Genomic DNA, 72,089 nt, shown 5'->3' with positions numbered 1-72,089 from the left:
AAAGGGTATGCAAGGCAAGAGAGATGGTAGAAGAGGCAGAGGCATTAAGACAAATGGTGACCCCAGTAGGAGAATATGGACAGCGTCTGTTAAACTTTATCGAAGAAGCCAAGGCCTAGTATGAACAGATCAAACAATTTTATGGCTATAATTCTAGGATGATAAACTCAATATAGATAAAAGCTTTTTTTGGAATAAATGAAATCTTTTAGTTGAATACCGTTTTCAAGGCAAATGCTCTTTGCATACATGCATTTTTCATTCATTGCATTCTCATTCATTACACTTAACAAAGTAACCATGTGATAGTCATGCAAATTTACTAATTCTAAGATATGGTACTCAAGGTTCAAGGATAGCTCCATCTAGCGAGAACCCTACCCATCGATACAACATAAGATTTAGAGCCAGACAAATAAGGCAGAAAAATTCTCACAGATTTGAAAAGATAGAAAAAGCATATGAGAAGATGGAAAGTGAGTTGAGCAAAATTTTGGATGCTCTCAATAAGCTAAATAAGGGAAAAGAGTTGAAGAAAATACAAGCCAACAAGTTCTCTCATTGCAAGAAGTGGCTGACCCTTTGTATCCTCCAGGTTTTGGCCCACTTCAAACCCAGTCTGCTTAAAAGGTTCCACCGTAGCACTTCACATATCCAACATATCCTGAAATACTGTCAGTTTCCAACCCAGGGCATTATAATAGCCATGTAAATCTTATCTTTACTGAAAAGACGGTAAAACCAATTCCTGATCTATATGATTTAAAAGAGAAAGAGAAAGAAAAGATAAGAGTGAAAACTCAAAAAAGCTCCAAGATTAGTATGCTAGATGAAAGGCTACGAGCTGTGAAAAGATTTAGTTTTTATGGGTCAGTTGATGCTGTTGGGCTCTACTTAGTCCCTGATGTGGTCATTCCTCATAAGTTTAAAGTACCAAAATTTAAAAAATATGACAGTACAAAGTGCCCCAGAACTCACATCACAATGTATTGTCAGAAGATGGCAGCTCATGCTCATGATGAAGAACTTTTAATGCATGTCCTTCAGGATAGCCTTACAGGTTCTACTGCCAGGTGGTATGTTCAGCTGCACAGAACCTGCATTCATTTTTGGAGCGATATGACACATAACTTTATCGGTTAATATCGATATATTATCGATTTGGCCCCTAATTGTTTGTCTTTACAGAATCTGGAGAAAAAGGCAAACGAGTCTTTTAAAGAGTATGCTCAGAGATAGAGGGATATTACTTTTCAAGTACAACCTCTTCTGACTGAAAAAGAGACTACAGTGCTATTTGTTAGCACTTTAAAACCTCTCTATTATGAAAAGATGATAGAGAATGCAACAAAAAACTTTACTGATATGATAATTTCGGGAGAAATTATTGAGAGTGCCATCAAGAATGGCAAGCTAGAAGAAAATGAAGCATCTAGCAAAAGAGTCTCGAAGAAGAAAAAAATTGAAGCTCATGTTATGAGCTTTGATAGACAGTAATTTGGAGGCTACCAACCCTACTCACCACTAGGATATCTACCATATTACCCTACTATAAATAACACTTCCCTTCACCCATACCAACAATTTGTACAATCACCATACCCCCAAACATATCAAACCTCTCATAGACCTCAAAATACCATGTACAGTCCTAACACTCAGCCTACCCCAAGACCCTAAAATCGCCCAACTAACCCCATTGGTGGTTCGCGGGAGCAACAAACTGCTCGTGAGAAACTTATGTTTGACCCAATTTCAATGACTTATACAGAATTATATAAGGAGCTTTACAACAGTCATTTGATTGCTCCAGGTAAATTGGAACCCCTCAAGCCACCTTACGCCAAGTGGTACGATCCTGCAGCCCATTGTGACTACCATTATGAGATCGCTGATCACTCCACCAAAAATTACACCACTCTGAAACACAAAGTGTAACGTTTGATTAAGGATGGAATGATCTGCTTTGATACAAGAGGAATGACTACACTGAATGTTAGTGGCAATCCCTTGCCAAATCATAATGTGAAAACTATAAGTGAAGAACATGAGCGTCATGTGAAAAAAAAGTGACAGATATTAAAACACCTCTCAGCCAACTGTTCGATATTTTACAGAGAGCTAACATGATACAACTAGTAAGTCCACATAGCTATCATGAAGCATATATAGCTGGTACTAGTTGTAAGTATCATAATGGGATAGTAGGCCATTTCATTGAAACCTGTGAATAGTTTCACCAAAAGGTACAAAAACTTTTAGATTCACATCAGATGAAGGTCTATGAAGAAAGAGAAAACTTAAAGAGTGTTGAGGTATCCATGACTGATAGTCCTATAAAGCTATTTCCAAAACCAGTGACAATTCAGTGTGGGAACAAACCAAAGTCAATCATAGACAAACTCATCCCCAGGTTAGTAACTTTTAAAGTTTTGACTCCTTTCCCGTACAAGGATGATAAAGCTATACTTTGGAGATATTACTGTGACATTGTAGTTCAGGGGTAAGAAGAAGATGTCTTAAAAGTTGATACTTTCAATATAACTGGTGTAGAAGGCATTACTCGAAGTGGAAGGTGCTACACTCTAGAAATGTTAGAGAAAGCTAGAAGGGAGAAAGCCAAAGAAGGAGAAAGATGAAATAATCCTGAAATAAAACCTGAAAAAGATCATCCGAAGCTAGTATCAGAAAGAGAGGTTTGTGAATTTTTGAAGCTGATAAAACATAGTGAGTATTCAGTTGTGGAATAATTGAATAAAATGTCAGCTCGAATCTCATTATTATCACTATTGTTGAACTCAAAGCCACATCGAAACGCCTTGCTGAAAGTGTTGAATCAAGCATACGTGGCACATAATGTATCTATTGAATATGTGAACCACCTGGCTGAAAATCTAGTCATGCCAAATCACATTTTATTCAACAATGATGAGATTTCCTTGGAGGGAAAAGAAAATGCCAAAGCTCTGCATATCACAGTCAAGTGTAAGAGTCATATCATAGCCAAGGTCGTTATCGATAATGGCTTTGTCATCAATGTCATGCCTATGTCAACTTTGGCAAGACTACCCATTGACTACTCTCATATAAAGGACAGTCATCTAATTGTGAGAGCTTTTGATGGGACCAAAAAAGAAGTCCTGAGAGACATTGAGATGCCTTTACAAATTGGGCCATGCACTTTCAATGTAAAGTTTCAAGTGATGGATATCTCTTCATCCTACAGCTATCTATTAGGAAGGTCATGGATTCATATGACAGGAGCTGTGCCCTCTACTTTGCACTAGAAGATTAAGTTTAATGTAAAAGGTCAACTAGTAGTGGTAGTTAGAGAGGAAGACATGCTAGTGACCCAACCATTAAACACTTCATATGTAGAGGCTATCGAAGAGGCATTAGAATGCTCCTATCGATCTTTTGAATTGGTTAATTCTATAGGTGAAGGATTTCAAAATCAGTCTTTTTCAAGGATAGTGATGAGCCAAGTCATCAACAATGACTGGTATCCAGGACTAGGGCTAGGCAAACACTTGTAGGGAATAAAAGAACCCCGATGGTGATAGACAATAGCGACAAGGTAGGCCTAGGCTATGAGATGACAAAGTGAGAGGTCAAAAGAAGGCCAGCAGGAAAGACAGTAAGACTAATAGTTATCCCATACTTGTATGAGACTTTCAGACCTGGAGGATTCATGTACCCAGATTTAAAAAAAAGTGTGAAAAACACTTTTGCCTAATTAACCATTAATGCTGTTAAAAATGAAGTGAGGTTTAATCAAGAGGAGTGGATTTGCCTTTATCTGCCAGATTATGAGCTGAATAATTGGAGTGCCATCGAGATGCTTGTGACTTTTAAGACTAATACAATGTAATTGTAACATCCCAATAGTTATTACCCAAGGCATTGGGATGATCTTTTTGTTTGGGCCATTATTCTTTTATTATTTTTAATAAAAATTAGAAAGAATGCATTTTCATTCATTTCTTCTTGTGTCTTCATTATTTCTATCTTTCCAAGCACATCTTGCCAACATATCCCATTTTATTCAATTTTAGGTCTTTAAATGAACATGAAGATAATCATGATAACAATCAAAAGGTTAGTTTTAAGAATTCAATTAACACCAATGAACTTGACAATGAAGAGAATTCTGAGGAATATGTTATGCCTTCGAACCTAATGAGATTGATTGAACAAGAAAATAAGCCAATGGAGCCTCATCAGGAGATAGTTGACTTAGTGAATTTGAGAGATGAAGAGAATAAGAAAGAGGTCAGAATGGGCACTTCACTTTCATCAGGAGATAGGTAACGATTGGTAGACCTACTTTGAGAATTTGTAGATGTATTTGCTTGGTCTTACCAGGATATGTCAAGGCTGAGCACAGAGATAGTGGAGCACAAATTTCCCTTAAAATCAGAGTGTAAGCCAATTCAGTAGAAATTGAGACGGATAAAGCCTAAAATGCTACTAAAGATTAAAGAAGATGTGAAGAAACAATTTGATATAGGTTTTCTATAAGTGGCTAAGTATCCAGAGTGGGTAGCCAATATAGTACCAGTTCTTAAGAAAGATGAGAAGGTGCGAATGTGTGTAAATTATCATGATTTGAATAAGATTAGTCCAAAGGATAACTTTTCTTTGCCTTATATTGACACACTGGTAGATAACACGGTTAAGCATTCGATTTTCTCCTTTATGGATGGTTTCTCAGGGTATAATCAGATAAAAATGGCTACAAATAATATGGAAAAACTACTTTCATGATCATGTGGGGAACCTTTTGCTATAAAGTCATGCCTTTTGGGTTAAAGAATGCTAAGGTAACATATCAAAGGGCCATGGTAATACTCTTTCATGACATGATGCATAAAGAGATCGAGGTGTATGTAGACGATATGATTACAAAGTCGTATAAGGATGAAGATCATGTCACTAGCCTCAGAAAGTTATTTGAGAGGTTAAAAAGATTTCAGCTCAAATTAAACCCAGTAAAATGTATCTTTGGGGTAAAGTCAGGGAAGTTGCTAGGCTTTGTGGTCAGTGAAAAAGGAATTGAAGTCGATCCCGATAAGATATGGGCCATTTAAAATTTGTCACCTCTCAGTACACCAAAAGAAGTTTGAGGTTTTCTAAGAAGATTGAACTACATTTCTTGGTTTATCTCTCAGCTTACTTATAAATGTGATCCCATATTTAAGCTTCTCCATAAGAATAATCTTAGGAAATGGAATGAAGAATGCCAAGAGGCATTTGATAAAATGAAGCAATACTTATTGAACCCTCCAGTATTGGTGCCACCTGTTTCAAGAAAATCTTTAATTTTATACTTAACTGTATGTAAAAATTCAATAGAATGTGTACTGGGACAGCAAGAGGAGGTTAGTCGAAAAGAGAAAGCTATTTACTATCTAAACAAAAAGTTCACGGAATATGAATCCAAGTATTCGTCATTGGAGAAAATGTGTTGTGCATTAACGTGGATTACCAAAAGACTCAGACAGCATATGCTCTATCATACTACATAGGTCATAGCAAAACTGGATCTAATTAAGTATATCTTCGAGAAGCCTTCTTTGTCTGGAAGAATTGCTAGATGGTAAGTAATGCTCTCAAAATATGATATTATATACGTGAGCCAAAAAACAATAAAAGGAGACGCTATAATAGAATTTCTTACAGATCGTGCTACTAAATAGTATGAGCCAATGAAGTTGGAATTCTCTGATGAAGACTTAATGACTATTTCCCAACTGGAAGAAGGGGAGCATAGAGAAAAATATTGGAGAATGTACTTTGATGGAGCTGCCAGTGCCTTGGGGCATGGAATTAGGATAATTTTAATTTCTTTAAAAGAACAATACTACCCTGTAACAACAAATAATAAATTTTAATTGCACAAATAATATTGCTGAATATGAGGTATGTGTCATGGGCTTACAAGCTGCTATAAATAGAAAAGTGAAAGCACTGAAAGTGTTTGAAGACTCAGCTCTAATTATATATCAGTTAAAAGGAGAATGAAAGATAAGAGATTCAAAACTCGTTCCATATCATAAGTATATTTTAGAGTTGACGAAATAATTTAAAGATATCCAGTTTGACCACTTACCTCGAGAAGAGAATTTGATTGCTAATGTATTGGCTCCTCTAGCTACAATGATTCAAATTAATGACAATACTGACATTCAGCCCATCAAGCTAGATGTTAAGGATATACCAACTTATTGCTATAATGTAAAAGAAGAAAAAGATGAAAAACTCTGGTATTATGACATCTTACAATATATTAAAGATTAGTAGTACCCAGTTCAAGCAACAGTAAATGATAAAAGGGTCATCTAGAGATTGGCTATGAACTTTTTTTTAGATGGGGATATTTTGTACAAAAAAAGTTGAGATCAAGTATTATTGAAGTGCATAAGTAAGACTGAAGCAAAAAAAATCATTGAAGAGGTGCATGATAGAATATGTGGGGCATATACCAGTGGACATATGATGACAAGACAGATCATGAGAATAAAATATTACTGGTTGATGATGGAGAATGATTGCATTGACTATGCTCGTAAATGCCATAAATGCCAGATATATGCTGATAAGATCCATGTTCCATCATCTGCTTTACATGTTATGGCACTATCATGGCCATTCTCAATGTGGGGCATGGATGTTATTAGCCCAATCACTCTAAAGGCTTCTAACAGGCACAGATTCATTTTTATGATGATAGATTACTTTACAAAATGGGTAGAAGCAGCATCATATGCAAGTGTGACATGATCTATAGTTTGTAAATTCATAAAGAGAGAGATCATTTGTAGATATGGGCTTTCAAAAAGAATTATTTCAGATAATAACAAAATCTAAATAGTAAGATGATGCAAGAAATATATGTTCAATACAAGATCAAGCATCATAACTTGGCACCTTATCGTCCGAAAATGAACGGGACAGTTGAGGCAGCCAATAAGAACACAAAAAAGATTTTAGAGAAGATGATTGAGACTTACAAAGATTGGCATGAGAAGTTACCATTTGCATTACATGCATATCGAACGTCAGTTCGCACCTCTACTGGGGCAACCTCATTTTTTTTGGTTTATAGAATGAAAGTTGTACTACTAGTGGAAGTAGAGATCCCCTCCTTAAGGGTTCTAAAAAAAGTTGAATTGAAAAAAGCTGAATGGATTCAAGAACGCTATGAACAGTTAAATTTCATAGAAGAAAAGAGATTGATTGCATTGTGCCATGGTCAGCTATATCAAAAAAGAATGATGAGGGCTCATGATAAGAAGATTCGACCCCGTTACTTTTGAAAAGATGAGTTGGTCTTGAAAAGAATCCTTTCTATCCAACACGATAGTAGAAGAAAATGGACTCTGAATTGAGAAAGACCGTATGTGGTGAGACAGGTTTTTTCGGGTGAAACGTTGATACTGACAAAGATGGATGAAATTATTTATCCCATCCTATAAATTCTGATGCTGTGAAGAAATACTATGCTTAAAAAAATAAAAATAAAAAAGTAAAAAAAAATAAAAAGTGAAAAAAAAAAGTGAATGAAAAATGAGGACTCAAGGTAAAAACCCTATAAGGGCGGTTTGAGTTATAAGGGGTTTGTCTAAGTTGAAAACCTAAAAAGGTAGCTTAGATAAGGAGAATACAGCATCGAATTTGAAAGTTCGTTGACATAGAGGTTGGCAAATTCGAAAGAGTTCCAAGTTGTTAAGTACAGCAGAGGGTTAGGTTTTCAGAAAAAAAAAACTTTGAGATGTGTTATCATGATTATCTAATTGTTTATTTGGGGCTTTATCCCCATACTTATCCTTATAATTCTTTCTTGGCTGAAATTGACCAAAATTTTACTAATAAGGGACATTATATTTCATTCTTTGTGTCTTTTTCTGATGACTGTGTCTCAACCATTCATATTTCTTTCTTCCTAATACCCCACCATGGAAGAAATGTGCAAATGCATTCTTACTTTTTGAGTTTGAAATAATGATTGATGAATGAATAACAACATGAAAGATTTTTACATTACATTGAATAAGTCAAGAGTGATAAAGGCAGAATCGAGATGTTTAGTTCTTGATTAGGACATTGAATCTGGGAAGAGATTTCTTACAGGAAGAATGTGAGTGGAAGAGACAATTAAGAGCTACACTGACTCGATCTTAGAAGAGTAGTGTAATTGGATCTTTGAAGAATCAAAGGGCTTGATGCCTAAGAAAAGAGCTTGAGAAACTTGAGTACCATACATTGAATAGGAATTAATTGGCCAACATTTGCATAGCATGCATTGAAATTCATATGCATTGCATAGCATATACTACTTTCAAGAAAGTATAGTGTATAAATTCAAGAAGCAAGGGTGTTCGAACATCCCACATAGAGAAGACAGATGTGAAGATATTTTCAAATTTGAAAAAAAACTTGTCAGGTAAGTTTCTAATCCTTGAAATAGGATATCTTTTGGTATCAGGGTTGATTTATAAGACCTTTGGGCATAATCTCCTGAAATTCTTTCAAACATAATTTTCAACTCCTTTGGACATGATTGTCAAGGCGCAATTTACTTTCCAAAAGTCGTGGTGCCTCTGTTTAGAGGAGCAATTTACTTTTCAAAGTCGTGGTGCCTCTGTTTAGAGGAGCAATTTACTTTCCAAAGTCATGGTGCCTCTATTTAGAGGAGCAATTTATTTTTCGAGTCGTTGAGCCTCTGATTAGATGAGCCATTTATTTTCCAAAGTCGTTGACCTCTGATTAGAGGAGCCATTTATTTTTCCAAAGTCGTCGAGCCTCTGGTTAGAGGAGCCATTTATTTTTCAAAGTTGTTGAGCCTCTGCTTAGAAGAGCATTGATCAAATTAAAAAAAAAAAGAAAAAAAAAGGAAAAAAATTGCCTTTGTTTAGAGGAGCTTTGTTTATTTTTCAAAGTTGTTGAGCCTTTGATTAGAGGAGCTTTATTTATTTTTTAAAGTCGTTGAGCCTCTGAATAGGGGAGTTTTATTCATTTTTAAAGTTGTTGAGCCTCTGATTAAAAGAGCTTTATTTACATTTTTTGAAGTAGTTGAGCCTCTGCTTAGAGGAGTTTTGACCAAATCTAAAAATAAAAAATAAAAAGTGCCGAGTTAAGTCTTGATTGGGTGACTACGTCTTTGTGCAATTTTTGTTTCACAGAAAATGTGCAAAGAGGGGCAGTTGTAGATACCCAATTTGGTCCAGGCCCGGATAATTGGGCCTGGTCCAAATAGGTAAGTCTATTTTCTTTTTTATTTTATTTTTGTATTTTACATTTTTATTTTATTTTATTTTTATTTTTATTATTATTATTTTTTATATGTATTTTTCTTTTATTTTTATCTTATGTATTTATTATTTATTTATTACTACTATTTATTAATATATATCTTTATTTTTTTCTGTTAATATTTATATGTATATTTATCAGATTATATGTTATAATTTATCTATTATTTAATTTTAATTTATTTGTTAATTTTTTTAGTTATTTGATTTATTTTCATTAATATTTTTTTTAATTTTTTTTATTTTTTTGATTTATTCGACTGAAGATTGGATTGGGATTCAATCAGAAGAGTCCATGTTAGAGTTAATGATTGAATTTCGATCCAAATAGGAGTTGGGATTGATCAAAAACTCTTTTGATCAATCCATATAAAAAGATCCTCAGAATCAAAGGAAACACACAGAAAATAAAGAGAAAAACAGCTACTGGTTGAGAGAAAAAGGCATACAGAAGAGATTTGAAAGCTAAAAAGGGTTTATAGGCGTTAGAATAGCTTTAGGAATCGGGAAAATTTTTTTAGAGATTTTTCTGTAAAATTTTTTTTTCTGAAAATTTTTAGAAAATTTTCAGATTTTGATGAATTTTTCGATGAACGTTGAATTTTACGACGAAAATTTTGGCCAAGTTTGAAGTTTTCGGCCAACTTCCTAGTTTTCGATAATATTTCCAAAAACCGATCAATTTTTCGATGAACTTTCGATGAAAAAAATCAGATTCTAGTGAAAATTTTCAGAATCTGATGAATATTCAATCGGAGTTCTACGGGTGTTCTAGAGAGCAAGAGGAGAAGAAGAATGAAGAGAAAGAGGGAGAAGGCTCGGTCTGCTGAAAAAACGAATGATTCAGCCTTATATACCCTCCCAAAACGACGTCATTTTTTCGTTAAATAACCCAGAGGATCCGCGCTTTTTGCCAAGATCCGACCCGACCCGAACGTCGACCTGTTTTTCGACCCGCGCGTGATCTACCTCCCAAGCCGTTAGTCGAGCCAAGCGGGCATTCTGAGTCACGTTTTTCGAACCGTTTTTCCTTCTTAAATCGAGCCGAGCCGAGCCAGTCGCTAGCCGAGCCGTTCCAGGTTTTTTATTTATTTATTTGTTTTTTTTAGATATTAGATTAGTTTTATTTAATATTCTTTTATTTTTATTTTTATTTTTGTTTTACTTTTCTTTTTATTTTATTTTATTTTATTTTCACTTTTATTTTGTTTTATTATTTTATTTTCTTTAAACAAAATCCAAAAAAAATATTTTTGGGGAAAAGTTGAAAGTATCAATTTTCTTTAAAAATAAATTTTCAAAAAAAGGTTTTTCTTTGAGGAAAAGTTGAAAGTATCAATTTTTCTTAAAAATAAATTTTCTAAAAATATTTTTGGGAAAAAGTTGAAAGTATCAATTTTCCTTAAAGATAAATTTTTAAAAAAAAATTTTGAGAAAAAATTGAAAGTATCAATTTTCCTCAAATATAAATTTTTTAAAAATATTTTGGGAAAAAGTTGAAAGTATCAATTTTCCTTAAAAATAAATTTTCAAAAAAAGTTTTTGAGGAAAAGTTAAAAGTATCAATTTTCTTCGAAATTAAAGTTTCCAAAAAATATTTTAGGAAAAAGTTGAAAGTATCAATTTTCCTTGCACAAAAAAAAATCATTCTTTTCTTCTTTTTTAATTTTTAATGTTAAATAATCCGACGATGGAGCTTCTGCAAGTGAAACAGTAGTTTTCTTGCATACTTTTGAGGTGAGGGGATTTTTTCAATTTTCTGCTAAAAGTATTAGAGTCAATTAAGAATAATTTCCAACAACTAATCACTTGGTAAATTTTTAAAGCTCATTAGATAACATAAATTTAAGCTGATTACATCTTTTGATGGGCGTTGTGAAGGTGCTATAACCTTCATCACATGTAACTGAACTCCCAAACCCTGTTCTGGTTAGTAGACCTGAACCTATTCTTTTAGGGACCCTTAAACTTAGGTGTTCCTTGAAAGGACAGATTCCTTAGGTGGCTAATCGCACCTAGATAAAAAAGATTGGTGGCGACTCCCTTAAGTCAAATATTTAGCGATAGATCCCCGGATCTAGACGTTATGACAGATTTCATACACTATCAGTGAATCAGATGTTGACAACTCTTTAATGAGCAAATATCAACCCTTAAAATAAATATACAAAAATTAAAATTTTTTAAACAACTTATTCATTAATGAGATATTTAAAAGTTTGTATTTGATATACTGTCAGTGTATAAATTCTATACATTGTTAGTGAATCAGATGTTGATAACTCATTAATGAGATGAATAAGATAATACTACCTCATTAATTAATAAGTTCTTTAAAAAATTTTAATTTGTGTATATTTATTTTAATAGCATGTAAACTTAGTTTAACTTATTTTTTCTTTCATTTCTTCCATTCTTATTCCCTCTCAATTCTTTTACTCTCTAGATTTATTTTCAACAGGCCATACTCAAAATCCAAAATTTGGTACTGGGCTACTATCTGCTATTGCTCGTTGGCATTTTTTTCACCTCAAAATTTAACCATTTTTCCCTCCTCAAGTCCTTTATCACATTTATCAAATTATATTTCCTTAAAAAAGCAAAAATATCTATTATCTAAAAATCAAGGATGATTTTTAATCTTCTCTAGTTACACACCAAGTGTTTGGTAATTTTCATTTATTGTAGTTCTAGTTACATTTTAAATTTCATAAAATAGTATTTTTTAATTTATTATTTATGAAAAATATTTATTAATCCGATATTATGTTATTTATTATATTCTTTACTATTTCTTATAAATTGATTTTTTATTTATTTTGAAATATTTCAAAAAATTTATTGTACTATTTGCTTTGTAATTATAAAAAAATTAAAAATTATTTTTTCCTCATTTTTTCACATGTCTAGAGATAAACACAATGAAAGGTTTAGTGATTCAAGTCTAGGGCTATCAATTGTTACAAAATTTGTTTAAAAAAATTGATGACTCACTCTTTGGGAAAAAATATCTTAAGGTTTACCTTTTCTGCCACCATACAAGGGGTTATGATTTGGAAAAAGAATATTCAGCTATAATATTAATTTTGTCGATTTTGAAGGAAGGGGTGTTCACGTGATATCTCAAGCTTCATCTAAAATCTATTTTCTATTTTTATTGAGCTAATGTTATGAATAATCTCTTAATTATATTAATATATTTAAAGTAATACTTAAATTTTAAAAATATATAATCTGATATTTGAATTATAAATCTGTTAACTAATGTGGTACTTTTAAGATTATTTATCCATCACATGCTATCATTTAAAGCTAGTCACATTAGATATGATTATCACATTAATTAATATATTTATAATTTAGGTATCATGTCATAGATATTTAAAGTTTAAGTATCATATTGAACATTTCACTATAACTGAAGAGTTATTCATGATGTTAACCATTTTTTATTTAGCTTTTTATTTTTGTTTTCATATTTTATTAGATAAGTTTTGTAAAATAAAAAAAAATCAATGAAGTTAAGGATGACAAAACAACTTATATCTAATAAATTTTGATTCGTCCTAATTAACTATAGGTGCAATTTAAAAAAAAATATGGATCATAATTTTTTAAATCTGAGGTCAGGTCAAAGAGGAGTTTAAAGTGTTCCACCTCATTTCGGGTATATATAAAAAATATTTTTATTATTTATTTAATTTTACATTTATATATATGTATTATATTAATAAAATTATTATTTGATATTTTAATTTAATAAATCTATATGACATCTTTATTTGACTTCTTTTTTTTTTTGTCATTTTCTTTGTTTTTTAGTTCTTAATTTATTTAATTAGATAAAATTTGTAGGAAAAAAAATCAAAGAAGGTAGGAATGACAAACCAACTCATTTGATAGGTTTCAATTGGCCTTAATCCAATAGGTGTGTTTTCTAAAATCTGGGATAAGGTTGAGTTTTTTTTTTTTTTTTTTTTTAAGGGACTCAAATCATAGGTGAATTTAGGGTGTTTTGTCATATCCTAGTTATATATAAAATATATATTTTTTATTAATTATTTAATTTTATATTTATATATGTATTATATTAATAAAGTTATTATTTAATATTTTATTTTAAGAAAAACTATATTATACAAAATTAAAATGTAATTTGTATTAAAAAAATAATATTTTCATGAACATTATACTAATTAAAATTATGGAATTAATTTTTGATCAATTTGGGTCGAATACGGGTTATAAAAATGTGTGACGGATCAAGATCAGGTATAAATGAATAATAACTCTATGTCAAACTTAATTGAAGTTAGGTTGAATTATTAAGAAAAATAGAATTAGAGTTGAACCATTTTCCATTAATTTGGCTCAATTTTTTTCATTTTTCAGTAGACATTTTTTTTTAGTTTCATCTTTTCTTAATTATCTATTTTAACATTTCTTATTTATGCTTTGAAAGATAAAATGGCAATAGAAGTGTCAACATGGCACACCATTTGACTTTCTTTTTATTTTTTCAGCTATTTTTGTCTTTTTTCTTTTTAAATTAAATGAATTTTGTAAGAAATGGCATCAATGGAAGTAAAGATGTATAAACAATCCATATTGGATGGATTTTTATCTATTAGTCCAATATGGACATTTTTTTTTTTAAATTAGAATCAGGTCAAGATATGATGGTTTTTTCTTCTTGAAAATCGAGGTTGAGTCGAAGATGAGTTAAGGGTGTTTTGCCCTGCCCCGTCCTAGGATATTAAGGTGTTTATTCTATAGGTTCTGTTAATTTTGATCTGAAATCAAATTAATTGAATTATGTTATTTTATTTTCATTAACTAAACCAAATATGCTAGTTTTGACAATTAATCGATTGAATTTAATTTGGTTAGTTTGGTTAACCAAATAATAAATAAATTTAAGTTAAACTATATTTTAAACTCTCAATTTGTTATATTTGAAATAAATTAAATAAAATTATCCAATAAAATATTCAAATACCAAATTATTAAATAAAAAACTCTAACAATTTTAAAATAGAATGATTTATTTCATATATTTTTAGTTTTACATTTGAGTTTTATTATATTTCGTTTAAAATTTCAATTAATTATGATTTCAAATTGAATTAATCAAAATCTGAAATTTTTTTAAAATCATTTTCGATAATTGATCAAATTACTTTAGTGGCCAATTGATTAACCAAATTAAATCAATTCGGTCAATTAATTCAATTAAAATTGAATTTTAAACTTGAAAAAATGTACCCTGAGGTTTTAAATATTGATACCCAAAGGATTTTGAAAATGGAATTTAACAAATTATACTTGGAGCATTTAAAGTTCAGATTATACTTGATGTTTTGACAAAAAGTCTCGAAAGTCTTGTAAGTTTCGAAAATATACCTAAAGGTTTTGAAAATCTTATTCAAAGGTTGTAATAATGTTCATGCAAATTATATCTGGAGGATTTGAAAATCAATTTAGAGATTCTTCGCAAATCATATCTTGAAGTTTTGGAAAATGATGTCTTGAGGTTTTTGAAAAGAAAATCATGAGATTTTGGACAATAATACCCAAAAGTTTTGGAAAATGATACAAGAGGTTTGGAAAATGATACGTAACCATAAGTTTTGAAAATATACCCGAAGGTTTTGAAAAGAATATGGTTTTAAAATGATACACGAAGGTCTAGAAAAAAGATTAAGAAATATGGTTTTAAAATGATATACAAAAGTTTAGAAAAAGGATTACCTGAAGATTTTGAAAAAGATCCTCAAAAGTTTTAAAGATGTATCTAGAAGTTTTTAAGATAATTCTTGAAGTTTTGAAAATGTAACCAAGAGGTTTTGAAAAATATAGTTGAAAGTTTTGAAGATGTATTTGAAGATTTTAAAAGAAATACTAAGAGGTTTAAGATGATACCTTGAAGTTTTGAAAAAGATATTCAAAAGTTTTTAAAATGTACCCAAAGATTTAAAAAAAAAAACTCAATGGTTTTTAAAGGTTATTTCCAAAAGTCTTATAAATTGAGCTTATTCATTAAAAAATGCTCCTCTTCAAGAAATGTTTTAAAACTTTAAAAGGAATATAAAATAGTTATTTAGAGATTTTGAAAACTAGCACTTAAAAGTTTTAGAGAAGATACCTTGATGTTTTAAACTATTTTATACTTATTTTTGTACATTTCGATGCACCAACAACATTTTTTCACAATAATACTAAGCATTTAAAATTCTTAAACCATATTTTTATAATTACATTTTTAAACACACTTTTTTAAAATATAACTTTTCTAAACCACAATAGTAATTCTAAACTATAGCATACTAAAATTCCACATGATAAATAGAATAAATTCAATATTAAAAAATTAAGTACTAATTTTAGGTTTGAAAATTTTAACTATTAAATCTATAATATAAAATTTAATTGGTATTCTAGTAAAAATTAAATATTTGATAGTTTTTTTTTTTTTTGATCGAGTGATATGAATTTATAATTACTTTCCAATTCATAAATGTTTAAGAGGAATGAGTAAATTGTTAAAATAAAAAGAATAAAATTAATGTAATTAAATATTATTTTTCTTAAATAAAAGTGACAAGTTGCTAAAAGCTACTAAGTATTTTTAGCACTTTTAAATTGAAAACTTTTTTCACTAAATGATGTTTAAAAAGGATGATATCATTTTTAGTCTTTGAATTATAGTAAAATGATCAATATAATACTTAAATTTTAAAAATTTTTAATATGAGAGATTTGTAAATTATAAATTTGTTAATTAATGTGATACTTATAGAGCTATTTATTAATCACATATTATCATTTGAAGTTAATTATGTTATAAACGAATATTATTTTAGGTAAAATTTATATACTACATCGAAAATTTTAAAAATTAAGATATCATATCAACTATTTTATTGTAATTTAAAAATTATTGATAATATTAATCCTTACTAAAAAAGAGTTATCAAAGATATTAAAAAATAAAATCATTAAAAATTTGATGATTTAACAAATACAAAATATAATCAAATAAAGTATTTGTAGAATAAAAATATTTTAATAATTTTACTAGATTAATTTAAGGATGTAAATATAACTTAATTATAATATCTTAATTAAAAAAAATGACAATACATTTTATTGAAAAGTTAAAACAAAAAAGAATTTATCTATTAAAGAAATTTGAGATGTCAATGAATGTGAGATTGGTTTTGGTTTGCCTCAATTTTTAATAAATTTTAAACAATTTGGATCTAACTTGATATTAGATAATTATTTTCAATTTTCGATTTTAACTTGACATATATGTCTAATATAAATTCGATTTATATTCAAATTGAAATTAATTAATAATTTAAATTTAATATTATATTTATAACAATATTATTTTTAATATAAATTATATTTTAATTATATAAATATAATCTTTTTATTAAATTAAAAATTAAAGTATTTAATAATAATTTTATTAATAATATAAATAAATATAAAATTAAATAAATAATAAAAATATTTTATATATATCCAAGACTAATTTAAATAGAGTATTCTAAAATTTATCTTTAAGCCAATCTCAATTCTTTTTAAAAAAATCATAAATATCGAATTAATAACAAAACCAAACTCATCATAGACAAATTATTTTATCAATTTTAAGAAAAAATTAGTAAAAAACAGTATTTCTTACGTCATCTCTCTGTTCGTGTCTAAAGAAAAGAAGAAAATGAGAAACAGAAAGAGAATTAAAAAAAAGGGGCGGGGGGCAATATCTTCTTTAGTTCTGGCGTTCTGTAAATTTGAAATTTGAAAACCCTAGCTCCATCATTTTCCCATATATTATTTGTAAGTTAGATCTTTACTTTCTTTTTGTTTGTTTTATATTTCTTTGCTTTCTCTTTTGTCTTGTGAAGAAATGGAGCGATCCGATATCGCGTTGAATTCCGGGTAATTCATATTTCTCTTTGAAAACTGTTGATCTTTTGTTGTTGTTGTTTTTTCTGTTTCTAGATGTGTAGATTAGCGCCTGTAATTAAGACATATTTGAAGAGAGTTTTTAGATAAAAGAAGAAAAGAAAAAGGGAGTTTTTGATAGAGAGGAAAAAGAAAAAAAGGAGATGCGTTCAAAGAAGATGGAAGGACCATCAGCCTCGACTATGCGTCGAGACCCTTATGAAGTTTTGTGCGTTTCAAGGGATTCCACTGATCAGGAGATCAAAACCGCTTATAGAAAGCTAGCTCTCAAGTAAGTTTTTGTTTTTTTTTTTTTTTGGGTAATGTTTTGGTTTCTTTCATATTAGATTGGATTTCGAGCTAATGGGAAGTTGATTATTGGATGAATTTTGCATTTAAGTTTAATTGCTAGCTGAATTATAGTTCAATAAGGCGAATGGCTTAATGGGGAAATTTTGCAACTTCTTGTCGGTTTAAAATGATGGAGATTTTAATTGGAAACCTCTATGAAGAGTTCTTATACTTGTAGGAAGTCTGTTTCCTAGGGGATTCTGTGAAGAGTTCTTATACTTTGAACTGCTGACTGTAAAAAATAGAGTTGAGCCAGATTGTTTACAACACAATGTCTGTTGCTGAGCTTGTGGAAATCTTTCTTTGATTGTGCCAATTCCTCATGTACTTAACTGAGGGTTTATTTTGTTGTCCTTTGCTAGTTGAGGCCTTCTTGTGTTCTGTTTTATGAGTTACTATGCAAATATTTCAATTATGAGCTGGTGACGTTGTAACATTGGCGTCCATCCAGCTACCTATGAACTAAAATATATGTGAAACTTGAACATGATGGAATCTTACAGACCAGATTTTTACTGTCACATTTTTGTTAATCCCTGTACAAATGACAGATCTGTAGCACCAATCCTCTAGAATTATGATTGAGCTACATCAAATGCTTGTTTGTTTGGTTTACTTTTAACCTGGATCTTTTCATATTTGCTTTTTTGTTCTTTTGACAGGTATCATCCTGACAAGAATGGCAGTAACCCTGAGGCTTCAGAGCTTTTTAAGGAAGTAGCATATTCTTATAGCATTTTATCTGACCCAGAAAAGCGAAGACAATATGACAGTGCAGGGTTTGAGGTGCTTTCCTTTCCTTTCCTTTCTTTTCACATTGTTTCAGTATTCTTCATTATGTTCAATGTTGTCTTTTATTTGTCTTTGTTGTACAGAATTAAGCATTGCAACATATTTTCATGGTTCATTTCCTTTATTAAGTGTTCCTGTTTAGCACAGATATAAGTATTCTTTTTTATTCGACTCTCACTATCTTGCTGAGGAAGTAAGATTTTCTTGCTTGGGGATTGGTGCAATTTCTGTAAATTTAGATTTTAAGATGAACTTCTATTCAAAAGGAAAAAAAAAGTTTATGATGAAGAATATTTTTATTGAGAACATTAGTTTTAGTTTAAAGTTGCAAAGCTAGATTTTCAAATTGATGTAGAAATTGATCCATTTTTTCTGATGGACCAAGAACTCTTTTACATCGGGAAAGAAAAAATGATTTTTACCCCATAGTATGTTTAGTTGACTATTATGTAATGCTAGGCTCAACTGTAAAATTGAAATTGCTTCTGTTGATGCTATCTGGGATATATTATGGCAGGATTCTCTTTATTGTTAGGTTTAAGGTAGGGATTGTTCAAAAGCCAGAACCCAGGAAAGCCTTATACAGAAAGAAAATAGATAGAGGAAGGTGCTATCTCTGACATTTTGGAGTGGCCTGGCTACTGATTGAATTTTTTTCTTATATCTTTAGGTATGAAATAATTGCCTATTAAAGAGGCAGGAATTATAGGGAATGTGCAATAAAATGGCTCTCAACTTGAGCACCAGGTATATCATAGAATTATTTGGTTCTTACCTTTCTTTGGAATGTCTTGGAAGAATTCTGATTTGTGAGGTCTGATCGCGAAAATGGAAGTTGCTGCCATATAAAGACAGATAGTTGGATGCAAAAGCATGTTATGGGATCAATATAGGTAGTTGAATTATGTACTGTTTTCTTTCTATTATGCCTACCCAAATTGGATGGCACATGACAAGTGCATTTTTAAAAAAAGTCTTAAGTTGTTTTTAACAGTTAATATTCACTTCTCTCTCTCTCTCTTTCTCGGAAAGGGGAGGAAAAAGGAAATAGAAGGAAGATATAAGATTAGGGAAGAACAAAGAGAACCAAGCAAGACTGGAAATCTTAACACTGGCATCTCAAATCTCGATTCATAATATCTCACTGATCAAAGCTGCTCGAAACTGAAATTAAAGGTAATTATAGGTTACTCTTTGAGTTCCAGCATTGATACAAAAATACCAAGTATAACCTTAAATGACCTAATAATTCCTTAAATACTGTAACAATTTACAATCGAACCCATAACATGTAAAAAATTAGTAAAACAAATTAAATAATTTAATCCTTTTATAGACACGATCTTGTCACACGTAAAATATTGATGTTAGAGACACCAGACTCTTGAGTTTTGAAGTGTTGGAATGGAAGAATTGATGCAAATCCTTGAATGGCAATGCCGACAATGGTTTTGGATGTGCATTAATATTGCAAATGGTGCATCTTTTACCTCATTCTTGAACACTCTAAGGATAAATTAATGGAACAGCTTTTACCAAATAGAACATTATTAGACTTCTCATTTGGTTGGATGGACCACAACATAGGCCTCTATATCAAGAAGAATAAATTCGATTCAAGGATTTTTATCATGTATGCGAACTGAACACTCTTCATGCTTCTACATCCTTGAACTTGATATAAATCTTTAGATCCAATTTGTGGAATCTCAACATTTCTAACTTCAAAATCTAGTTGTTTAGACAGATCATATTTCATTGCATTTATTCGTGAACCTTTACATCTTGCTTTGACCATTTGATTCATCAAGACTCAGTTGCCCTTGATCTCAAGAATTACTGACTTGGTTACAATTTTAACTTCTTCATTGTCAGCCTTAAGTTCTTTAATTCCCCTAACTTTTGTAGTTAAAACCTCTGTCACAATTGAAATGTTTTCTGCTAGCATTTTGGAGGAACACCATTGACATCACATGGTTGAAAAGGAAGCTAGAAAGCTCTGCATTTGCCCTAATTGATCATACTTATATTTGACTTCCCATTTTCAAGTATTTTCTCACTTTAAAGCAAGTAATTTTTAGGATCATGATATTTATAAAGTACTAAAGGGTGAAAATTCTCAAGACTGCATCTATTTCTCAAAGAAATTAGCTCATCAAGTAGGGTTCATTCCAAAATCATGAATTAGTTTTAAACTTGCACATATTAAAATCTCAATATAAATGCTTCATAAACTGATTGTATAGAAACCGGCTAATTCTTGTAAATTGGATCTAAAAAATGGAATTAGGTCGTAAAAATTAGTAGTGAATACTCTTTGACAAAGCTTAACATGGTGTTACTAATGTCCATGATAATGTATCATGGTCATGTTAGATAATGTTGTAGCTTAGAGGCTATTAGTGCTGGATTTAATTGGCAAAAAGATTGACAACTAAATGAGGCAATTGGTGGTGTTGGTCTTGTGATGAGGCTAAATAGCAAATAGGGTTTTAGGTTATGTATCCGGCCGTTTCAGTAATGTATCTTTGTTAAATCTGAATGAGATGGGTATGTAAGGGTTATGTATACTTGCTTCATAGATTCTCTAAAGTGCCCCTTATGGAGTAGTATGGATCAGTAAACCTAAATATCAAAATCATCTAGGAAAGCATCAATTGGAAACATTGACTTCATGCATGGGACAAGATTGTGCTTATGGAAGGATTAAATTACTTAGATATTTGTTTTACTGATGTAACAAATTTTTTACATTTCAATTGTTGTTTATAGAATTTAAAGAATTATAAGGCCATTTAGGGTTATATTTGGTGTTTATGTTAGTACTTAGGAGCAGCGTATTTCAATTTCAATCCACTTTTCTTAGTATTCTGTTTTTTTCTGTCCTGTTCTCCTTTTTCTACATCATGTAGCCAACCCAACTAAATTGTTAGGCTTAGTTGAGTTGAGTTTTGAGAAGATTGTCCCTATTACATAAAATCTTTTTATTCATGCATATTTTGGAACTAGATCCGTGAATTACTTGGTGTGTGTGTGTGACTCTTTAGCTTGCAATTAGATCTCCAACTTATAATTTTTAATATTTTTACTTTCATATTTACTGCAATCCATTACAGCTTTAACCAAAAAAGCACATTGTTTAATGCAGGACATGGTTTAGATTGTATGTATTTGAAGATTTTCATGAACGGACTTGATCTTTGAATTTAGTAGTATGATATTGAGTCTAATCCAAAATGTGAGGATGTCTTAAAAAAGTTGGCTTGTTTGGGTTCTTAGTGGGGGACATGAGCTCTTCTTAATCAATTTATGGATTGTGCAAATTCCTCTTTGTCTCTATCAAACACGCATGCACATACATGCAAAGAGAGGTATTTATGTGCTTCCTTTGATTGATTGAAACATGCCATGGCAACTTGTGTTGATGGAAATCCACCGCCGTTAGACTACAAATATCTCCTTAGATCCAATGGTGGAGCCAAAAATTTTATCTAGTGGGGGCTCAGTTCAAATATATTAAATTATAAAAAAATAACAATAAAAAAAATAATGATAACCATAATAAAAAGCTAAAACTGCCATATCCCATCATAATTGTTAAAAATTTTACAATTATCCTTGATGTTTCATATTTTGAAAAAGTTGCACAATAGCTTTGTTATCCTTTTGAATACATATTTTTCAAATGCACATAACTAAACTATCATTTAATCATTGATCTTTCATTTGATTATGCAAAGGAGTCCTTAAAATGTTCATTGATGAAAATGCTCTCTCTACTTTGATAATTACAACAAGTAGAATAATACTAGCCTCAGCAACAAATAAATCGGACCAATGAGAATTTTTTGATCTTTATCCCAGACTAGAACACGAGTTCATATTTTTTTGGACTCAGAGGCAGCTTAAGCCCCCACTGAGCACTGTAGGGCTCTGCCCTTGCTTGGATCACCAATTGAGGATTTTGGCTTTTATTTTCTTTTAAAATTTCCCTCTAGTTTTACCACTAGAAACTAGGAAACCTTCAGTTTTAACTGTTCTTAATGATCCCTACATACTTTAGTGCATTTCCTTCTTGTTTCAGATTAACCTACTTTGCAACACTACTCTGCATTAAGTACTAACCTACATTTGCTAGATTCCCATGTCATTTGAGTTCTCTAAGTGTTGCCTGCCCCTTTTATTTCAAATTCCATTGATATTGTTGTCCAACTTTGTGTCGATGACTAAAATTCAAAGAATCTAACTCCATTTATCATTGACAGCACTATTTTCGTTCGTAAATTACCTTGATGATGTTAACTTATGATTGTTTTTGATTTCCTCCAATTGTATTTCTTTTCTCTTGTTCAATATTTTCCATCTCCTATTCCTTTTACAATATAACGGTTGAGGAAGTAGATGAAAAAGTTGTTTTTGATGGAAATGAGTGGCTCAAGAAATGCAAAATTATGACCTAACATAATTCCTTTTTTTAGCCTTTCATACAGCCGACCTTAGAGTTATGGGATATAAGGCTTAGTTTGTTGTTGGTGTTATTGTTATTCCTTGTATGATGGCAAGTTGTCAAAACCTAATGTTTTTCTCTTTTTTTCAACAAATGTTATAAGGCTATTGAAGATTCAATGGATATGGAGATTGATTTGTCCAATCTTGGAACTGTTAATACAATGTTTGCAGCGTTATTCAGGTGAGACATCCTTTGAAACATTGGAGGTTCTTTTTTTTTTTTGGTGCATTTAGTTGTTTCTAAGTCACTTATTCTTTCTTCTACCCTGCTTCTTAAATATATATATATCTTTAGCAAGCTTGGTGTCCCCATCAAGACTACAATCTCAGCTAATGTTCTTGAAGAAGCTCTAAATGGAACTGTCACAGTTAGACCCCTTCCTATTGGAACATCAGTTAGTGGAAAGGTGCTTACTTTCTTTCTATTCGATGCACCCTACTTTTTCAGTTGCTTTCTCAAATTCTCATTCATCTTGCTGCAGGTGGACAAGCAATGTGCCCATTTCTTTGGTGTAACAATCAGTGACGAACAAGCTGAGTCTGGGATTGTTGTGAGGGTAACTTCAACATCACAAAGCAAATTCAAGGTATGTTATCTATGAAACCTTTCTTTGAATGATCTTAAGTTCTTTTCAAAATGACTATGAAGTGTTTGGTTGTGTGCTCCAACTCATCACTTCTCTCTCTGGTGCTCTTTTGCTGTGTGTTTATATGTGAGTGCATGTCCATTGTGCATGGTTATGCATCTCTTCTAAGAGTAACTATGTCAAAGTTATATAATAACTCAGTGTTTCATTAATGTAAAACTTTCAGTTACTATATTTTGAACAAGATGTCAATGGTGGCTACGGTTTGGCCCTACAGGTACTAAGCACTTTATTTTTGATTCTTGTCCATCCCAATTTTTTTTATTTACCTATAATTTTTGGACTAAATGTTTGACTTTAAGTGTTATTGTCAAGATAAACAATACAACTTTTATTTCATTTATTTGTCATGTGATTGTCTTTACTATATCTGTCTAGTAATATGGGTTGAAATGAAGTGACACAAACAAAACCAAAATATCTATTGCCACCGTATTACTTTCATTGTCATTAGTGGGAAGCCTAGTGAAAACCTCATGAATGATATTTAAACAAATTACTAGGTATTGGCTGTGCTAGCAATCTGTGCATGATCACGAGTAGGTTCTGATGGTATATTTTGACCTGAAACATTTTTTATTTTTTATTTTTGTCAGAGTGGAACGTGAAAAAGTTTAGAATTAGCAGTGATGGTGTTAACTCTTCCCTTTCTCTTCCTAGAAAGTTTTATCTCTCAGCATTATGCTTCTCCTTTGTCACAAGTTTCAATTGTGCACTACTACAATGAACTATTTAAATATGTTGCTACCACTTAATAACCTTTGTTGGTGGTGAAATTTGTTCTCTTGCCTGTAAAAATATTAGTTGTTTAATGGTCTGAGTAACTGTTGAGTAGGTATCATGACAGTCCAATCTGTTGCTTTATTGACTACCCAGTCTTCAGCAAATAAACTTTTAGAATCATCGAATAATTCTGAAGTCCTGTTATTTTTCACTTTACTTCTTTATCTGCTGTCCCTAGCATACTACATGCAGAGTAGGATGTTTTTAGCTTAGGCTGGATGTACATGTATTGGAGGTGAGTAGATGCAAACTCTTTTTTTTTTTTTTGGAGGGGAGGTATGGTATATTCTTATTCTTGATCTTCTCCAGTTATTTAGTGGACAAATTTTGATTGCAGGGTTGGTTTTGGAAAGGAAATGAGGAAACATATTGTTATATTGGTATTTACAGCAGCAGGATTTGGTCATGCTTTCCTTTTTTTTATAGAACAAAATAAAAAGGAAAACCCTTTTACTATCTGAAAAGCACTCTGATTTTTGGAGATTATCCAGGAAGCATGCTAGAAGCATTTTGTTGTTGTCTTTCTTAAAAAATGAGAAAATAAATTATTTAATTAATAAGAAATTAAAGACATTAATTTAGGATCCTATAATACTAAGGTTTTAATGAAGCTTTATTTTTTGTCTCTAAGCTATTTCATCTTATAGTTTAGTCCTTCTAACGAAATGAAATGAAAAAACAGCTAATAATGCTAAACAAAAGTTTCCAAATGTCAAAAAAGATTAGTACCTTAAAAGCCATTTTGTCAATTTTAACTTGTGATAATTTAAAGACATTTAGGAATTAAATGGAGTAATGGAGAGGTTAGGGATGTAAATGATTTTTAAAAAAGATAAGACAAATGGTGCATTTTACCCTAAAATATTGGTAAAGCATCAAAGCTAAAAGTATTGACTTTTGCTTCTAGAGTAAAAGGAAAAAGTAGTAGCCAAAATTTGCGTTTTCCTTTTCTGGCCTTTTGCTATTAGAAGTAAAAATTACAATAAGTAGTTCTGGCTCCTCCATCACTTTTTCTCCACTACTTTTTGATACATTTTGTCATCATTCACATGTGAGGGGTTTGCGATAAATGACTTGGTCCCTAAGACCCACTCACGTGAAAGTGATGATGAAGAAGAAAAAAGTAATGGTGGGGATCTTAAGCCATACTAATTAAGAGTTAGTATTTGATACACTTTCAATGTAAATTTTTAATTTGACAATTGATGTTTAGAGATTGGGACATGTTCCATTTCTATTTTTAATTATTTTTTTTATATTTAAGTATATCTTAAGGGGGCGTTTGGTTTGTGCAATATAACTTTCCTTCTCGGAATCTAACTTTCTATTATTTGATTCCTTAGTTTGGTTCAAAAACTCTCCCACATTAGGAATATTATAATCCCAATAGTTTCAAAAAGGGAGAAAGTAGGGGAATAGAAAACTCTCTTTTCCCTTAGTTTTTTTAGATTTCAAAGGGAAAATGACATTTTTTTCTTATTTGCCTTCACTTAACTGTATATTCAGATTACATAGATAATGTTTTTTACCTTAGAAACATAGTAATTTCATATTTTGCTTTTTACGGTTTTGACAAAGATGGCATTTTTAAAATTAAAAACATGATTTTTGTTGAAAATAATATATTATGAAAAATTTATTTGTCAAAATTCAATAAAGATGATGTTTTAAGATAAAATTGCAGTCTTTGTTGAAAATATAAAAAAAATTATTTCTCAAAATTTAATAAAAAGGATATTTTTAAGATAAAAATACAATCTTTGTTGAAAATATTACATGTTGTTCACATGTCATCAAAGATAATATGGTAAAACATTTTATTAGGTAATCTTACATTCTTCTAACTGAACATAAAAATCTTATACTCTCTAAGATCAACAAAACTCAGGAAATACACATTTTCCTTCAATAGCTGTTTGTTTTTGACATGATTCATTTAATGTTTTACTAGTGCTCTATTGTTCAACAAAAGCTTGTGTGTTTTTTTTTTTTTTTTTTAAATTTTAAATTTTTAATGTTATACTAGTAATTCTATGTTCCTGCATCAAAAGCTCTTATGGTCATTGCTATCCCTTTTCTGTCATTGTCTTGGAAGTTCAAGGATATCTTGTTACATGCAGTTGTGTTTAGAAGTAATAGGCATTTATCCATACATTTATTACTATGTTTATGATTTCATTCTCTGTACAGGAAGACAGCGAGAAGACAGGGAAGGTGACATCTGCTGGCATGTATTTCTTACATTTTCAAGTATACAGAATGGATTCCACTGTAAATGCGGTATTTGAGTTGTCATTTCTTACTTTATCTTCTTTGTCTCTGCTGGATATTTGGCTTCTTGTTGTGGTAAGAAATGATGATTTATTCATGTGTTATGCAGTTAGCAATAGCTAAAGACCCTGAATCTGCTTTCTTTAAAAGGTTGGAAGGTCTTCAACCTTGTGAGGTTTCAGAACTAAAAGCTGGCACTCATATATTTGCTGTTTATGGTTCGAGCTGTTTGTTTTTTATGTTAATTTTGTTAAAAGCATGTTTTGGAGTATTTCTGTTATTGGTTGACTGGTTTGGCTGATTTTTCTCAGGAGATAATTTTTTCAAGACTGCTACTTACACAATTGAGGCACTTTGTGCAAAGTCATATGAGGATACCTCTGAGAAGCTCAAGGGTGTTGAAGCTCAGATTTTAAGAAAGAGAAATGAGTTGCGTCAATTTGAAGCGGAATACAGACAAGTATTAATCCATCCGTGTTCTATTTAAGGCTTGTTATAAGTATGGGTTATAACATTTGATCTAACGATTCTGGTGGGATATTTTGTAGGCATTGGCACACTTTCAAGAAGTGACCAACCGGTACAGCCAAGAAAAGCAATCTGTATGTTTTGAAACCTTTTGTTCTTTTATGTTGCAGTGATACTGTTTTTCCTGCATTTATGCTATCTTTTCAATTTAGGAAGTGACTGCATGTGTATAAGGATATATTTTTCTGTATATATGCTCATTTAATTCCCCTGCACATACAGTCATACGTACTTATGCATTCTAATATTTAATAAATGGCTATAGAAAATGATCCTGAGCTTCTTGATATTGCCTAAGCAGTAATTGCTTATTTGGATTCACTTCATTCTCGAAGTGTATTATGATCAAAACTGTAACCTGACTTATGTAAATATATTTTTGGCATGTATAACACAGGTAGACGAGCTGCTGAAACAGCGTGATAGTATCCATGCTTCATTTACTGTAACAAGAGCACTGAACAGTCTTGGTGTTAATTTAAGTAACGGAAGTGGTAGCAAAGTTCCCGGTGAGACTGAGAGTCCATATGAAGATGGAAACTCAGATGGGAAGGATAAGTCAGGCAAAAAGAAATGGTTCAATTTGAATATGAGGGGATCTGATAAAAAGCTTGGTTGAAATTCTATCTAAATAGGTTCTTGTTTTTACATGGGAGGTTTGAAATTTTTGCCAGCAGTCTGCTGCCTGCTAAAGCTTGTCTTTGTATTATTTGTTCAATTCTTTTGCTGTCTTTGGCTGTCCACCAAGGCTTTTCAGTATGTCATGTTAAAGTATGATGTAGGGGTGGTAACGGTTTAATTAAGTTTTTTGGGTTTTTTTTTTTTTTTTAGCCCTAGCATGATGATATGGACTTAAGGTTTTTGTATGCTTATATTTGGTGAAGTGAGATGTCCCATCTACTAGTCCATTTGTAGTTCTCACAGTGTAATAACAAATTCTTTTGTCTTATTCTTATTGCAATGTGTAATGCTATCGTTAAAAAATTACGAAGATCTGTTATGATATATATATATATATGTTAATGTATGCATGTGTATGAGTTGGAATATTATAAGAATATTTTATGAGAATTTAGGACAGATTAATTGAGAGCATTAATGTATAATTTGTAATTGATTTTATATTTTTAGTATTGTCTATATAATGCAAGGCCAATCTAAGAGATTAGTAAGTTGGTCTCTAAAGCCTTAATTTTAACAAGGTATTAGAGCTAGTAATGTAACTTTAGCCATTAGTGTTTCCATTTTTCTCTCTCTTTCCCCAAATCTTTTCGCGATAGCCTTAAATCATCATCCATGACTTGTTACTATAGATTTCAATCTTGCACCTTTAAAAGTTGTGTATTGAAAGTTTTTTTTTTTTTTTTTTAGTAGTTTTTTATTAGTTGTAAAGGAGTTACTTTTTTATTCTCAAAGACGAAAAAAATAAGGGGTTGCAACCTCTTTGTGAATGTAAAATTAAGGGAGATAAATTTTTTTTTGTGTCGAGTGTAGCTGTAGAACTAAGGATGGAGTTCTTAGTTGTTAATTAGTGGTTGTGTTCCTTGATTGAAGGATTATTAGTTGTGTTTTGGAAGAAGGTTTTGTGGCCATGGCCATGGAAGAGGCAACTGCATTGAAGGTGATAACTCAAGAGATTATCATCGATTCACGGTCGTTGGATGAGAAATTTGATGGCTCCAACTACTTGTCATGGAGTAAGAATGTGTTGATGACCTTACGAGGTCTTGAAAAGGTTGGTTTCTAACAAGTGAGTTGCTAGTAAAAGAAAGCTTGGAGTATGCAACATGGGAGTAAGAAGACAATTGAGTACTTGGACAATTGTTCAACTCGATAGAACGATGAGTCAAGGTGATGTTCAATCCATACTTTACAAGTAAGGAATTTTGGGATGTTTTAAAAATTATTTATGCAAATTTTGAGAATTGGCAGAGGATTTCAAATGTTACCAGGGCATAGACTAGAATGGAGTAATATGATAGGAGCTTGAGGGAATATTTTGCTACGTTCAATGAGGTATATGATGAGTTTAATGAACTCATGCTCTTGTTTACCGATATGAAGACAAACCAAGAGTAACAAGAGGCTTTAGCTATAGTGTTTTTCTTGATAGGATTGAGGAAAGAGTATGCCAATTGTAGAGTAGCCAAAGATCTACTTTTTTTACTGGATGCTTATAAGTGCTTGAGTAGGGTCACCTAACATAATCCTCACACGAAGATAGGGTAGTATTTGTGGCCTTACAACATGAAGAGGGAGCATCATGCAGAGGACATGGTGGACGAGGTAGAGGATGTGGAAGCGGTAGAGGAGACTTACGGTCCTGCTATACATTTACAAAATGTTTGTTCACATCTCTGGGGCATTTTTGTCCCACCAGCGACATATGTGATTGATGCTGCGCTTTAGCCCGATAGCAAGAGGAAAAGTAGTTTAATTATCCTGGGATAAGCATGACAAACTTATTCAAATGCTTCAGAATCAGACTTCGATCTCTTCACTAATAGCCACTTTTATACAAGGTAAATCTATTGCATGCTTGGCTAACTTTTTCAGGACTTGAGTGATTGATTCATGAGCTTTGGATCACATAACAGGTATAACAGGTACTATTTATTCATATACTCTTATGATGGGAAAATAGTCTGTTTTGGTTACTGATGGAAACTCTATAGATATTGTGGGAAGTGGCAAGGCTCTACCTATATCCATGTTACCTTTACATTTTGTGTTGCATGTCCCTTTTTCTCCTTTTAACTTACTTTCAGTTAGTTAGATTACAAGGAATTTGAAATGTAGTGTCTCATTTTTTATTGTTTATTGTGTTTTTTAGGATCTATTGACGAAGCAGACTATTAGTAGGGGAAGGATCAAAAGAGATCTTTAAGTGCTTGATGACATATAAAAGATATAGTTTGAACTAATGACATACTCAGGAGAATTGTCATAAGCTTATAAGTCTCATTATCATTTTAGTCATCCATTCATGTCACATTTGTAAGCTATGTGTCCCCATTTATTGTCTTTTAGTTTTGATTGTGAATTGTGCAAGTTCGCCAAACTACACAAAGTGTTTTATGTACCTTAATTTAACAAAAGAGGAAACTTTCCTTTTGTTGTGACTCATTTTGATATAAGAGGGCCCTGTCCTATTATTTTGAAATTTGGTTATAGATATTTTGTGACATATGTTGATGATTATTCACGAGTTTGTTAGTTGTATTTGTTGTGGGCTGCTTCGAATTATTCTCTATCTTCACTACCTTTCATGCAAAAATAAAGAATCAATTCGTTAAGTCTATTAAAATTTTACGAAGTGATAATGGGGGAGAGTATTTTTCAATAGAGTTTGTTTAATTCCTAAATGTAAAGGGTATTGTTCATCAATCCTTGCATATAGATACCCCCTAGTAAAATGGGATTGTTGAAAGGAAAAATCATCATTTGTTAGAAGTGGCTAGAGTTCTTTTGTTTCAAATGAAAGTCCCTAAGGGTGAGTGAAGCTATCCTCACAACATTGTATCTTATAAATCGTTTGTTGTCCTTGGTCTTTGAAAAAAATGTTCCTTTTCAAGTATTGTGTCCTGATCATCCTTTATTTTCAGTCTCCTTCAAGGTGTTTGAATGCACATGTTTTATTTGTGAAACTCATTCGGGTTGCACTAAATTAGATCTATGTCCCTTTAAATGTATCTTCCTAGGTTATTCACATGTCTAGAAAGAGTATCAATGCTACTTTCCAGACCTTGGTTGTTTTATTATTTTGGTAGATGTCACCTTTCATGAGTCAATTCTTTTTTCTTTGGTACTACAGTTTCAACCATCACCTATTATATCAAAAGAAGATTTTCTCATCTATCAGATAAATAGTACACCGATCAATGCATCTCTTTTTGGGGCATGTCTTGATATTCAATTTGGTCATACGTACACTAGAAAGACCTATGTAGATCTACATGCAAAAACTTCCCCTATCAAAATAGTTTTTTTATCAATGGATCCACCTCAAGACACTCTAGGTGAGGATGTACCGATTACTTTATGAAAAGGTATGTGAACTTATATAAATTTTCCTATATACATGCCCTCATACAAGGGACTTTCTAATAAACTTCAGACTCGTATTGCCACAATTGATGTTATTACTATTTTACGTAGTCTTCATGATGCTTTTGCAGATTTAGGATGGTGTAAGGCTATAGAGGATGAGATGATGGCCCTAGAGGCTAACCATAAATGGGACTTGGTTTCTTTGCCAGAAGGGAAACAAGTTATTGGGTGCAAGTGAGTTTACACCACAAAATTGAATCTTGATGGTTCATTGGCTTAAAGGCAAGGTTAGTAGTGAAGGGATATGCACATACATATGGAGTAGATTATTTTGATACCTTTTGTCTAGTGGCAAAAATGACATCTATTTGCTTATTTCTTAGTTTTATTGCTACACATAAATGGGCATTACATCAATGGGATATGAAGAATGCTTTCCTACATGGTGACTTAGTTGCATAGGCATATAGGGAGCAACCATTGGGGTTGTTGCTTAAGGGGAGTCTAGGAAGGTGTGCCATTTGCGTCGATCTCTGTATGGCCTGAAGAAATCTCCACACGTATGGTTTGGTAAATTTAGTGCAGCTTTTGTTTAGTATGGCATGTAGTAGAGTGAGAAGGATCATTTAGTATTTTATATATCTAAGAGTTTGAGAGTATATGTAGGTGATATCATCGCCACTAGCAAAGATAGTGCAAGGATTGACAAAGTTACAATGTATCTTAAATCCCAGTTTGAGACCAATGATCTTGGTCAATTGAAATATTTTATGAATATTGAAGTGGCAAGGTGTCAAAAAGGGAATCTTTGTATCTTATAGAAAGTATGTGTTGGAGATTGAGAGATGCAGGCTTGTTCCATGCCAAGCCAAGTGGCACATTGATGGATTCAGGTAGCAAACTTTATCCAGAAGTTAGCACTTTATTTGATGATCCCACACCTTATAGGAGACTAGTTAGAAAACTGAATTACCTAACCATGACGAAACTTAATATATTTTTTTTAGTGAGTGTGGTTAGTTAATTCTTGGCAACTCCCAAAGATACCTACTGGAAAGCAGCAATGCTCATTTTCTGATATTTGTTGAGGAATAGAAAATGGATACTCTACAGTTCTTTCTACTAGTGATGGGGATATTCGAGCCTATGCAAATGTAGATTGGGCAAGCTCTCCCATAGACAGGAAGTCTACATCTGGTTGTGTTATTTTCCTTGGGAGTAATTTTTGTTTAGAAAGAGCAAGAAATAGCAAGTAGTTGCTAGGTCTAGCGTAGAAACAAAGTATAAAGCCATGGTTTTGGCTACAACAAAGGTATTATGGATGGTTCAATTCTTAGATGAAATTGGGCTTTTATTTTGGACCCCTACAGAGTTATGGTGTGATAATTAGGCGGCAATTTATATTTCTTGAAAAAACCAAGCATATAGAAGTTGATTGTCATTTTATCAGGAAAAGTTGCAAAGTGGAACAATAATATTAAAGCATGTGTGCATAGGGAACAACTAGCAGATATTTTTATGAAATCAGTTCCAGGAGTTCGAGTTGACTATATATGTAATAAGCTTAGCATAATATATATGCTCTAGCTTGAGGGGAGGATTTAGTGTATGGGTATGTGTGAGTTGGAATATTATGGAAATATTTCACGGGAGACAGTTTATAAGGGATTAATTGGAAGCATTAATGTGTGATTTGTAATTGATTCCTTTTCCTTAGTATTGTCTATATAATGAAAGGCTAATTAAAGGGATAAACAAGTTGTTCTCTAGACCTTTAATTCTAACAATATATATATATATATATAGTTGAATTCATAACTGTGAAGTATTTTTTCATAATAAAAATCATTGATCTTCAAGTATGATGCCTCGCAAAATGAGTGTTTGTAACGTTTTTTTTTTTTGGTATAAATGTTTACTTTTTTGGATGTCAATATTAATGTTGAACGCAACAAGAAAAAAATTTGATTATTATGTCAAAACTATGTAATTATTAAGAAAAATGAACTCATCTTTTTTCAGTTTGTGTTAATTTCTTTTAAATTTGTGATTAGTGGGTCAAAAATATGTTGGCGGATGGATCCCTCACCAAATGATCTGCGGGTTAAAGTGCTGAGTAATAAATATTTGTATTGAAGGAATCTAAATTCTGCAAGCTTAGACAGTGCACTAGTGTGGAGAGTAATGAGGAGTTGGCAGCATTTATTGGAGAAAGGGATCCGTTGGGTTGTGCAAGATTGATCTGATATAAACTTTTGGTTGGATAAATGGACTGGTTATGGCTACATAAGATCATTAGTTAATGTTCCTATCAATAAAAAAAAAAAAGAGTTGCTCACAGTCACATAGGTGAAGACATTTTGGAGAATTTTGGAAAATCTCTTATGTTAGTAAAGCTTATCCGATGAAATCACTACCATCCTTTTTAATACCCCTTTTACCATGGTCGAAGGAGGCAAAGATACAATGTGTTGGAATTTTTCGACTTGAGGGAGTTTACCTTGAGTAGTATGTAAAAGCTCACTGCCAATGCTAAATTACATACCACAATAGAGGAAAGGAACGCTAGACCTAGATATGGAAGCAAAAGATTTTCCCCAAGTTACATTTCTTCATGTGGAAATGTGTTCACCAAATTATCTCTGCAAGGGATTTCCTCAAAAAACTGGCATGATGATCCTCTATGTCAATCTTAGAATGAAATTGTCCCATATCTATTTTTTGAATGTGCTATCGTGAAGAGCTGGTGGGTAGAAATAAATCCCCCTGTCATATGCTTACTGATTGGCTAACTAGGTAAGAAGAGTGGTTGAAAGTAAATGCTACTTAGAAGATATTGTAGGACACGCATAAAATTCCTTGGAGACTTGTCTTCATTTTTTGACAATGGGAAATATGGGATACTTGAAACTAGATAATGTTTAAAGGAGTATGGGATCGTGAAAAAGTGGTGAGTCGAGCCATTGAAGGTGTAGCAGAACGCTATTCACTTACGGGCCAAACAAGAAGAATTCCTATAATCACATGCAGTGAAGTCCAATGGAAATCACTGCGCAATGGTTGGATCAAACTAAATTCGAATGGTTTTCTATTGGTAACCCAGGGAAAGTAGGTGTAAGGACAGTTCTAAGAGATCATGAGGGACGTTGGGTTTTTAGACTCATCCGGGCATTCCTAGAGCCACAAGTGTGGGGGCTGAGCAATGGGCTGAAACTCGCCCTAGATGTAGGAGTTAGGAAACTGAGATTGAACTTGATGCCAAGATTGTGATCAGGTTGGTAAATAATAGTGATAGAATGAACCACATACTTAACTCTCCTGTATGTGATTGTAGGACTCTGTCGAAGAGATATCGGTAGACAATGATGAATCATATTTTTTGTGAGGAAAACAACTGTGTCGATGCCCTTAAAAGGCGGGGATGTGAAGGACACAGCCAACTATCTAATATTTCTGATTGTTGTTTTTATTTTGAGACTTTCTATGTTGCTCTTGACTTTTTCACCCCTATTATGCTATGTGGCTTAATGCTATGCATGCTATCCTTTATAACAAAAAAAAAAAAATCATACACATCAAGAAAAATGTTTGTCTGCCTTGATTATACACATATATGAGTACTTATATTTATTTAAATGATTAACATGTTTTTTAAATAAAAAGATTCCATTAATCAAGGAAAATTACAGTTAGAAATAATTGTATCATGTAATAACAAAGGGTAGTCTTCTATCCAAAATATGTCTGTCATTAGCTCAATATCATGCTTCGTTAGTTTGTGAGCTATTTCATTTCCTTGGCGCCTTAGGTGACTCACACAAAAATAGCTTTACCCAATCTCATTGCCCTTACCTCATCCAAGATATTTCCAACCATCAACGGATCTTTTGAATGCAATCTCAGCAAGTTTACCATTTTTTGCTGCATCTCCCTCTAAGATTGAAGATATAAAGCCCAATTCCCTTACAAAAGTAATCCCCACTAGTGCTACATAAGCTTCAATTACTGCTGTATTGTTCACCCCTTCTACATACTTCAGAACTAAGCCTAGTACTTCACCTTTGTTATTTTGGATCATTACTCCAATGCCACATATTCCATCTTCAGCTTTTAGTGCACCATCAAAATTTACCTTTACAAGCTTCAACGACGATCGAAGCTGTTTAACTTGCACCTCCCTCTTCCCATCTTTCTTCTCTCGACTTCTCCTAAATTCCTCTATATAGTTATTTACGAAGCTTGCTATAACTTGAGGATTTCGTATCTCCCCCCATTGACCACCATATTTCTACTATGCCAAACTACCCAACACATTGTTAGACCCATTTCAAAACTATCTTGCTCAATAGAATTTGCTATCCCAGTTAACCATCCTTTATTTGTTGTATGAGTTTGGCATAGCCTACCATTATGGACTTTTGTTGCCTACCACACCTCCTTTGCTCTTTGGTAGTCTCTCATAGCATGCAATACGGTCTCTTTATGCTGTCTACATTGTAGGCATAGAGTTGGTGTATCAATATTTCTTTTTCTTGGGTTACACAACACTGGTAGTATTTCATGCTTTAATTTTTAGCCAAAAGCTTTGATCTTCTATAGGATATCTGCCTTCCACAATCTTACCTAATATTTCTTGCTGCTTCCATTATCCTTTTGAATATTCTGTGTCTCTTACCCATGAGCTGATTAAAGAGATGGCTGTAAACAACTACCAATGGGATATAGAGAAAAAAGTAAACAAGAAATTTGCTGTTCATTTTTAGATTGATGCTATTACCTCTATAAACTCTCAATTGGTTACTTTAACCAAAAAGGTAGAGGTTTTAGAATCCTAATCTCAAACCAACCCTATCAATACAATCCAAAACCCATTTGTTTCATGTGATATTTGTAAAAGATCCCATTCCAATAACAAGTGTCAATTTAGGTAGAACCAATCCAATTCGTCCAACAATCCAAGCCCAACTATAACCCATACAGTAATACCTATAACCTAGGCTAGTGTAACCACCCCAAATTTTCTTGGAATCAACCTAACCACCAATCCACCAACCAAACTAGCAACTTTCATCCCAAACCATAACACTTTAACCTACCTTAAGAAAAAAAAAACCTAATTTTGAAAAAATATCGACCCAGTTGATACAAGCCAATAATGGCAACATTCAAAGTCAAGTTACATCAATAAAAAATCTTAAGAACCAAATAGGTCAACTAGCCCAAGCTATAGTTAATCACCCTGTAGGAACCTTTCCTTGTAATACCAAGTCCAACCTTAAAAGAAAAGGTAATGACGTTTGTAATGCCATCTATTCATTTAAAGATGACATGGTGGATGAATCTAATGATAAGAATGATGTAATGGATGAGCTTGTAGTGGTAAATCTCTTTACTTTTGTAAAGTAGCTTGAAGTAGATTTCGTTGGAAGAGAAGACATCATGGTATATGAAGAACTATTAACATATGGAAAAGAAATTCTGAAATGTTTTGACCCTATAGCACTTGAAGCCCTTGAGAGCATTATACCTTATGAAGAGAAAGATGAAATAAATTTTAAGATGGATTATAAGGAAGATCTTGAGGAATACACTGAGGGATCTGTTAAAGAATGAGTGATGCTTATACAATTTAGGAGAGCACTATTAGCAAGTATCCAACCTGAGCTGAGGAAGGCCAAGGTTGATCGTAAGAATGTCAACTCGTTGACAATATTTTGATGTAGCACTATTTATCGATGGCTTATTCTTAAGGAGCTATTTAAAGAGTTGAAGGATGCCATAATTATCGAAAACTGTGACCTTGAATTTAAACAACTCTTCTCCAAAAAACAAAAATGATCTAGAGAGTTTTACTATTTCTTGTAATGTTGGATATTTAAATTTTAATGAAGCTTTTTGTGATCTTGGATCTAGCATAATCTAATGCCTTTAAATGTTTTCATGCAATTAGGATGTGGTGAGTTAAAGCTTACAAAATATAATCTTAAATTTGCCAGCCAATTTGCCAAGATGCCACAAGAAATGTTAGAAAATATGCTAGTAAAAGGTAATAAGTATGCATTCCCTGTGGACTTTGCTGTATTAGAAATGAAGGATGATGAAGCTCCATTACTATTAGGTAAACCTTTCCTGTTGACTACCAAAACCCTAATTGATGTGTACAACTATAATATTATTCGAAGATGATGTACACGCAATAGCAAAAATGAAGAAAAAGAAAAACCTTAGGGAATTTAACTTACTGGCTAAACCTCCATTATCCTTTGACACAAGATCATTTGGCAACCCTAGCTTTAATAAGGCCAAACACATGATGAACTTAAGCTTAGTGTATGTTAGCCCAGCTAAGAGAGCTAGTACACCTTCTAAGCTCAATTTAATTTATGTGATTCCTTTTAGAAGGATGTAACAAAGCAAACTCCCTCTTAAAAGAATAAGATGATTTTGTTAGATTTAAGGATGGTCAAGCTTGACCAAAACTAGCATTGCTTGGGAGATAACCTAGGTACTTTAATGGTTTATGTTTTCTTTATTTTTATTAGGATAGGTATGTTTTGATGCTTTTGTTTTGAGTTTGTTTAAGCAAGGAGGATATCTCATGCAAGTGAATATTTGACCTTAAGCAAAATTTTGGGGAGTATTCCTTTTCCTTTTTTTTCTTGTTTTAATACGTTGTTCAACTTAAGTGTGAGAGGGGATGGAATTTTTTTATGCAAAAAATTGTTTTGCAAAATCTTGACCAAATCTTTGCTTTCAAATCAAATCAACAAGCTAGATTTATTATCATGCACACATATTTGATTTTTCATAAACTTTTCAAGATTGACTTGAATATGATATGAATTTTAATTATAAGCATGGTGAAACTTGAAAGGAATTCTAAAATATGCTTTTCTTTGGATATGAGTTTTGTGCTTATGCTTTATTCTCTTTACATTTACATGGAATGCTATGATTTTTTTGAAAATTTTGTGAGATGTTAATTTGCATGAAATTTGAGAATTTGAATATAATTCTAGAATTCACTTACTTAATTCTTGAGGTGAAATCTTAGATTGTATTTGACTCATGAGATGATCTAGGCATTCTTTAGATTGTTTGAGTTTTTTGAATGCATATTTTAATGATGCATCCTTAGTATCTTTATTTTGAGCCTTTTACATTAATATTTTCCTTTGTTATTTAGCCACATAATAAGCCTAATAAGCCTTTCTTTTTATTATTATCTCTTCTTTTGTTTTACCTAACCCAATTAAGCTTACTCATACATTATGGACATTTTAATGTATTTAGGAAGAAGAAAGGTACAGAGAATGAAAAGAAAAAGAAAATGACAAATGTAAAGACAATGCCCAAGTAAAGGTGCAAGAAATAAAGTGATACCTTAAGTAGTCCAAGTTTCAAAACTCTCAAAGTCTTCAATTCTATAGTTCAAGAAATTAAAAAAAAAAGTGTAAGCTTAGGGTTTATGAACCTAAAATTTTCTTTTTTCTATCTTAACCCAAGCCTTATATTATAAAGCCAAAAAGACTTTTTGATCTTAAGTCAAGTATGTAAGTCTAACATTAGTGGAGAAAGAAGGGGAAAATGAACATATGAAGTTTATTTTGTCTTGGATGAAATGTTTTACATTTTTTTTGCTTGAGTTATATGAATGAATTAAAGATTGAGTAAATTCATATGTATGAAAAGTATAAGATATTGAAAGCTATTTTTGAAGGAATTTTTTATTGATCTATGTTCACAGTTAAACTTTGTATTATACAATAATACATGAATTGAATTTTATACAATTTTAACTTTGTAAGTATGTATGATGATTTTTAGTTGTGTTGTTTTGAGGATTTTGTTTAAGGATAAGCAAAAATTCAAGTACGAAAATATGATAACATCTTAAAATATAGTATTTTCACATGCTAAAGTTGGTGCTGAATTTTAAATTTTTGATAGATTTTGGTACTTTTAATGTTATTTTCATGATTTTAGGATTTAAGGCTTGTGGACTTGATTTTCATGCAATCTATGCATGAGGGTGTATATTTGACCATGTAATGCAAGGTGGCAGCTAAACCTTACAGCTTCCAATCATCCATCCATATGGTAAAGCAAGTGTTTGAATTGTATAAGGACATTTTCATCACCCTTCACATTTAGCCACACCTATTTTAAGGAAAATTTCATGTAATTTCAAGACCATTGTGACTTTATCCATGTGCAGCTAATTCAAATTTAAGAAGAGAGTTTTCATGTGCCAAGTTGAAGAATTCTAAGCTACCAAAGACACTATAGGATCTAGCCAAGAGAGTTTGAAGTGCACCATGACTCTTTTGCTTAGCTTTGAAAATTTTCATTTAAAAGAGGAATTTTGAAAAATTTCACTTGAAGGAGGACTTTATCTTTTTAAATTTTAAGAGTTTGGATAACAAGCAACTACTTAGTCTTGTGAATCCTACCTTAGCTGAACTAAGATTGGAGATTTAATCAAGATTGTGTCAAGCAATGATCAAATGGCTAATATCTATTTTTCAAGACCCCATTCGGCCAAACACTCTCAAGAAGCAAGAGTCTACATTTGTCATGCAACTTTGAAGATTAAGATAGGCTTATCCTTTAATAATTGAATCAAATTCAAACTTAGTAGCCCTATCCCTTTACTAGGCTAAATCCTTCTCTATAAATAGGGAGGCCATTCATTTGTATCACACATCCCTTTTATCCTTCATTTGTATTCTCTTTTTTTTTTCTTTTTGAGTTTCTTTCTCAGTTTTTTTTTTGTTTTTTTAGTTTTCTTTAAAGTATTGGCTTAGGTAACAGCTTTGCCAATAATCAAAATTATTGTTTTGATACTTTTCTTCGATAAAAGAAGTGTTTGATAGCTCTACCAATAGCCAAAATTGTTTCTTTGATTTTTTTCTTCAATACAAGCATTGTTTATTTTCAAAGATTTCCTTTCCTTCAAAGCATTCTTTCTTTATAAAGTTTTGATTTACAACTTCTTTTATGATATATAAGTTGCGAAAATATTTCATTCTTTCTCTCTAAATTTTGACAATCACTCATTCTTACTGTCTAAGTTTTAGCTAATGCTTTATAGTTTTAAATCCTCTTGTGCAATCTTGTTTACTACTTATTTTTCTTTTATATAAGCATTTAGCAATCACCAGTTTCATTGTTTCCTAAAGTTTTCAATCATTGTTTCCTTAGATCTAGTTTTAGGCTATTATTTCTAGCCTACCAAGTGATAGTCGGTGGAGTTAAGATACAAGCCTACATTATTTTCACTCTTTTGTTTATTTAGTTTTACAATCAACCCTAATCTTCTATCTATTTAGATATAAAAGTTTAATATCTCACATTTGGTACTTGAAAGCTACCCAACCTTTGAGCTATAATCCTTTGAGAGATGATACTTGAATACTTTCACTTTATTACTTATCTATGCACTTGCAAATTTGTAAAAATAGGCAATCCAGTATTATGGAACAAAAAATACAAAAGGGCAATTGACTGCCTTTAGGTGTAGTTGAGTTGGAGTCTACTGCTCCAATTGAAAATTTTCAAGTTTTTGAAATGTGAAAAATGGTTTCTTTTAAAATGAAAAGTGTGATAATTTAAATGAACTAGTACAAACTTAATGATAAATAAGATCTCTTTTTGATTAAAGGAAGTGATCTTTGATTGACATAACAAAATCAAAGAGACAACCTTTGGATTCAATCTCTATAAATAGAGATGTTGTGAGTTCATTTCTATGTCGAGAAAATTCAAAAACATTCTTTTCTTTCTCTCATTCTTTCTCTAATAGAAGGTAAGTTTCTTTGACATTGTCTGCTACAAAAAACCTTGTTCAAAGCAAGGTATTTTTGTCTCTCGTCATAGGGCATTTAGTTGTTTGATTTCACTAGTGTAAAGTGAATCAAATGAAATCAAACACAACTTTATTGTATTTTAAAAGCATTTTGATTTTTCTTTTTGCATTCTTTAACTAGTAGGAGCAAAATAAACTTTAAAAAAGAGACATTTACAACATGCTTTGAAGTCTTTTTCATTCTACGTTAAAGACTCTATTTTGGATCAACACAAGGCACTCAAAAAGGAAAGACAACAATTGCTTTAAGAAGATCAACTTCAAACGCACATTCATTGTATTAAAGACTTGTATTATTCTAACAATTTGATGAGTATACTTCAAAGTTATTTACATGTTCACATTAGGTTAAACTCACATAAATTGTCTTGTAATTAAAATAAATAAAAAATAGAGATTTCCTTATAAAATTATAGATCATAGGTGGTCAACAAATTTGATTGATTATTATGGTTAAAAATAAGTAAATGCTGAAATGAAAAAGTGAAATTAAAGAAGGTATATATGTATATAAAAAAACAAGGACATACAATAAAGAAGAAAAGAAAAAGGAAAATGAAAAGAATTCCTTTATGTGAGATAAGAGCTTCGAAAACTTGGCAAATGCAAATGAAATTGCTGCATTTCTTTTCATTCCAGATAGAAGAAGGGATTTGAATCTATGCTTTTAAATAAATACATGCATTCATTATTGAAACAAATGCTCAAATATAAATTGTTTCTTTCATTAATTAACCTTAAATTGACAAAAGGTGATATATAGGCTAACTAGGAACCAAGTGGTAAAAGGATTTGTCAAAATAGAGAAAAGAGTGATGTTTTGGAATAGATCAATTCATAGGTTGGATTATTTTTTGGATTATTGAATTTGACTTGTCTTAAATTGAGTTTTGAATAAGGTTTTCCAAGCTTGAGCTTAAAGTATTATTTAATTAGTAAAATTTATTTTATTTAATTTTAATTCTAAAATAGATTAGTTATTATCACGAAAATAGTTTTGCAATTTTTTTGAATTGCGTTGGTTCTATTTAGATCTAATTTGATTCTTTGAACAAAAATTTTGAGGTGTTAGCTTAACTTAGTCCAATTACACTCAATCTAATTCATAAACATCTCTATTCTAAAAAGATCTTTCTATTTTACCAAAAATAAATAAATATATTTTCAACATAAATTTTTGTCATATCACGTGTGCATGTCCCCTTCAAACTCTCATTATCTGTAGGTTAAATGTTATGTGGGTTGTAGTTCTATTAGCCTTACAAGAGTCTCACTTTATTAGAAACCAAATTACATTTATTTCTTTTCATTGATTGACCCAATGTCCTTTTATTTTCACCTAAAATTCTGTTCACAATAGACATACTATTGTGTTAGTATTTTAAACTGAAAAAGTTTGATGCAATTTGTCAATGCTTTTCTTGCTTAAATTATATATGTATGTAGACGTTCTAAAGTCTAATATTAATCTAGGTCTGGCTCTATGTTAGATTTGAATTATATACTTAACACATGATAATGTGTTTAATTAATTCAATTATATAAAGAGAAAATGGTCACTTCATGACATGACTTAAAAATAAAACTTTGTTCCACCCAACCTCCCACCTTTTATATTTAAAAAGGAAGTAGGTAGTGTTACTTGGAATACATGAGGGTAGATTTGATAATTTTAAATATAATTCAATGATACAAAAAAAATATGAAATAAGATACGAAAATAATATAATTTAAAATTTTAATAAAAATTATATATATAAAAATCTTAAAATATATTTAATATTTGACATATGAATTTTATATAACCATTTTTTGGTATTAACAAGTATTTAATATGATTCAACATGATATAGATATAGGAATTATCAAATTTAATGTAAAAATTTTATTTTTAGTCAAAACCACATCCTTTCGGATGCTTAAAGTGCTTTTAACATATCCATAAATGGGATTTCAACCAATTCCCAATTTGGGATTTTTTTTAACCTTTATGGATACTTCTAAAAAGTAATGATTGCAAAAAGAAAAAAAAAGATGATTAGAAAGTTAATGGAGTTTGTAATATGATATAACTCATGGAGGATAATGATTTCTCAAACAATCTTTTGTCTTTAATAACAACTTCATAAGTATATTATTTTAATTAGTTAATTTCCTTTGATAAGCACAAATTAAGTGGGCCATACTTGTTGATTTGGGCGATCTTAAATGATAATATCTGCATCCCTTTAATCGTCTTGTTAATAATGTAATTAGAATTTAATTTAACTAATTTATATAGTTAAATATATATGTAAATTTAAAGTTTAAGTTTTAACCGTTGTCAGATCATTCTACTTAAAACTGAGACACATTTTATTTGAAAGAGTGGAAACATGATAGATTGGTAGACAATCTCCCTCATTTAACTAAATTTTGTCTAATTAAATCTCCACTTCATTAGGTGACTCACATAGAGCGATTGCAAATGAAGAGCAAACCTGACATTTTGTGGATTCCATGAAAGCTCCTTGTCAAAAATTGTCTTCAAGGCAAATATTATTTATGCAACCTTATGGATGTTAGTATGCATCAACAAGAAAAGAAAAACAAAATCAAAGAAACAAAAAAGAGCAATTAACGCACAAACTGAAGATATATCAACAAAAGAATATTAGAGCACAACATATATCATAAGTTATGATTCCTAATTTCTGGTTAATTTTAAAGGGGGGAAGGCACGCACTACTTGTTTTAAGTCTCTAAGGTTCATTACATGTGGTTCGGATTAAGAATATAGAGGTTTTAAAAATTGCTCCTCACTATTGTTTATACTAAACTATTAAGGCAATTTGATCCTTACTTATGATAGGATACAAATGGAAAGGATTTAATTTATGTGGGAGTATTTCGTTATGGAGGCATTAGAACCTCACGAAAGCATATGTACTCTAATCCCTCATAAAGGGATGGAGCTTGGATATAGAGCTCATATTATGCACATGCTCTTTAAAGATAGAATATTAAATGCTAATAAATCATTAAATTGTAAAAATAATAACACTAAAAAAACTTTTTTAAAATATCAAATTTTAGCTTAGACTCACAAAATCAATTACTGGCTCAACTTTTAATGCCTTTAGTGGAGTTGTCAAGCTATCATAATGATTTTTCAATCGCTAGGCACAAAAAAAAGTCACCATCAATCTTTTTTATTTAGATATGATTGGTCACCTAAAAAATTTAACCTTTCAATATGTCTTAAAATTGATTTAGATTTTACTAAAAGTAGATTGTAAATTGCAAAATCAAGATAGTGTTTGAAAGTATGGTTATGTGTGGGGAACGTGTTAACACCACCCCACAACATCCATCTAAGGATAGTACTAATTAATTTTATGTTATCCTAAATGATCTTAGCTGAAATGGTCTTTTATTCAAAATTTTTGTCAATTTTATTTTTATTTAATTGACATTCAAATATTGAAATTTTCTAAAGTCTTTCTAGCATTTTCGTTATCACTTACGAAATTTTCTCACTTTAAGAATATTCAAGAAAATCAATTTTTTCTTGAAATAGTTCCATCATTAGATTCAAAATGTTTTTATCTTATTTTTTAATTTTTTAAAAGAGAAATTCAATTAAAATTGAAATCTTTGATAATGGAAAAATCTTTTTAAATTACACCAATATTTTAGCATAAATTTAAGAGTGTTTCTCACCTAGAAATTTGAATAGAAATTGCTATTGCAATTTTCCAATAATTCTATCATTGGAAGATTCAAAATTTGAATTTTATTTTTCTCAATTTTAAGAGAAATTGATATTTCAATTTTCCCCAAACATTTTTTTAGAAAAAGTGTATTATAAGGGAAAATTAATATTTCAATTTTTTCTTTAGTGCTTTTAAATTTTTTTATTTTTTATTACCTTTTTTAAAAAAGAATTTAGGAAACATTGATATTTTAACTTTTTTCTAAATACATTTTTTCAAAAATTTATCGCCATAAAAAATTGATATTTCAACTTTTTTATTAACATTTTCAAAACAAAATCTTTTGTTCTATTTTCTTAATTTGATTTTTTTATTTTCATAAAATTTAGGAAAAATTCATATTTCAAAATGTTATTTTAAGAGAAATTTGATATTTCAACTATTTCCTTAGGATTTTAAAAAAAAAACTCCCTTTTTATTTTCAAAAAATATAAGAAAATTTGATCTTTTAACTTTTTCCATAGCATTTTTCAAAATTTATTTTATATACGTTTAAACATTTTATTTTTCATGTATATATAAAAATATTTTTAATTCAACATTAAAATACACATAAAATAAATATATGCAAAGATAAAAATAAAATTTTAAAAAATTTTAATAATATATTAAAAATACCAAAATTGCCCTTGATCACCACTAATCAATTACTTAGTCAAAAGTTAGTGATTCGGCTAATTTAGCTGCAATCCAATTAAATTCCTTTTAGTTCACAGTAGTGCAATGCGATTTGATTTACAGTGGGTCAAATTACACGGATCCCAAGTCAAATCCAAGCTGATGCATGAATCTCTTTGCCAAAATAACGTTGCTTCAATGGGTTTTAAATAAGCCAAATAATTTTTTTTTTAATTTTCTCCTTTCTCTTTCTCTTTGTTCCCTCAAATTTTTCTCATCTCTCTCTAAAATCCCTTATTGAAAAACTCATCTAAGCTAGAATCTAGCAAAATTTTCAAAATCCAATGGTTGGTAAATTCCACGTATTATCAAAAATCTCAAAGTAACCCAAATCCTGACCAAAAATTTAAATTTAAAAAATTTATTCGATCACAAAAAAATTCAAACTTTTCAAATTTTGGTGACCCAAACAAAATTTAAAAAATCCTAAAAAATTCCAAAATGAACTTTTCAACCTCTTAAAAGTGATTTTCCAACTAGCTTCCCCTAAAAAAATCCCAAATGGGCTAGTTAGGGTTTTTTTCTTTTTAGTTTTTCAAAAAAAAATTATGTTGGTTCCCTTAAGTGATGTGGCTAATAGGTTTCTTTTCCTATATATATATATATATATATATATGTATGTATGTATTTGTGTTTTGGGTATTCAATGGTTCTTGGGCATGAATGGGTCTCTAGTATTTGTTTCAGGTATGGCTAAAAATGGGTTTTGATGTAAAGATGGGTTTTAAGGCATTTAGGTGATTATTTTTGTGATAGAAGGGATGGTTCAAGATGATTGGGCAAAAGGTTTTTGTTTTTTTATGTTTCAAATTTTTTTGTTGGGATTTTTTTTTTAATTGTTCCCCTTTTTTTCTATTCATGAAAAGTTCAATTTATAAAGCCATTGGATTCGACTCCCAAAAAATCTGGGATTGAAGAGTTTTTCAAAGTTATCACACTAGTGAAGAATTTTCGGCTTCATGATTCTTTTCGCAATAATAGGTTGGTGTCAAGGTAGTTGGCATTGCATTAAATTTACAAAAACTAGAGGGAAAAAGAAGAAAGAGAAGAAAAAGAAAATAGGGATACAGAAAAATAAAAGAAATAAAAAATTACATTTTGGTTGAATTATTTTTCAGTTTGGTGAGATTGGGTTTAAAAATTTAACTTGGGCTTCATAGTGAATTTAGGCTTCTAAGTCAACATTGAAATGGTCCAAGTTTTCATTAACTTAAAATGAAATCCAATTGAGCCAAATATGAAAGTAATTTGGTAAATCCGATTAAATATTTGAACAAATTCCAATAAAATTGAAAATCGATTTAAATTTATTTCAAAACAACATTTGAATTTTTCAAACAAAATGAGTGTCTATATATGTTTTATTATATAATTATGTTTTTTCAAAAGACATATATTACACTTTACTAAATTATTAAAATTTGAAGTTTCAATGAAGAAATGATCTTTTTTATGATTTTATGAGTAAAACAGGTTTCAAATGAATAAAAAAAAGGCAAATAATTATTAAAATATACTATGCATTTCCTCTATTTGATTAAAAAGGTAGAGAAAATCATGTTGAAACCTAAATTAATTAAGATAACTTGATTGCACTTAATGGAAAAGATATTTAGTTTGATTTTTTTTAGCTTTTTAATTACAATATCTCAAATTATGCCTATACCTTGAATCACACAAGGTTACATAATTTTTACTCTAAGTTTGTGATGACAAGAAAGATGGCTATATATATATATATATATATATATATATACATATAAATATAAGACAGATGGCAATAAGCAAAAACATTAGAAATGTATTGGTGTTTCATTGAAGAATAAGGTTTATAAATTATTACATTACTTTAAGGTTTGTTATTTGTCAATCGATTGGGTCTGGCAATGGGGAAAAATAAAGAAAAATAATAAAAATTTGTGTTAATAGATATTAAATTTTTATGAATAACCACTTATTTTTGAAAAGTAAAAATTAAGTTAACCAATTTTATTTTAAAATTAGGGTATCCGTCTAAATAAATCTAAATATTTATTAGATTATATGTTATCAAACTTAGGACATCTCCTTGATTTCTTCTTTCCCTCTCCCCAATAAATTTTTTTTTTATTAGCTTATCTTTTTTTTGTTTTCTAGATTTTTTTTAATTTAAAAATTAAAAAAAAAATAAAAACAATAACGTGGCATTTGTTAGGCACGTGACATGTTCGTATTGGTTGTTTATGAACAATTCCTTAATTTAACTAACAAAAATATTGTCAATGTTGAAATTGATGAACAGAAGCAAAATTAGAATATTTAATTAAACAATTTTTTTAACAGAAAATAAACGGCACATTATGGAAGTACCACATCAAACATTTTATCAATTGTAATATGTGTACCAAATGTAGAATTAACCTTTCTTAATTTCCTATTGATTCCTTCGGCCAAAAAAAGATTCCTATTGATTTAATAGACTGGGCTCACTTCAGACGTCGGCTTGAATTTCTTGCTGGGCCACTGAAAGAACGGAATTCTTTCTAAAAGTTAGTTGTGAAGATTGAATTGGGCCTGGCTTCTGGAACCAAAACATGCCGTGCTATTCCTGATTTTTCATCTTGTTATAATAAAATTTATGTGTCAGAGCTTCATGTCACTTTCAACCGTATTTATAACCGGATTGGACATTGACTCGATTAAAGGCTTGACAGGATCATTTGGATTAAATTTTGGATCAATAATAATTTTTAAATATTATAAATAAAATAGTTTCTACATTTAAAATTTATTGAATGAAATAAGCACCTTCACCATATTTACTTGTTCGTTACTAGGTAACTTCATTTGACCTTATTCATAGTTCTAGTTATATAAAATTGACAACGCTGGCTTGCAAATTAATGAAACTTACCGATTCCCAAATGAACATTCTAAAAAATTAAAAAAAAAAAAAATACAATTCATAACAAAGCAAAATACAACTCCACAATCTGAAAAAGGCCACGTGGAGATCAGACTAAAAAACAAATATTTAAAATAAAAGAAAAATGTAATATTAATAATAATTTTTAAAAATTAAGTTAAAATGATTCCTGCCGCTGAAGCCTCATCTCTGCATAGAACCTTTCAATGAATCTCTCAGCCCTTTTATCAACTGAATCTTCTTGATCTTCTTCTAAATCCAATTCCCCTCCAATGGAAGCTTCTGCCAAATCTGCTTCCAATGCCAATCTGCAATCTGCTTCTCCTCTTACTTGGGCTTTCAAGCAACCAAAACACTTGCACCAGAACAGCATCGAGTATATATCTTGGATGCGTCTGCTTTTGAGCTCATGTCTTCTGTTGTAGGAATGAATGAAAGGAGTACTTGAAGCAGAGTCAAACTGGTACTCTCCAAGGAACCCATAGCTGTGCTTGAGTGGCTTAAACCTCTTAAGCTTTCTCGATTTCTTGATAAAAATGAGCTTTGGAATCATGGGTTTCTTCATTTTGGTAAGTAAGATGGAGATTCTAAGAAGATTGTTGGCTTTGGCTACCAACTTGTGCAGAATGGGCAATCTCTTCTGGTGCATTTCCATAGGCTTTCAGGTGGAGCTTTTTTTGGTTGATTCATGAGTAAGGAAGCTGGTAGCTTTTATTGATACAAAAAGTTGAAGAAAAGTATGGAGATCTGATTGGTTGGTGGGGGAGCCAAGCTGTAAAAAGGTAATGGTTGGTTGCGTTTTGTACTTTTATATAAAGGAATAAGCAAGTAGCCGTTGCAAGCTCAAACAGGTCCGATTCTTTCCTTCATGTCTTTTGAAATTTTAAGTTCGACCTCTTTTATAGGCAATCCCAAGGTAAAAAAAACCCTTAAACAGACCATTATTCAGTAAAAGTTGCCTTGACAAGAGGATGGCGACCTTTTCAGCTATTAACTACTTTTTGTGCAGAACACATGAAAAGCGTTAAAATCCTTTTTAAAGAAATCGTGTAATGGAAGAATAGGATGCCAATTCAAAACTCCTTCTCATCACCCTAAAAACATTTAATAGAATAATTATGCATCATGCACGTATTTCTAAATTCAAAGACTAAAATTAGAAATTTTCTTTTTTCAAATTAAGAAAAATGATAAATTTCATTGATATCTTCATAATTTTGTCATAATTTAACTTCAATATCTTGGTTTTGAAAATGAACATTTCCTCCCAAAACCGTAAACAATGTTAATAGATATGCGTCAATTACTAAACTACTCATAAATTAAAATATAAAACATGATTAATTTATATAATACAAAATTAAAAATGTTTTACATGTTTTTTTAACTTTTGATTTTAATATATTCAAAGGATAAAAAATAACTAAAACTAGAAAAAAAAAAAAGATTCAATTTCATCTTTTGGATCTATTAAAATAAATTATTAAAAAAATATAAAATTTTAAAAAAAATTATACTGTGTAAACTGATATATATATATATATATATATATATAAACTAATTACTAAATAAGAGTAAATAATATCATAAAATCATGACTTAATCGTGGCTAAGTGCAAAACTTTTTTACCTTTTTACTTTTCTACCTTAATCCCAACCTGACTTATATGAACTAATACATTTTTAAAATAAACTTCACGTATACTTCATGTGGTATTCCATTTTACTACTTACACTCCCAAAGAATTTATTCCCACTTATAATATTGACTACGTTATAAAAAAAAAAAAGGTGACAGTGTCAAATTTGATCTAGATTTTTATGAAATCCTAAAAATACCCTCAAATTTCAGTTACATGTGAAAATTTAAATTAAAATTAGTCTTAAGAATCTAAATTTTCCCCTAAACACAAAAATTCAAAGAAAAAATATAAAGTCTTCAAAAAATTCAAAGCAAAATCATCAAAGTCTTCAGGAAAAGTGTCAAAATGACATCTTCCTTTTCCTCTTCTGAGTCATTTGTTAGTGGGTTTTAAGGGTTTATATGAATTGCGAATTCCTTTTTCTGTTGACGCATTTTCTAGCCCTTGTTTCAATTTTGAGACAAATTGATATTTGGTTTGCTACTTTGAGACAAACAAAGCAGCAAAAATGGTAGCTCGCAAGAAAGCGTCAGCAAGAACGATAGAATAGAAAGACAACGCTTCCTCAAACCCAAACAACAATCACCCAAATCAAACCACCAATCGCTCCACCAAAGTAAGGCTTAATCTTTAAGTTTTGCGGTTTCTTTTCAATCCCATACTTTTACTTTCTTCACCAACACTATAAGATCGAGCAAGATCACAAGGGATCCATCCTTATTAATGTTGCACTTAGCGTTGTAGGCTTCTTCCTTACTCAAAAAAATGATTCCCGTTGCTTCTAGATATGTTTGAAATGCGGTTTTATTTGGATTTGATTTTAACAAGAAGGGTACCCCTCAAGGCGCAGCTAAAGTGTAAATTTAAAACTTTTTGTTTTTTTATAAGAAAATTATTGGGTTTTGATTGCTTTTGAATTTGATGAACAGAGTTTGCTTTAATTTTCAATTTTGATTGAATTATGTAGATTGGGTTTGGGTGTTTATTCAAATTCATAAGCTGGGTATCTGGAACGATCCTTTTTAACTTTACATTGTTTAATAAATATCTCTATTTTATCATTTTACTTTCAATTCAATGAATTGGTGATTTTTTTCTTTTTTAGTATGAATAAAACTTCATTAAAAAACTACTACAGTGTCCTGCTGGACTATCACATTATCCCTTTACCTACACCACCATCTTCGTACTCCAGAACCAATTTTACTAACCAGTGTGCTGCCCCATTCCCTTCACTTTTGACATGCAAACATTCCCAAGCTTGAAAGCCATGCAATCTCACATTTACTTCCTCGATCAGGTTTCCCAAGTAGAACATATCCATGTTCTTCTTCTTTATTTGGTTAATGATCCCAACCGAGTCCCCTTCCAACACCAACTGTGAGTACCCAATGACTTCTGCAAATTTTACCGCTTCCAAAGCTGCAAATGCTTCTGCTATCCTAGGATCAGTTACGTTTGGTTCCCTCATATGCGTTACTGCTAAGACCTGTCCCATTGAGCTTCTGGCCATTATTTTTGTTGGTAATTTAGAATGTGATATATTTTATATTGGATAGAAAGATTTGATTATTAATTTATTGATAAATAAAATTAATTTTGTATTAATTTTATTCATATTTTAAATAATTATATTTTAACAGAAATAATTATTATATGATAAATAATCATAATTATTTGAATAAGTAGATTATTATTTATAAAGATCACGATTATACAAAAAATTATAAGCATTTGAATAGAAGTTTATGTTTATTCATTTATTATAAATAAATTTTTCAGTATAATTATTTTTACTATTTTTAATTGGAGAATTTGAGGCTTTATTATATTCTAAAGGCATAATTCTTTCAAAAAATTATTCTTCACACCTGAAAGTCAAAATTTTTTTCTATTATTTCTTTTCATTTATTTATTTTTCTAACAATTTAAAAGCAATATACCTTTATATTTTGCATGAGAAAGATACAAGGAAAAAACCTTGACAAAGTTGACAAAATCGACTTTTGAAGCAAGTATGAAAATTTTTGATTATCCAACTAGATTTTTGGTGAAATAAAATACAAGATTAGTTTCTTGTTATTATCCTTCTAGTTTGTACATTCTACTAAAAGAATTGATGATTAATAATTCATAAGAAACCTTGAGTTTCATTGAATATTGCTTTTTTTTATTGACTATTTTTTTAATCTTTTGATTTTGAATTAAATTATTTAATTTATAATTCATGATTTTATAGTATGTTATATGTGAATTTTCTTAATCATGGCATTGAATGGTCATAAGCATAAAATGGATTATATTTTAATAAAATCATGGTTAGCAAATCAAAACAATAAAATTTTCAAAAATTATTTTAAGGCATAAAAGAAATTGTAAATTTATAAATCTTTTCAAAAAAGAAGTAAGTATATAAAGTCTTATAATAAAATCATATTTTATGGTCAATATTCAATGATTGCATTTTATTGACAAGAGAATAATGCATAATTCATATTTTTTGGTTTAGGGCTTTCGGGTAGATTTGGGTTTTGGATAGGTTCAAGGTTTTAAGATTTGGAAATCTATAATCACTAACAATCTTCACAAATCCCCTATATCTAGTAGGATTTTAAAAACAAACATAATGATTATTATTATATTTCCTAACTAAGAGTTAATGTGCGAACATATGTGTTAAAACAATGCCTGATAATGTTTATGATTTTTAAATGCTAAACATGATATTAAATTAATGTGCATATGATGCATGAAATTAAACTAACATGATGTTCACATGACTAGAGCAAATTAACAAACTCTTAACCTACACAAAGACCATAGAAAAGAGAGGTTTTAGTCTAGCTTGGGAATTACCTAGGCTAAGAGCCCCTATAGGCATAACAAATGATTTTATTTGCCATTCATGAAAAGTACTAACCTATTACCAAGACTTATAACAAACATTTGGGAAATATGGTAAAAGATCACATTCTTATTTCATCAAACATTTAGAAAATTCTTAAAATACTACTTTCTTATTTTGAAATTTTTATCAAACACTTGACAAACATCTAAACATATATGAATTCTTATAAAAAATGCAGTAATAGGACCTTTTAACAAGCAATACAACATCAAAGAGAAAGAGAAGATCTCAACCTAGCCATTCGAAAAGCCTAGGCTAAGGGCATTTTGTTGCCTTTTCATAAGAAAATCAACCCACAAATTAGACATTTATCAAACACCTAGAAAACATATTTGGAAAGCCAAACAATCAAACTACTCAAATGGAAACGATTTTTCATCCACCAAAATACATATCCAAGAATCACAAGGTCGAAAAACATTTGAACACAAAATCCCAATCATCACAAAAACATCAAAACAAGAAAATCAATAATTGTAAATACATCACATCATGAAAACCAAGCAAAAAAATCATCTATAATGGTTGAAGGAAGTCTTAGCCTTATGAGATCCCTAGGCCAAGAGCTTGAAATGATTCTTTAAATGTTGTTTTGATAATCTTTCATTTCATATGTCTTCCATTATATTGAAAGGATGTAATGATGAATCAAGTAAAAAAATATAGAAGACAACCATGGAAAATGTTACTTTTCCTTTAATGAAAACCAAGCAAAGCAAAATCTACATGTATGAAAAATGAAAAGTATATAGAAAATAATGGTAAAGGAAGAAGAAAACTATTTTACTCCTTATCTATTTCATTAAAAATTTTCTCTTTCTTTTTTCTCCAAGAATGGCATCAACCTTTCTAATCTCCAAAAAAACCCCTTTCAACTTCTCATGCATCAAATTTAAGGACCAAGACCACCCTTAATAGCCATTAGATCAAATCTTATCCAAGGTGGTAATTCATTATGCTTAGGTGTCCTCCAATCTCTAATGCTAGCCATTGGATCAAAACCACCTAAATCTAATGATTTCTTTCATTTACAACACATTCCCTTTTCAATTATGCAAAGCTACCCCTTAAGGTATGCAAAATTATGACTTTGCTATTCCTAAGCGAATTAAGCCTTTTTGCATTTTTCTTTTGATTTTTCCATTGCAATGTCGATACCTTGACTTTATTATGTTGAAAAATGATCATGAGGATTCTATAAACCTAAATTTGTGTCTGCACTGAAAATCCAAGCTCATTTTGACTAAATTTATAGAAATGCCCTTAAAAGGTGCTTTTAGACTATTGTGGCTCATTTGAGGTCAAATTTTGATTTTGAGATCTCGAATCATAATTTTATTAAAATTAAATCTTAATTAGTTCCATTCAAGACACCATTTTGATTTTCAAGATTTGACATGAATTTGGTTAAGCTTGACTTTGCTTTGACACTAGGGTATTTTGGTCAAAATCTAAGTTTTGTCCAAATTCAAGGGTTTCTTAATTAATTTTTCTCAAATTTCTACCATTTGACCAAATTTGACCAAATGGGTTTGGGTTTGACCAAGTTTAACATAAGTTTAATCAAAATTTTGACTAAAAAACTTTTAGATTTTTAAACATGAGTTTGACCATTGATCTCAGTTTCAAACAATTTCAAAACTTTTCCCCAAATTTTTTTACCTTAAAAGTTCATATTTGACTAAATTTAACCAAGTTACCTTTTAGAGTTGATCTTAACTTTATGTTGACTTCCATCATTTTATTTATGTATTAAGTGCAAAAAATTCAAGTTGTTCGAAAGGCTTGAAATGCTCATAAGGTTCAAAACTTTTTGAAAAAATTCAGATCATGACTTAAAATATCGAATTTTGATTGAAACGTGCCTAAACAAAATTAAGTATCTAAAATTACCCCTCTTTGTATGTTCATAAGAATCAAGAATAATGTAAAAACAAAAACAACAATTTCGTTAGGAATTAAAAACATATAAGTTTAAAGTTTTTTTTATTGTTTTTTGTTTTGGGATTGTTTTAAAAAATTCCTCCTAAATAGAGGTATTAAAAGTTATAAAAAATACTTATCTTAAAAACATCCTTATAAGCAAAGGTTTTGAAACTCTAAAAATTACACTTGAAGAAAAGTTTTGAAACTTTAAAAATCTCATCTTAAAAGGTTTCTCCTAAACAAAGCCATTGAAACTTTTAAAAAATCTCATTTGAAAAGGGATCCTCTTGAACGAAAGCTTTGAAACTTTTAAAAATGTCTTCTTAGAAAAAAAAAACTCTTTTAAAAAAAGATTTGACAACTTTAAAAATCTCATCTTATGAATAAACTTTGCAGGTTATGTTCGAAAATCTTACCACAAATTGATTTTTTCACTTCCAAATTTTCTTTGCTTGAAAAACCTTTACTTTCTTTTGGCATGCCAAATTTTCAAAACCCAAGTTTAATATTCTCTTTTCCATATTGGTAGATATATATGTAATGAATACAAAAATCACACTGTATGTGATGCATATATTTAGTTCATACCATGTGCTTAAAATCACAACAACAAGGTTCTATGACCAATTCTGTCTTTTAAATTCTAGACATGACTCTTAAATTTTGTGCATAAATTCTGGTATCTATAAATTTTTCCCATTTTTTTGAATTTTTTTTCAAATTTCTTTATCTTTCCTCATTTATTGGTTTTCTTCTTTACTTTTTCTTTTTCTTCTTTACTTCTTTTTATCACTTTGCCTTTTTTCTTTCTTTTTCTTTCTCTATTTTTTTCTTTTATTTTTTCTAAAACTCAAGAGAATGTCTATATTTTTCTTCAATGTTTGCAAATTTGGCAATTGCAACTATGATGAAAATGTCTAATCTCAAAATAAATTGTGAAAATACAAATGACTATGCAAACGCAAATGATCACAAATGAAAAACTCTTTTCTAGTGATTAAAATGCAAATGTCTTTTTCCATTATGCAAATGCCCCTTAATGCAAAACTTATCCCAATGATGCAAATTCTCCTTACAAAGTTGCAAATATATATATATATATATCTTTTCTAATGATGCAACTACCTTTAACAAAAGTGCAAATGCAAATATCTATATGAATGATGAAAATGTCCCTTACAAAGTTTCACATGCAAGTATTGTTATTGATGATGAAAATGCAAATGTCTTTTCACTAATACAAAAATGCTTTAAAAATATTTATGGAGTAATGTAAATGCAAAATATGCAAGTGAAATGAATAGATCAAAGATAGGGATGCAAATGTCCATTATCAATGATGCCAAATGCAAATGCCTTCACCATTTACCCAATAACAAATGTTTTTCGTAAAAAAGCAAATACCGGTGTTTGTCCCAATGGTGCAATGCGAAAGTCCATTCCATTGATTTAAATGCATATAACCTTGACTAAGATACAAATACATACCATAATGTTGTAAATGCAAGTATTTTCAAGGAAGATGCAAGTGCAAATGCCTAATTTAATGATGTATATGCAAGTACCTATTCCAATGATAACTTTGAAGGCGCAAGTGCAAGGATATGTGCAACTGTCATCTACTAATATGCAAATACAAATCTCTATTCCAATTATTCAAATGCCAATGATCAATAATCATGATGACCTCTTCCAAGATGCAAATGCAAATGTCTTTATGTAAATGTTTATCTTTGTTGATGAAAATTTCTTTCTCATGATACAAATGCTCCTATATATGCCAATGGAAATACCTTTTTCATGATGCCAATGATCCATGTGAAGATGAAAATGTAAGATCCCTTACTCACAAATTTTCTTATTCAAGATGCAAATACAAATATAAAGATGCATCTAATTTATAGATAATTACTTTTAATGTATTTAATTATTTAAATTTAATTTAATTTAATTATTAGTTTATCATTATTAACAAATTGGGATTATATTTTAATTAGTATATATTAAGATATGACAAAAATAATACACAAATATTTTCAAATTTTTAAAAATTATTTAAATAAAAAATGTTGTCTCACAGCATCTATGTGTGTTAAATACTAGTATTTTATTTAAAACATTACTATGCATATAAAAACTTAGGAATTTAATAAAATTTGAAACTTTATATAGTACTTAGAATTTTGGAATAGTTTTTAATAATTTAATTAATTTGTGGTATGCATACATGTATATTATTTTCAATTGACCATTTGCATGTACTTAATAATATCATATGTTAGATCTAGACACAATTTGGTTTTACGTAATTGTTTTTTACTTATTCAAATGTTGTTATTGGTAAAAAGAAAAATTAATTTTGATTAAAAATGATAAAATGGAAAAAATATAAGAGTAACTCACATAGTTGCTTTGTGTACAAAATAAATAACGCATACTACTATCTACAAAATTAAAATTATTTTTTATTTAGATAAAAATGTTTTCTCTTTGGTTGTCAAACATATAATCTTTACCTTTTTAAGGAAAGTAAATAGTGAATTTGAAGTTTAGCCCCACTTGTTTTATAGATACTCTACGAGACAATATTTAATAAATCTAATATTAAAATCTTAAAACTTGCAATTATTTTTGCTATCTCCAGACAGCGGTCTTCTTTGTACCAACAAAATGTAAATAGTTATTTTCTACAAAAAGAAATAAATAAGTAGTAATAGCATTAACTTTATGATACATATATAATATAATTTTTATTTTATTCTTTTCAAAATTTTATAAACCTAATCTAAAGAAGTAAATTAAAAATTTTTTCCTCTAACAAATTAATTAACAATACAATCCCATTTGTTTATTTTCCCATTTGCATTTTGAGCCAAAATATTAAAAAAAAAAAATCCTTTAAGTATTCAAAAAAATGTAACTAAACTCTTATCACATTATTACATCTAAATAAGTCTCTCAACTCTTATTTCCCTTTTCTAAACCCTTATACTATTATTGTATCTAAATAAGCACTATAACTCTTATTTTTCATTATCTAAGCTATTGTAATTAATAAAAAATAAAAATATCTATATTTATATGAAAATTAATAAAAAGAAAATTAGAATCACTTGTATTTTTCATATAAATATACATATTTTTATTAATTTTACATATAGACTTTTTTCATTAATTATTTATTATCATGGTATCAATAATTATTTTTTTATTAATTTCCATATAAATGTAGATTTTTTTATTAATTTTACATATAATAAATAATAATTTTACATATACATATTTTCTTTTCACTAATTATTTTTCATCATGGTATCAAATAATTAATCTTTTTTATTAATTTTCATATAAATATAGGCATTTCCTTTTTTATTTATTTTATATATTTTTATTTCAGTTTTAATAATTATTATTTTCATGATATCAATTAATAAAAATTTTTATTAGACCCTTTTCAAAAATTTCACTTTTTTACACATTTTTTGTCACATATGCAATTTCTTTTTATCATATCATTGTGTTTACGTAACTTAAAATATGCTAACATATCATTAATTTAACTATAGTAGAGCTTAGATAATGAAAAATAAGAGTTTATGAACTTATTTAGATGTAATAATAGTATAAAAGCATAGATAATTAAAAATAAAAGTTTAGGAGTTATTTAGATGCAATAATAGTATAAGGGCATAGATAATGAAAAATAAGAGTTGAATGACTTATTTAGATGCAATAATAATATAAGAAATTAGTTAAATTTATTTGAAAACTTAGAATGGTTTTTTTCATATTTTAGTCTTTGTTTTATCACACAAAACCCATATGTTTTTCCTAGCCCTATACATACATACATACATACATATATATATATATATATAATTTACTATTAGTGGAATGTAAAAATTCTATTAATGGATTAAAAAGTTATCATATATTTCATTAGAGTATATTTAAAATTTAATAAATTTATATAAAAAGTAATCAAATATGTGACAATATTCTTACACCGCCTGTAGAATTCAAAAATCAAAGGATGCATAGAAAACAAATCTATATACTATATATCAAAACTCTTCCTAAAAGATTTATGGCTGGACATTTGTTGAAGTCGCAAAATAAACATTTTGTTCCTTAGTAAATAAAATTAAACTAAAACATATACTGTAATTATTTAAAAGTAAAATATAAATAATAAATTATGTTGGTGCCAAGCTTCTTTTTTAGACGTAAAGTCCTAAAACCAGATAAAAAAGGAATAAAGCTTTTAAAAACAAAAGCTAGACTTATTCTAATATTTGTGTTCCGACGTTTAAGTAAGAGATTGATCAAGGAACATATAGAAAAAAAATGTAAGAAAATATATAAAAAGTTAGATATAAAATGATACCTACATGATACTATTTATACCAGTGAGATAAGAGACATTGGACAGCCTAAGTTGTCCGAGATTAGCTCCAAGGTTAAAAATGATATGTTAAACCGAGTTGAGCCATAACCATTCAATCAGAAAATAACAAGTCAGCATTTAAAAGAATCTAATAGGTAATATGATGAGATGATCGAACTAATATGATTATGTAGATTCAGATCGATTTAACACGTTAACTTTGATTAAAAAATCAAAATTACCTCTAATTATCTATTTACTATATTTAATGAGGAAAAATAACTATACTGCCCTATAGATCTAAAATACCCCTAACAAATTACAAGCAAAAATAAGAAAGATCGATGTTCAAATTTCAATCATGGAACTCAAAAACTGATCCTGTAAACGAAAATCAACATTTTAAAAGCATTACCATAGCAATAACAGGCTTAAAGAGACAATCCTCCATCTCTTTGGAAGCTTTTTTCGTGAAACCCAAATATATATAGACAGTGTCCATTGAGAAGTCCCATTTCGAACTACTGCTTTGTTTGTCTTTGCAATGGTTTTCTCGTTCTCCAAAGAGATTATGGACATAAATAACCTGCCCCATCCTTTTGCTGCCCATCAAAACACTAAAAACACAGACAGTGTGTAAAATGAAATAAAGGAAGAAAGAAAAAGAAGAATATGATACTATGAATAACCTGAACTGCTTTGAAATTAGAGAATTTAAAATCTATCTTTTCTACTGATTTAGTTGCCTTTGTTTTGTGCAACCTGTTTCTAAATCTTTTCTTTCTGAATTAATCTGGAAATTTCGGACATAACGTAGCAAAAAATTACCACTATTGTATTGCCAACTAAAGGGAATCGGAAGAAGACCAAAAAGGGGCTTTCAGGTTTCTGATTTGAGATTTACGGGGACTTGATATTTGTTGGTTAGAGAGAGAAGAATGGCAGGAAGCAATGTTTAGAACCAGAGGATTTACTGACGGTGAAATCAGAGAAAAGAGTTGGTGAAATTTTGAAAATAAAAATTGAGATCTTAATTTTTTAGAAACGACAAAACAATTCTTATTAGTTTAGACATATTTGATCCAATAAAATAATAATTTTTTTTTTAAAATCGAGGTTCAGTTTGGGTATTTTTTAAAAAAATTGAGGCAAGTGAATTTCGAGGCACTCTACTCCAATTTGTCATATAAAATTATATTTTTTAATTATTTATTTAATTTTATATTTATATTTACATATGTATTACCAAAATTATTATTTAATATTTTTATTTAAAATATTAATTTAATAAAAATATTATTTTATATAAAACTAAGGTATAATTTATTTTTAAAAAATACTATTTATTAATATAATATTAAATTATAATCATTAAATTAATTTTAAATCAAATATGGATTACACATATGTATTGAATTGAAATCAAAAATAAAAATGACAATTCAATATCGATCAAGTCAGAATTAGATATAATTTATTAGGACTTAAGTCCACATCAAACAGATAAAAATTCATCTTGACTTGATTTATTATTATCCTCAATTTGTGATGAAAATTTTCAAAAGATCTAATTAAAAAAAAAGAAGGAATGAGGAGGCTAGGAGGATTTTGATAAAGGTTTTCTCTTCGATTTTGGTGACCGAAGCCGACTGCAGACAAAAGTGGTTTCTGGGTTCGTAGATACCAATATTATTGGAAGAAATAAATAGTAAAGAGAAGGGAAAGGAATTTGATGCTGATAGAGAAACAGAAGGTGAACAATAAAAGAAGCTTGCTCAATTCTAGAGTTTTATCCAAGATTAAAATACCATCGTTTTGGTAGCTAAAGGATGGAAGCAAATGACACACTCAGCAACCTGACCCGCATCCACATTCAATCCAAACATGCTTTTGTGGCCTGCAACCCACTTGATTCGGATCAAGTCCAATTATATTTCATCAACAACTCCACATGTGATTTTTATATTAGGTTAAAAGCTAATTTTAAAAGTATAATAAAATACTTTATTTATATTATTTTATAATAAAAACGAAAACATAAAGCTAATATGCTTAATTAAGATCAAATAATGTATTTGAAATATTTTTATTTTATTTGTAATATATTTCTTGTATAAAAAATAATATAATTAATGAAAATGATTTTTTCTTCTTAATCTAATGGTTAAGAGACGAATTGAAAGTCATGTAGGTACGAATTCGATTTCGTCATCTCCTTCCTCTCTTGTAAAGAGACAAACCCTCATTTGCAACAGAAATATATATATATAATTAATGAAAATGATATTTATGTTTAACTCCTTTTAATTTAATTTTTGAAAATAAAAATAAAAAATTGACTCTTTGATAAGTATATGCATATATTTATTATTAAATAAAATATTTAAATACTTATTTAATCTTTTACCTTCTACTTCATTATATTAAAATAAAATTTTGAAAATTTTAATTAATTATATCAACTAAAAAACACAAAAAAATATAAATATTTTTAAAATTAAAAACATTTAAATAAAATCATTTTATCCTGTAACCTATCACAAGTAATATTTCTATTTTATAGATATACATATATACTTTTTTTCTTTATGCTACTTTTGCTGCTTTTTTTTTTAAATAATTTTTATAAATACTCAAAAATATTATTTTAACACATGATTACTAAGATTATACTCCAATCATTATAACTAAAAATTTTAATATTTTAATAATAGAACATGCAATTGTTACATTTGTGACAACGTAATATATTACAATTTCATCAAAATTTCAGCTTTTCCTTTTTAAAAAAATCCACGGCTACAAGAAGAGATAAAAAAAAAAAAAAAACGTGCTTTTTATCCAACGGTAGTTACGCCAACCATAACTCAAAAACGACACATCACCTCGGTGTACCCGAAAATCCTCTAATCTTATACACAACGGCGCACTGTAGCAGAAAGCGCTCCACTGAGGAATGAAATTACGAAAACACCTCCAAAAATCTCATAACCCGAACGTTAAAACCGCCCTCCCACCCTTCCCACCCTCACTCCCATATTATAAGAAAAAAAAAAAAAAAAAACTCTCAAAGCGTTCCCGGCGATTGGCATTGCAATTAAGAAACCCAATCCCAACGAGAAAATAAAGAATTTTTCTTCAAGAAAGTTGAAGAAGCAAAAGATATTATATTCTCAGAGGAAGTTGAGAGAAAGAGATCTCTTTTTTTTTTGGTTTAAAGTTTGAGCTCGCGCTGTGTTTTGGATGCGATCAATGGTATATTCTGGTGACAGAGAGATGGCGATGGGACCTGAGAGATCAAAGCCTCTTCACAATTTCAAGCTGCCATGTTTGAAGTGGGGCAACCAGCGGTATCTCAGGTGTATGAAACTTGATGATGCTTCCGCCGCCACCGACTCATCCTCCTCTGCCGTTGATCATAATCATCGTCTTCGTCCTATGTTTCAGAGACGCCGATCTCCCCCATCGAAATTTGAGAGTTTGATGGCTAGTGGAATGCGGCGGCGGGAATCGGAGTCGTCTCCGAGCAACAACGAGAGCAACGATTACGGAAGGGAGCGGCGATTGAGGATATCCAAGGGAGAGGCGTCGGAGGGGATCGAGGCAGTTAGGGAGAAGATCATGAATGATCTTAAAACGGCGGCGGATAAGATCAAAGATGCAATTTTCAGAGACGAAGTGTCCGACGATGATGAGGATGAATTTGAAGAGCCTAAACAGAAAGTGAAAGAAAAACAGGCAATTGAAGAGAAAGAGAGGAGAGAATTGCCCGCAGTAGAGATGGAGGCGAGGCCGTGGAATCTCAGGACCAGGGGTGCCACGTGCAAGGTTCCGATTGACGGAGAAGTAACAAACAATAATTATAGTTCTCCGATGAAGAATGAGGTGATTAAGTCATCCAGAGTGAGAGACAGAGGACCGCCGGTGGCGTCGGCGGCAACAGCGGAGAACAAAAGGCCACGACCGAAATTCTCGGTACCGCTATTAAAGAAAGAGATCGAGGAGGATTTCATGGTGATGTCTGGGCATCGCCCTCTGAGGAGGCCAAAGAAACGGGCACGTTATATTCAGAAGCAATTGGATGTACGTTTAAATTTTTTTCCTTCTCCGGTAATACTTCTCCGATTGTTTTGGTGTTTTTCATTATTCATTTGTTGTTGGTTTTTGGTTGTGGTTGTAGTCATTGTTTCCTGGTTTGTGGCTGACGGAGGTGACGGTGGATTCTTACAAGGTTCCGGAGTCCGTTGAAAACGGCAAGGTAAATTTGCTTTCTTTTTTTTTTTTTTGTTCTCTTTTTTATTTGAATTTGTTCTGTTTTGAATCTTGAGTTTGCATTTCTTTTTAATTTTAACAGATTAGAGTCAATCACCAAGGAGAGACGAATGTGAATTTAAAAAATCTTGCCACCAGTTTTTCTCTGTTTCTGAAAATTTCTCAACAACCAAACAAATTATGTTTTTTTCCTCAGCTGCTTTTGAGCTTGTTGTTCTAATTTAAGATCTCTGTATTATGATTGAATCTAAATTTGTGAGCTTGACATGTTAATAATCGACTTTCTGCAGAGATAGTAAAGGGAGTTTGCAACAAGATGTAAGAAAAAGTCTCAAGGTTTCTGCTTGCTGACTTATGGTAGTTTTGTGACCATAACTAGTGGTAAAGAGTGGTGCCAGACCTTTGCAAATTGGGAATTTCATATAAATGTTGAATTTCCCAGTAACTTTCTGGTGTAGGTTCAGTTGTTTTGAAATGTTAATTTTTGTTTTATTATGATCTTCATTCATTTTTTCATTCTCTAAAGCTGAATAATCTTGTTTAAAGTAAGATGACCAGTGCCTCCTTATTCCATATAGAAGTGAATGGTTCTTCTATGAGCTTGATTTTCTTATTACAATGTTGAATGAATTATAGTTATCTTCTTTTCATTCTGTGTCGCTATTGCTAAACTTGAAAGTGCACCATTTGATAGGATATGCTGAACAATTACATTCCTGCTGCTTTCCGTTATTGTGCTCATTGGCATTATAATGAAACGACCTTACGAGGATGAGGAACAAATGATAGTAAGATAGTGATTCCAGCCTCCAGGGCCTTAAGCAAAAGCAATTCGAGGCTCTAGGGCTTTAAGCAGTGGCAGATCCAGGATTTTTTTCTGGATATGTCCACTTATAAATATATATATATAACTGAAGATGAATTTTTCAATTTTATCATTGGAAAGGGTGTCTAGAAGAAAATTTTGGAGTGTTCAGAGGAAATTTTTTCTTTGAATTTTCTTGTTTTCAAATTTTTGAGGTGTCCCAGACACCTTACCTTTGCTACTGGATTTGCTTTTTGCTTTAAGCTCATGCAATAAGAATTTACTTAAGATTAGGTTACTCTTGTTGCTTTCTTTTATGTTTAGCTTTTCTTTTGTGACTTGTGCTTCTTGTGTTTCAATAGTTGAGGATGCTCGATAATTTGGAAAGAAAAAAATTATTGACCAGAACCTTAAATTGCATGCCCTGTTATGGTTGCTATGGTCTAAAACCATACACTTGCTCCATAGGCTTGTGAATTGGACTGGCATGCTTTTAGTTTGCATCATCATAGAACGGTTTTTCTGCTCTCAATTCTCATGTTGTAACTGCATCTGTTACCATATATATATATATATATATATATATATATATATATTTAAACTTAAAGCTGCCAGAGATTGAATCCTAATTATTAGAACTAAAAGCCCGACAGTCTATCAACAAAACAGATCAACCAGCTGTTGGCTGTTTTACACATCTGCCACCGTATTGATAGAAGCTGCAACTTTTATTTTTAGCAATGAACATAGCTAATTCTCCAAATTTAGTCAATGCTGTATCCCATCAAAGATGGCAGAGTTGATTAGCCATAAGACTGCAATAGATTAGGATTTCCTTGATCTTAATGATCAGAGTTCCTGCACTTCTTTATGCTGATACACGTGGGTGTTGTCCAAATGCCAACGGTGTTAAAATAAGAAGCGGGGCAGTAGGGATTGTTCGTCCCTTGTTCGGTTAAAAGATTTTGGTTTTGTAGGCAGGCACCAGAAAATAGAAATGAAATTTTGACACGGTTAGCATCAAAGGAAGCCAACAGCCGATTCAGCAATCCAATTTGACCATGAAAACGTGTCCCTCCAGCCTCCATATTCTCCTGTAGGCCCCAATCGCAACACCACTTCTGTTCTTGCAAGACGTGGACCTAGTCTGAGATGAAAATGAAGAGGCCCTTCCCTTGTAGCAGGCTTTGACCGCTCGTATATGTCCTTATCGGCCTTCCTATTTCCTATAACTTTCATTTTTAATGGGTCCTCCTCTTGGGGTGGGTGCTAACCGATTGCAATTCCTTGTTTTTACATTTCTTACTATTTTTCAACGGTTATTATTAAACTGTATAAACGTCCATTTTAAAGATAATGTGAATTTTATATAAAATTGTGATGAATTTTACAAAATTCATAGTATTAATCGGATATAATAAAAGAATTACGATTGAGTGACTTATAATTAATTTAGCATTGTTGTAATGGTTAGAAAAAATTTGAATTTGAAAAAAGTGCGTTTAAAAGTATAATAAAAAAATATGATTAAAAATTTTAAATATTTAATATTATATAAAAAAATATTGTGACGAATTAAAATATCTAAAAAATATACATATAATAATTTATTAAAAATATTGGGATAATATAATGATTTCTTTCTCAAATGTACTTTTTCACCGCAAAAATATATTAAGAAAATTTTTTGTTTGTTTTTGAAAACCAAAATTTTAAATTAAAAGTCAATTTTTTTATTATTTAACATTGAGTTTAAAACGATTTTGAATGCAAAAATTACTTTTAACATCAATACTAAATTAATTCTTATATGCTATCATTTTAATTATTATGTTACAATTAACCAATATCTATACTGTTATAAATCTCTTGTTAGAAAAATACTGAAAAATAAGAAATTAGATTATTGGCTTTGAGGCTTGAAATCACTTTTCTTAAAAGCTTGATAATGCCTTTTGTTTTTCTTTTTAATGGTAAAAGGTTCTTGAATTTTACTTAGTACATTCTTTTTCGGTTCAAGCAATTAGTAAATTTATAAAAAATTACCTTTTTACAGTCTCTCAATAAATTCAAATCCAAACAACAAAAGAAAACAACACATTCCCTTTATCACATCAATCAACCATTTATTGGAAACTTTACAATGCCTTTAAAGGACTCTAAGTACAATTGTGAAATTAGCATGGCAGAAGTCATTTTTCAGACAACGAATAACTATTGATAAGATACCTTTTGTAAGAATTGTATTTTTATAAGATAATTACTACAATACAATAATTATTTGATTACTATTAACTAATGATTTTAATTTTTAATAAATTATATTGATAAATTTAAGTTTAATACAAGTTAAGTATGAAAATCTAAATAATTTAATTGCGATTGTTTATATGTGAATTTTGTACATCTTGAGTCAAGTTTAAGAGTTATGTAAGTTGTACCGTAAACTTTAGATGAAAATATTTCTAAAGTTTTAATAAAATTGATTAAGGTCTCTTTTTCATTTTTAATTAACAATATTTACCCATTAAGAGCCATTGATAAAAGAAAAGCAAAATTGAAGACCTAATTTTTTAAAAAACAGTAATTATTTTTGCTTATCAATTATGTTTTTCTAAATAGGTATGTTATTGTACAAATTTGATATTCTAATATTAACATATAATTTTTATAATTTAAAATTATACTTACATGTGAGATCAAAATCTCTTTTTATGAAATTAAAATTCAAAATTTATATTGATTTGCGTTATCTAACGAATTTTGATACATATAGTTTACAAATAAGCGATTAATTGCATTATAACTCAAAAAACTTTGAATAATCCGCAATCATCATATAAAGAGCTCCAAATGACTTCTATTTTACTGTACTTTGATGTTGGGCAACACATTATCTTGGATAAGATAGATGATAAAACTGCTGGAATTAGTGTTAAATTACTTTTAACCAAGTGGATTCTTTGAAGCCCTCTTCAGTTAATAACTTTGTTATGGACAATAAACATGCCAGTGAGAATGCTATAGAAACAATTGAAAGGGTGATTTTATCTAAGCTAGATATTGAATAACAGGTTAAGAAAATCAAGAAACTGTATCGAGTTTTCAATGGGTATGAAACCTGAAAGTTTTTGGCTGATTGATTTTGCTTTCGAGTACTTTTAGTCACTTTAAAGCATGAATTTAATAAAATAAACACGGATCACGTCATGTCAAGATGTTTTGTGCGTTAAAAACAAAAGGCATTAAAGCCTTAAAATTTTGGCAGTGAATTACAAGTAGACCCGAGTGGGTCCATTGCTAAACCAATCGGGTCATAATGACCCCACTAGATTGAAGAAAGTCCGTTTGTTGATCAGTTTTGATCCATTCCTGGTGGAGAGTTTAGGTGCGTGAGAGCTCTTTTAAGCTCTGTATTCGACGCCATTTTTTTTTTTCTCTTTGATTGTGTGAATAATTAATTTATTATTTTTTATGAAATTTTTAAATAGTATATAATATTTATTATATAATATTTATGCATGGTTAAATAATTATTATATTTTATGTACATAAATTTTATTATTTTATTTTATGTAAAGAAAACATTTTGATTTGTTGAAAGCTTATTGGAAGTACGTATTCTCTTTACATGATACATAAATTTAATAAAATTTTTTTTACTAATATTTGACTATCCATTTAAAATATAACAATCACTATTTTGAAAAGTAAGTTAGGTTCAAACTCCATGAAGTTTTGATATAGGTAGTATTAAATTGATAATTTATTTTATAATTTTATTTGATTGTTAGATAATATTGAATTATTATTTATATGAAATAATTAGAGTTTAAAATTATTGCCTTGATTTATTTTTCTTATGACTATGTTGACATTATGTATCATTGTTGATTTGTAAAATTTTTATTTTTGGTATATGATACATAAAAATAAAATATTGAATGAAAATATTAAATTATTCATAAAATTCAAGATACTTGGTTTGAACGTAATAAATTACTTATTGATCTAGTGAAAACATTCGGTTTAAGTATCGCATAAGGAAAGATCATACTTATAATGATTAAATGAGATACACATTATTTATTAACATCTCACCCAATAGCACTTAATTTTTTAAAGTTCCAAAAAGATACATCAAAGTCAAATATCTCAAAAGGAGTGGTCAAAATGCATACACTTAGTTTAGTAAGCAAACAAAAATTATGAGCAATTTAAATTTCTTGATATAAGAAATACAATTGGTTAATGTGGGTCAATTAGCTTTTTAGGTGAAGATGATGATTCAAGAGGGAAGGTAAATTGGATTTCTCCAAAATACTCCTAAAAATAGATTTCAATATAATTGAATGAAAGATTAAAATTAATATCAAAATATGATACAAAAAATAATAAATTATGACTTGAAACAAATATAAACAATAATCAAAGTAAAGAGATATAAATAGAGGAATCAAACACAGGAAATTATAAAGATTTGGTCCTTTTCCACAAGGTACTTACGTCTTTTCTCTTAGTTATCCACACTGAAATTTCAATTTACTAAATTGAATAATACTCTTATAAGATACAAACCTATATTGTACTAAATCTCTATCTTTTTCTAAAGCTTAGATAGCAACTTCTATCCTTATAAAATCAAAAGGATACCTTACCTCTTACTTACAAAATAACCTAAATGATTTTGCAAATTAAAATACCTCTCTAAGGTTGAGTGGCTACATAATGAAGTATAAAGAAAATGATGAATGAATACAATAATAATTTGGATACAAGATCAAATACAAATATATGGAATTTAACCTCTGAAACTCTTGATTTCTTGAGAGAAATGAATGTATAACTTGTTGGTGCTTGCTATTTTGTTTCTTTTACCTTCTTGGTGTGTTGAAATGCCTAACTTATAGAGGAAATGAGTTTGTATCTACTTCTAGTCATTGCTTCCTTTTAATATCTACAAAACTTTAAGAAAATGAGATTGCTTAAGCTTATCTAGACAAAACCAATTGATCTTGTATTGGAGGGGATCGACTGGTTTATGCTTTTGAAAGCTTAAACATTGTGTGAAAAGCATTACCTGATTGATCAAGTAAAGCACCCAATCGATCTTTTGAGCAAGGTGATCAATCCCCTAGGTTGGGTGATTGATCCTTTGTCATGGTTTTCAAAATAAATTTGCTTTTAGCCTTTTTACAAAGGGGTTTGATCTTGTCCTTAGGGTGATCGATCTTTTCTTGCATTTTTGGGAACCAAGTTTGCTTTTTTGTGTAAAAAATCAATCAATCACCTCAAAAGGGCGATCGATTAGTTCAACTAGGGGATCGATTCCTTTTTTTCAAAATTGCATAAAAACATTTTTAATTAAGTAAATAAGTTTGTTTGTGATCTAAAACCATTTTTCACTTGATAAAACACTTACAAACATCTTATTTTTTAGTTCAAAACATACTTCCAAGTTTTACAAATTTTAACACATCAAAAATCATTTTGATAAACATATTTTGTATTTAGTACAATAATGATAAAAAATAAGAACACATAAATAATGTTAATTCTTTTTGCAACAAATACAATTAAGCTGATTTAGCTTGATGTTCTGTCATTTCAAAATAAAAATCAATTTAAGGCTAACAATCTCCCTCTTTTTGATATGATAAAACTTAAAGATAAATTTGTTTGATGAAAAATATTAAAAAACATTTTAGGGCAAAGCCATTTTCAAAAATCATTTTGTAAAAACTCCCCCTTAAGTAATGCATAGCAAAACTCCCCCTCAATTAATGCATCCTAATCCAACACAGCTCAACATACATATGTTAAAGCATATATAACAATTAAGCACACACACATATGTATATCAAGCACAAGCAAATTTATCTACTAAATATTTCTCCTTGTTTTTGTCATAGTAAAAAGGCATTAATAAATATATCCATAAAACATTTCTCCATTTTTTTTGTTTAAACTCTTTATACCAAATGTTGAAGCTTTTATACTGATTGCTATAAGTATACAAGAAGAAATATCCATAAACTCTTCCTTTTTTTATCATAGCAAAAGAAAGAGAGAGCAATTCAAGATATGGGACAAAATGCATGTTACCAATAACATTAAAAGTATTTTGAATGCATGTACTCAAGTGTAATATGCACAAGAAGTTCATGTACATGTATTCAAACATAAGATCATAAAAAAATTCTAATGTATCTAATTTTAGCAATTTGACACAAAATCATTCCTAATTTACTACGTGAAACTTATGAGCAAAAGTATAGAGAAATAATATGCATACTACTTATAAATTATGCTTTCATAAGATGTGCTTAGAATTTAAGATATTAATGGCATGTAAGTATATATTCAAGCAAATACAAACAAGCTCATACCAAATGTTAAGGATACCAATTATTAAAGATATGTTATCACAAAGCATACTAATTTCTATCACAAAACAACTCATTTAATTTAAGTAAAATTGTATTCTAAGATTTTTTATCATTTTTTAAAATAAAGATTAATTAATTTAAGGCACACACAATTTTCCATAAGAGGTATAAGCTATATCAAAGATAGGCACATACTAGCATTTATTAAAGTTCAAAAATTCATTAGCAATATGTCTAACAACTTTCAAAGACAAAAAATATTTCATGCATATGAAAATTTAATCAATAAATCTAAAATGATAAAAGCAATCTTTCATAAGCATATCCTATCTGAACAAGAAATATACAACAAAAACTATAAGCTCACATGTAATGTGATAAATCATGAGTACTGATGAGCAATGAGGTTTCTTTACCATGTTATGAAAAAATTACGTGAGCATAATTTTCCTAACATAATGAACATATGAACTATAGCAAAGAAATATTGAAAGCATAATTGTTCAAATATATTTTTAATTATTTTAATGCAAAGCAATATACTTAACCCAAACATATGCAAGTATTCAAACATATATTTCAATCAAACTCATACAAGCATATGTAAAAAAAAAAAAAAAACATAAGCAATATACCTAATTCAAAAAGATATGCAAGCATTTAGGCACAATATAATATATGCTATCTTAATGGTCTCAATCAATGAACATATATATAGATTTCAAATTATGAGTTCAAAATCTCTGAGTCAAAGCAATTAAAGATCAAGAAATCAATATAGTTAACTCATAGTCATGCTCAAAGATGTTTTCTTAAACAAATATTCATGCAAAAAAAAAAAAAATCTCTTCAAAACAATTAAGAACTAGGCATAAATAATCAATCCAAGCTTTTAACAATATTAAAACAATTTCCATCAACTAACTTGGTGATGAATTTGTGCAATGTGTTCATTTATTCAAGCACAAAATCTTAATTTTGTACACATTAAAGCATTTAAAACAAATAAGACTTTTAAGCACATATTAAAGCAAACACTGATCAAATTCAACATGGCTACATATCAAGCAAACACTGATCAAATTCAACATGGCTATGAGTTTAAATTCAACACACTTACCTCTATCCATGTCGAGTTTTGTTGTTGTGCTCATTGAGCTTTGAATTCTCCAATTCAAATATTTTAAGCAAGTCTTTAAGGTACTCGAGTTTGATTGATGAAAATGCTTTGCTTGCTATACTTGAAATTCCAAAAAGAATATTGACCATTCATGCTTATTTCAAGTTCTCCTAATTCTCGCCAAGGATAAATAGGCAAAGATACCATTTCAAAATACATTAACAAGATA

General features: G+C 29.9%; 3 protein-coding genes across 6 annotated transcripts; 2 read left to right on the top strand and 1 right to left on the bottom strand.

The window, feature by feature from the left end:
* Nucleotides 1-16,954: 16,954 nt before the first annotated feature.
* On the top strand, nucleotides 16,955-28,145 carry LOC111289107 (chaperone protein dnaJ 15-like). Of its 3 annotated transcripts, none has more exons than XM_089759804.1 (12): nucleotides 16,955-17,165; nucleotides 17,331-17,565; nucleotides 18,287-18,410; nucleotides 23,027-23,106; nucleotides 23,221-23,332; nucleotides 23,408-23,512; nucleotides 23,739-23,789; nucleotides 26,546-26,626; nucleotides 26,736-26,844; nucleotides 26,938-27,086; nucleotides 27,175-27,228; nucleotides 27,552-28,145. In XM_089759804.1, exons 2-12 carry the CDS (start codon nucleotides 17,438-17,440, stop codon nucleotides 27,771-27,773), a joined length of 1,215 nt encoding a protein of 404 aa, XP_089615930.1. In that variant the 5' UTR covers nucleotides 16,955-17,165; nucleotides 17,331-17,437; the 3' UTR covers nucleotides 27,774-28,145. The 3 variants fall into 3 exon arrangements, with proteins under 3 accessions (XP_089615930.1, XP_022735726.1, XP_089615931.1); XM_022879991.2 differs by having other exon boundaries at nucleotides 26,546-26,635; XM_089759805.1 differs by lacking the exon at nucleotides 23,739-23,789 and having other exon boundaries at nucleotides 26,546-26,635.
* A 20,372-nt stretch (nucleotides 28,146-48,517) lies between these two features.
* Nucleotides 48,518-49,283, bottom strand: LOC111288531 (cotton fiber protein). Its single transcript, XM_022879455.2, has one exon. It carries the CDS (start codon nucleotides 49,063-49,065, stop codon nucleotides 48,568-48,570), a length of 498 nt encoding a protein of 165 aa, XP_022735190.1. The 5' UTR covers nucleotides 49,066-49,283; the 3' UTR covers nucleotides 48,518-48,567.
* A 13,011-nt stretch (nucleotides 49,284-62,294) lies between these two features.
* On the top strand, nucleotides 62,295-64,159 carry LOC111288435 (uncharacterized). Of its 2 annotated transcripts, none has more exons than XM_022879322.2 (3): nucleotides 62,295-63,357; nucleotides 63,455-63,532; nucleotides 63,837-64,159. In XM_022879322.2, the coding sequence occupies exons 1-3, from the start codon at nucleotides 62,518-62,520 to the stop codon at nucleotides 63,840-63,842; spliced, it is 924 nt and encodes a 307-aa protein (XP_022735057.2). In that variant the 5' UTR covers nucleotides 62,295-62,517; the 3' UTR covers nucleotides 63,843-64,159. The 2 variants fall into 2 exon arrangements, with proteins under 2 accessions (XP_022735057.2, XP_022735056.2); XM_022879321.2 differs by lacking the exon at nucleotides 63,837-64,159 and adding an exon at nucleotides 63,629-63,798.
* Nucleotides 64,160-72,089: the final 7,930 nt, after the last annotated feature.

Source organism: Durio zibethinus, chromosome 4 (genome assembly GCF_047325235.1).
Source record: "Durio zibethinus cultivar Kanyao isolate XHJ-2024 chromosome 4, ASM4732523v1, whole genome shotgun sequence".
Taxonomy (NCBI): Eukaryota; Viridiplantae; Streptophyta; class Magnoliopsida; order Malvales; family Malvaceae; genus Durio; species Durio zibethinus.
The sequence above is the reverse complement of the archived record's forward strand: the minus strand, read 5'-3'. Positions and strand labels throughout refer to the sequence as shown.

Coding starts and splice junctions, on each gene's coding strand:
- LOC111289107 (XM_022879991.2), top strand. CDS start 17,438: ATGCGTTCAAAGAAGATGGAAGGACCATCAGCCTCGACTATGCGTCGA. Junction 23,107..23,220: donor ATGTTTGCAGCGTTATTCAG/GTGAGACATCCT, acceptor ATATATCTTTAG/CAAGCTTGGTGTCCCCATCA. Junction 23,333..23,407: donor GAACATCAGTTAGTGGAAAG/GTGCTTACTTTC, acceptor ATCTTGCTGCAG/GTGGACAAGCAATGTGCCCA.
- LOC111288531 (XM_022879455.2), bottom strand. CDS start 49,065: ATGGAAATGCACCAGAAGAGATTGCCCATTCTGCACAAGTTGGTAGCC.
- LOC111288435 (XM_022879321.2), top strand. CDS start 62,518: ATGCGATCAATGGTATATTCTGGTGACAGAGAGATGGCGATGGGACCT. Junction 63,358..63,454: donor ATATTCAGAAGCAATTGGAT/GTACGTTTAAAT, acceptor TTGTGGTTGTAG/TCATTGTTTCCTGGTTTGTG. Junction 63,533..63,628: donor AGTCCGTTGAAAACGGCAAG/GTAAATTTGCTT, acceptor TAATTTTAACAG/ATTAGAGTCAATCACCAAGG.